The following is a 72089-nucleotide window of genomic DNA, read 5'->3' as shown; positions in this document are numbered from 1 at the left end:
AAGTTAGGACTTCAGCATCTTTTGGGGGGAGCACAATTCAATCTGAAACATTTCTTTTCTCTGCATTGACTCCTGGTCCCCATCGCCAGAGAAGTCTCCGCCTGCTGCCTGTCTCTGGGGCCCACCTTCAGGGGAAGGAATGGCCCTAAAGATGATTAACAGAGCTCTGGAGAGAATAAAGGAATGTGCAAGGTGGATCAGGTCATCTGTATATTTAAAGCCTGGGCCATAAAAGCCACACAAAAGTAAGGAACTTTTAGTGGAGACTGAAAACACTAGGTGCATTTCATTCTCTCAGTCAACAAATAACTTGGTGAGCGCTGTCCTGGGTACCGGGAATGTGAAGAAAGGCAAGACACACCCCTGCCTAGAAACCAAGAGAGGGAAGCAGTGGAGGCCGCCGCAGGGACGGCGGGGTGCGGGGAGAGGGTTGCAGCCCGGGCAGAGCTGGCGGCTCCTCACACGAGGGCCGTTGGATCTGAGCCTCAGAGGATGGTATTCTAGCCAAGACTTTTTTGGCTTCAAGAAATAAAAGTCTCTTCAAACTAGCAAAGGTGACAAAGAAGCTCATACTGAGATGATGGAGGGATCTTATGGAGCCCAAGCTCAGGAGATGAGCGATGCGGCCCAGGGTCTTTGAACCGGAGCAGGACACTGAGAAGGCCAGAGAGCCACAGAAGGACCGTGCCCCACCTCTCACTTCCCTCTGTGTGCCTCTTTGCTCTTCTGCTCTCTGCAAATCAGCTCCTTCTGTTTGCTCATTAGCTCGTAAATGACTCCAAAATGGCTGCCATAGGCCCCAAGCCTAGAATCCAGATGACTTCTAGTACCCTTTGTCACTCCAGGCCACAACTTACAGAATTAATTCAGATTCTAGAGAGAAACAGCAGTCTGACTGGTTCAGCTCAATTCTTCCACCCAGGCCACCCACGTGGCTAGCCAGCCAATGGCCACTGTTGTTTTGGCCCAGGTGACACTCCTTGGTCCAGTGAGCAGAGACTCTTCCGAGGGCTATGGGTCAGGCAGCTCACAGGGGAGTGATTTTTGTTTTGTTTTGTTTTTGTTTTTAAGCTGGTGAAGAGAAAGGAGGAGAGATGAAGAAAGGGCCTGTCTGGCCAGAGTAGCAGGTGCGAGGGCTGGAAGTATGAGAGACGACGCACCGGAGGCACCTTGGGAGGGTGAGGAAAGGACGCCACCCAGAGGTGCTGTTCCAGCAGTGACTGGCATGGCAGAGGCACCAGCCACTCAGAGCAGGCGGCACCTGGGAACAGCCGGGATGGCAGGAATGCCTGACAGGCGGGCCTGCCTGGATCTGGTATGAAGTCTCCCGTGTGTGTGCATTCGTACTAACGGGTGTGGTCCTCCCTCATCAGCCTTCTGTGACCTCACTTCCTCCTTTGCCAAATGAACACTTGTGAGACCCCGGGAGAAGTGCTGGCTTTGTGGTGTCTGGGGGTCACTTTCAGGCCCCTGTGGAGTGGACAGCATAGTTGTCCCTTCTAGGTTTTAGGGGATTTGATCTGCTTTTCTCTTTCTCAGCCTTTCTGGGAATAAGGAGAGGAGGAAGTTTGAGTCCCATTGCAGGCTGTAGAGAGTTCTGGATGAGTAAGCACTAAAAACGTGGGAAGTTTCTGAAAAGGGTTTCTCAGCCAGCAGTACTTTCTCCCCTTGCTGGGGCGAGTCCCTGCCATTCCGCGTGTACCGATGACTCACTGAGTAGCGCTCTCCCTCCTCAGGAGAGGCTGGTCTAACTGCTGCAGTCTGAACATGGGTTGCAGGGGGTGGTGTACAGGGAGGCAAGGAACTGATCCCTGCTGAGCGTTTCCCATGGCCGGACACTAGGCTAGACACGATGTGCACCGTCTTGTTTAATTATCCCGCATACCTTGTGAGGGTTTGATCCCAGGGACTCTGGATCCACTATGTGAATGTTTCCCCTGCGGACGGCCCCAAGGCCCCCTTATTTCATTGTTTTTTCTTTCTTTTTTTTTTTTTTTTTTGTATCTTGAGCCTCTGTAATCACATTAGACCCCCTTATTTCACATGGAGCTCTGGATACTGTCAGAAAAAACACTCAACATGTGGAAATAAGGCAGATAAAGTAGACGTCCTTTCAATACCATAGCAGGTAAAAGGCCACCTAAGAAATGTCTAGAATCTTGCTGTCAGATCAATAGCCACTAGCCCTGTGTGGTTATTGAGCGCCTGGCATGTGGCCAGTCTGAATTGAGATGTGTGGTAAGTGTATGATCTACACTGGATTTCAAAGACTTAGCATGACAAAAATTATAACATATCTTATTAATATTTTGATGCTGAGTATATGTTGAAATGACAATATTTTAGATGTATTGAGTTAAATGAAATATATTACTTAAATTAATTTCACCTGTTTCTTTTTATTTTGTTTACCATGGCTACCAGAAAATTTAAAATTACATATGTGGCTCCCCTTGTATTTCTATTGGATGTTAGTCCAGTGGAATGTATTTAACACATCTTATTATTTCCTATTAATTAAAAGTCCCAGACTTAATGAAGTTACTTGTTAATTTATAAATATTTGTCCAGTAGAGATGTAGATAATTTTTGTTGGGTCGACAAATAACCCCAAAGATTTATGGCCTGTTGGACATCAACTAGTTTTAGATTCAACCCAGCAATTGTATCCTAACATTTCATTGTTAAATTGCTTATAAATATCTTAGCTGGTTCTTTATGCTGGTCATAACATTTCATTGGTTCCCTCACTAATTGATGTGTTAAATACTATCATCTTGGACACATGTTCATTTTTTATTTGTCTGAGAATCATGATTTTTACCTTTTAGACCAGGGCTGTCTAATAGAACTATAATGCAGGCTACATGTGCAATTTAAAACTTTCTAGTGGTCACATTAACAAAGCAAAACTAATTTTTAAAATATATGTTACTTAGCCCTACATGCCCCAAATATTATCATTTCTACATATACTCAATATAAAACATTACCAATGAGATATTTTACATTCTTTTCTCATAGTAAGTCTTCAAAATCTGACATATCTCACTTTGGACCAGCCACATTCCAACCTCTTAATAGTCACATGTGATGAGTGGCTACCATACTGAGCAGGGCAGATTTTGCTCTGTGCTTTGAAATAAAGGACTACAACCAACAAATAAAGGCAGCTCAAGTCCTCTAGGGCCCAAGTGTGAGCTGAAAGGCAATTGTCTCTACAAAGGGACCTTTTGATATCCAAGGCAACCAGGCGGCTGGGGTAGCAGGATTGGTGATATACCTGCAAGTATATTCCAATACTTGGAAATCCTTGTCTTGCCTTCGGTCATTTCCCTCCTCTCCACTCACCAGCTGCATGACCTTGAGCAGATCACTTCCTCTCTTGGGTTCTCGGTTTCCTCATTTGTAAAATGAGGAGGTTGGACTTGAAGATCTCTGGGGTTCCTTCTGTCATTGATGTGCCATCATTCTCTGCACTACCACTGGGGCAGCACCCTCTGGGGAAGACAGCCACTCTCTCTTGGAAGCCCTCCGGCACTTCCCAGAGTTTTCCTCCTGTTCTCACTCATCTCCACAGCATGCTGTGCAGAGAGGCCGGGAGATGGATAAGTAGCTGCCTTCCCCATCAAGAAGTGGCTGCTCCCTTTGGGCAGGTGGGGAGACAAGAGCTTGGACATGTAGCATTCTAGGCAGTCAATTACCTTCCTCTTTGGCCTACAAATGTATTTTGGGGGATCTCTTTCTTCCTGGAGCTGCTCTAGTTAATCGTAATCATTAGAAGATAAAGGGAGATTAGTGATAGAATTCCCTTCTGAGGATCCCCACGAGACTGTGAAGGAAACTGGGAACTAGAGAGTGAAAAAGAAGAAAGGGAAACTACATGCTGCTTGCTCACTTAACGAGCTGTAACTAAGTCTTGATTTCTGTAGGTAAAAGTCACTGGAGCCTTAGATTAATACAAGGGATTAGGCTGTAAATGTTTCTTTTAAATAAATCAATGAGGGGAAACGAGACTGGATATGCCTTCTCCAACCCAAAAAGATGTATGTCCTGCAGAGACCCAAAAACTAAACAACAAGAACAGACCTAACCTGCTGGTGCCCCAGAAGCAGGACCTATGGGACAGAAGCTACAGGGAGGTCCATTTCTGTCTGTAAGTGGAGGGTGGGAAGGTCCTGCAAACCAATGAGCAGCCTCCAAAGGCAGCAGATGCAGGTCCCTGGAGGTCCAGGCAGAGGCCCAAAGACCACCTGGAAGAAATGGTACACGTGGTAGCGTAGAACCCCTCGTCTGCACTTCCCTGGTGAAATTATCTTATTCTATTATTTAATAACAGTTGTGCTTGAACCCTGTTCAGATGATGAAGTCCTGTGCCTTTATCTCAGCTTCTCCACAGTGCCTGGCCCAGGGTAGCTACTCATTAGATGTTGAATGAATGAATGAACCAACCAATCAAACAAACAAATAATGAATAAATCGATTAATGAATGAGTGAATTAATGAGTGAATAATTATGCAATTCTTACATCAACTGGATAGTTGGACTAGATCATTTTCTTCAACCCTAAGGCTCAATAGTTCAGTGAACTAGGAATGGATAGGAGAATACGACCTCCTGCTCTGATGCTGAGGCCTGACAGGTGACAGTTCTTTCTCCTGATGTTTCGCCCGAGCAGAAGCCCGGAGCTGGTGCAGCCGTGCTCCCTCTCCTCCTGGCGGTGACTTCCTACAGGCTTCTCCCAACAGAAAGAGATTGGGGAAGAAGCAGGGGCAGAGATGCCTTCTGTCACCTCAGAGCTTCTCCATTCAGGCCCGTTCCCATTTGTCCTGTCAAGCCATAAGACTGAACTTACTATGTATGAGGGTGGTAATGGTTCATGAGAGGGGAGGACACAAAATATCTCCTCCACTGCTGCCTGAAATCCCACCATCTGGGGTGCATTAATAATTTCTTTGCGTCTTGAAGGATAGGCATTCTAGGATTTCTCTGTTGTAGTACCTATAAAGCTGAGAGATCAGGCATCTTTAGCCTTCTTAGTGTGTATCAGCTCATACCTTCGGTTGGAAGAAACCACAGCAAGGGGTGCTGGAGACCAACTCTGCTGCCTTCCTCCCTAATACTCCAGAACACCGGGCCCTTCCCTTCCTGGAGCTTGGGGATATTAGTCACTCCCCTGTTGGAACATCCAATGCCCCACATGTCCTCTGGGCTCTGTCCCTGCCTGCTCCTCCATGCCTGTCACCCTCTACTTTCACACACAAACCTTGGGTTCACCCAGACATGTCTCCCTCATTCCACTCCCCCGGGCTCTGTTCCCCTCCCCTTCACCTGGCCTGCCCTCCTCCTTCCAATCCGGGCTCCAGCTCTGCTTGGCCAGCCTTGGATGTTCAATCTGGGACAAGCCAGTTAACTCATCTGAATAGTTTCTTCCATATCAAAACAGCAAGATTAATACCAACCCCATCAGCCAGGCGCAGTGGCTCATGCCTGTAATCCTAGCACTCTGGGAGGCTGGGGTGGGACAATGGCTTGAGGTCAGGAGTTTGAGACCAGCCTGAGCAAGAGCGAAACCCATCTCTACAAAATAAATAAATAAAAAATAATAATATAGACCCCATCAACCTCACAGGGTGGTTGTGAGAAGTTAGGAGTAATCCTGATCATGAAAATGTTTGAAAAATTCAAAGTGCTACACAAATGTAGGCTTACCATAGCACCAATCCTAAAGGACCAGTGAACACAGGCACTCATGTAAATGTGGAGTTTTAATGTCTGTCCTTGTTAAGTTTTACAAGGAATTCAATTCATGAGATTGCTAAGTCTGTGTGAAGTGTGGGCTGCAGGTGCTTTAAATGTGAGAGGGGAAGGAATGTTCTTTGGCACTTTCCCCTGTACCATTTTTACCTGAAAGTCTAATAACAGTCGCCTGGACATCGGTGGCTAAATCACAGGGGACTTTTTTCTTTCTTCCAGGCTAAGAGTCTTTGCAGTGAAGGAGCTTGGATTCTGCAGTACTAGAGAGAGGACACGAATAAGTAAGGACTTTTCTTCCTCTCTTGCTTTTTGTTCACATCTTCAGTTGGACACCTGATGAATGACAGAAGCTCAAAAGAGCCACAGCAAAAGCCGCCACCTGCCTGAGCCCCGGCTCTGTCTTTGGAATCCCAGCTCCTTACAGGCCTCCTTGTTATTCAGGAGAATGTCTGATTCCAAAGCCCATTATCACAATCCTTTTAACAGATGAGGAAACTGAGCTCAGGGACAAGGAAGTTGTCACTTGTGCAAACTCACAAGCCATCAGTGGGAAGTGAGACTAAGGCCTGACCTTCTCTCCAGTGGCCCCTGGAGAATGCTTAACATCACATAATAAATTCCTTTCAACTACTGTTTTGTCCACTTGTGCTTATAATTTACAAACATCGGTCTAACGTCCAAAATTTTCAAAAGGATATTCCTCCCACCTTTATCCCCAAGCACCTGGTTCTTCCAACAGGCAACCAAATGTGTCAGTTTCTTGCATATTCTTTCAGAGACATTTTATTTATATATAAGCAAATCTATTTCTTTTGCCTTTTTTGATTTTTCTTTTTTTTTCACACAATTGGTATATTCACTGACCCTCAGTCTGTCTTCTTTTACTTAACAATATATTTTGTAGGATTTTTCTTTTTATGGCTGTGTGGTATTTAATGTACTTTTTACTGATGGAGATAAAGGTAATTTCTAGTCATGAGCTATTTAAACAGAGCTGCATTGAATAACTTTGAGTATATGAGTATTTCTGCAAGATACCTTCCTAGAAGTAGGGTTGCTGGGTTGCAGGGGTGTGTGCTTTTGAAATTGGATGAATGTTGCCAAACTGTCCTCCAAGGTGGTTTTACTAAGTGACAACCCACAGTAGTGCCCAAGAGCGCTTTTCTCCTCACTAACACAGTATGTTTTGTAACTTTCTGATCCTTGCTGATGTCTCTCTGTCCTTGGACATGCACTTAAGGTCTGACTAGACTCATTTCCCATTTTATACCCAATATGACCTCCCAGTTAGTTTAAAACCAGATGTCACTCTTCTGGCAACTGATGGAAATATAAACTTCCAGGAAAAACAAAAACAAACCCTTCCTATAAAGTACATTGTAATTCTATCCAAACAGCTATTATATTTTTAGGGGATGATTTATTCATTATTTAACCAAGTCCCTTCTTGCCCAAGATGACATGGCTCTGGGTAGGGAACGGCTCCGCATGGCGCCCCAGCACCCCTGCACGCATCCATATGAGCAAAGGCTTGACTCACAGCTTATCTGTGTTTTGGCAGAAGGCCTTGTGGCCCTCCCAGAACACAGGGTCAGGGAGGCCTCTAAGGACATGGTACAAGGCCATGTCCCACTCACTTTCCTATGTCCCCGGGAAGGCTGTCAGGAGACTGTCTCATCACCTCGTAGGTTCTGACCCAACTGTGGGATTTCCTGCCCCACACACCACAGAACAAGTTTTAACAGAATCCTGGGACCAGAAACAAGCATCAGGCCTATTTCAAGTAAGTGAAGACAGATATAGCGCTCTGAGTGTGGGCTGAAAAGAGCAAAACGTGTCCTCTTGGAGGTCAGAAAAGCCCAGATCCCTGTGATGCCTGGGAACAAGAGCAGACCCCACCAATCACAGGACAGACATCTGTCTGGTTTGGGGCTAGAACTCTAGAAGCCGGGTACATTTATCCCTTAAGCCCCTGCCAAATTAACCAATAACTCTAAGTGGTACTGTGATTGATACCCTGCAAGACATTATTTCTTTACGTTAAAAAACAGCTGTTCTGCATTTAACAGCTGTTAAATGCAGAACAAAACAAACTTTATATGGAAATAAGTTCTTGGAAGTAAATTACCCAAGCGAGAGTCATTCTCTCTAACCTAACAAACATTTTTTGAGTACCTGTTCTAAGTGATTATGTTAGGTTTTTGCAAACAAGAAAGGTAGTCTTGTTGTTAGGAAGCAGAGAAGGCAGAAGGGGGTTCAAGATTTATTCACAAGTGCTTGCTAAGTGTCTGCTCTGTGCCCGGTTCTATGCTGAGAGCTGAGAATGATGAGCAGGACATGGTTCCCACCTGCCAGAGCTGAAACGGCTTCTCCACTGGCTGCAGCACTTGGCTAGAGTGTCTCCAGAATGGCCCTGAACGGGTAGGGGATACTTCCTAATATCCTCTGGTCCATGCAGGTTCCAGCTGAGGACAGTTTTTTGTCATCAAGAGTTCTTGCTAGAGGTCATTCAGATAATTGTTGCTAGTAGAAATGGTCTCCTGTTAGCAGTTATAAATAATGAAAATTTTGAGTATTGAATGTGTCCTTTACTTTCTTAATCTGAGAAGTTATTTTTCTTTAATAGCATAGTAATTGGCCTGCTGTTATGACACCTAAGGACCCAACATCACTTCAGTGACATTCCTGAAATAAAGTGTATAACCTGAAACTAATGAGAAAATGTCAGGGAACAAAAAAAAAAAAAAAAAAAAAAAAAAAGAGGGACATTCTTAGATTTACTGGCCTGTACTTTTCCAAAATATCAAGGTCACGAAAGACAAAACTGAGAAATTGTATCACATTAAAGGAGACTAAAGACTAAAAAGACATAACAACTAAACAAAAGCAGAGATTCTGGATTGGATCTTGGGCCCAAGAAAATTTTTTTTTTACTTTTGCTACTATGGTCGATATATTGGTTTTCGCCCATAGTCCCTGGCTTGTAACTCCCATAGCCTTGTTACAGCCTTTTGTTATAATGTTGGGCGTGTTAGGCCTCAGGAAACAGAGTCTCTCTGTCCTCCTGCCTGAAGGCAGCATATCAATCTCCCGCCTTTCTGATTGTGGGTCATGAGACCCTCATTCCAGAGAGGGTCCGTCCCATACCCTGGAGGTGACATGATTGTTCATAAATAAAAACCCAAGAGGGCTGGGTTCAGAGGGCTTCCAGATAGGTGAACACATGGGGAATCCTGCAGGTGGCGCCCAGGGAGGGCATGGAAGCTCCGGGCCCCTTCCCCCGTAGCTCACCCTGCACATCTCGTCTGTATCCTTTGTGATATCCTTTACAATAAACCGGTAAATGTAAGTAACTGTTTCCCTGAGTTCTGTGAGCCACTCCAGCAAATTAATTGAACCGAAAGAGGAGACTGTGGGAACTCCAACTTGAAGCTGATCAGTCAGAAGCTCCAGAGGCCCGGACTTGTGTCTGGGGTGGGGTCAATTTTGGGGACTGAGCCCTCACCCTGTGGGATCTGACGCTATCTCCAGGTAGACAGCGTCTGAATTGAATCAGAGGACTCTCCACTGGTGTCTGCTGTTTGGTGTGTGGGGAAAACACACCACATTTAATCACAGAAGTCTTTTTCTACGTTGATGATTCTTGTACTGTGAGAGCACGGGGAAAAACTCAGTTTGAGGGTTTTCCTGAAGCAGATACAAAGGACATTGATGGTACAACTGGTAGGTTTGGATAAGGTCTGTAGATTAGATAATAGTATCATATCAGTATAAATCTTCTGATTTTGATAATTATATAGTTTTATATGAGACTGTATTTAAAAAATAAACACTGAAGTCTGAAGAGGCATCTATCTGCAACTTACTCTCAAATGATTCAGAAAAATATGTACACAGAGAAAAAATAAAACGTATGGAAAAATGTTGACATTTGGAAAATCTGGGTAAAAGGGGACGTAAAAATTCTTTGTACTTTTTTTCAACTTTTCTGTAAATCTAAAATTTTTTAAAAATAAAAAACTGGCAGAATATTTAATGTTCACTCCTATAGTTAAGAATGTGCAACCCAAAAAAGACCTTTTCCCTCAAATCACCTAAAATTACACATCAAACACATTTGAATGTGCTAAATGATACAATCAAGATATTGAGTTTTTAAATAAAAGAGTAAATATGACTTTAGGAAAAAGTAAAGCTACTGTTTTGTGTCATTAGGCAGAAAAGATTTTATTTCCTGGGAAAAGTGAAATGCTTCATGGTTAGTATTCTGTTTTAAAGTCCCTTGAAAGAAAGCAGAGAAATCAAGTAGGGAGTGGGCATATGTTTTCTTAGTTTGAGCTGGGGTTTAATTCTAAATTAGATTACCTACCAGACTGTTCAATCACCTAGAGATATTTCATTGTTTCCAACATCCTATTTTTTCAATTTGGTTTCTATTCTTTCTTTCATTTTCTTAATCATATACAACACATTCGTTTTATAGTTTCTTTGAGATGGCTTTCTAGCTCAAGTTTTGGTGTGCTAATGCTTCGGTTTGTTGTTTGCAGACTCATCCTTGTCATTTCTTTTACCGAGAGCTGAGATTGTTTCATAAGTGGGAAAGTATCTAGTCCCATATAGTAATCACAGTAACCTTCTGAACCCCGACTGCATCTCCTGTGGGAGCTCCTCTCCTCTGCTTGTGGTCCAGGGGCTGGAAGGACTTGCCGGCGGTCAGCCTCATCTGCACATCCTCGCCTGCTCCTTCCTCACCCCTGGCTGCGCTGGCTTCACTGGGGTTGCAATGAGGTGGGGGCAGGAAACATCTCACTTGTCTGGAATCTGTCCCCTCTGACCCTGATATATGTTTAAGCCACTTTTGTTTTGAGACAGAGTCTCTCTCTGTTGCCCAGGCTAGAGTGCTGTGATGTCAGCTTAGCTCACAGCAACCTCAAACTCCTGGGCTCAAGCGATCCTCCTGCCTCAGCCTCCCGGGTAGCTGGGACTACAGGTGCGGGCCACCATGCCTGGCTAATTTTTCTATTTTTAGTAGAGACGGGGTCTCACTCTTGCTCAGGCTGAGCTCTAACTCCTTAGCTCAAGCGATCCTCCCGTCCCGGCCTCCCAGACTGCTAGGAGTACAGGCGTGAACCACCGTGCCAGGCCAAGCCACCTTTCAAATTAGTCCCTTCCACAAATTCTTTGGAGACCTGTCGCTGATTATCTCTCGAGGGCCAGCTCCACCAACTCCTGCTTGACGACTCCTCACACTCTGGTTTCTGTCGGTCCAACCCTCACAGACTGCTGTGGGGACCCCATCCAGGCAGCCCTTTTAAACCACGGTCCTGGCTAGGAGCAGTGGCTCATGCCTGTAATCCTAGCACTCTGGGAGGCTGAGGTGGAAGGATAGCTTGAGCTCGAGAGTTCAAGACCAGCCTGAGCAAGAGCCAGACCTCGTCACTACTAAAAATAGAAAAAATTAGCAGGCATGGCGGCCCACGCCTGTAGTGTCAGCTACTTGGGAGGCTGATGCAGAAAGATCACTTGAGCCCAGGAGTTTGAGGTTTCTGTGGCCTAGGCTGAGGCCACGGCACTCTAGCCTGGGCAACAGAGTGAGACTCTGTCATTCATTCATAAATAAATAAACAAACAAACCACATTCCTTTTAAGATAACTATAGGCAGCCAGGCATGGTGGCTCATGTCTGTGATCCCAGCACTTTGGGAGGCTGAGGCAGGAGGATCGCTTGAGGCCAGGAGTTTGAGGTTGCAGTGAGCTATGATCATGCCATTACACTCCAGCCTGGGTGACAGAGCAAGACCTAGTCTCTAAAAAAGCCAAAAAAGATAGCTATAGGCTGTCTTAATCCCAGCCTACTGGAAACATATCCACATTCTTGGCTTCCACAAACCTTGAGGGAGCAGGCCATTTCTGGTGGTAGTCACTTCTCCCTGTTCAGCAGTCAGCTAGCCAACACCTCTTGACTCGAGACTTTCCCGTGAGCCTGGCATCACCCTCTATGCCATCCATGCAGCTTACATTCCAGAACAGTTTGTAAAGTGGTCCCAGTGGAGAACCTTCTTCTTTCCTTCACTGGGTGGGCAGGTGATGATGGGGGAAATGACTGGCACTCTAAAGCTTTTTCCAAAGAAATTCTCTCATTTCCAATTTTTGGAGCTCTTCAACTTTGATCCATTATATAAAGACCCTCTAAGGAAGGACTGAGCTCTCCAAAAATGGCTTTCTGGATACCTCTCTTGCAAATCCTGGGAAACAAAAAAAATTAAAAGCCAACAACCATGTTTCCATTCGATGTATACTGTTTACAGATCATAAGTAAAATCTGTATTTTTAACTCTCTCAAGTCAGCAGACTTTTCCTACAAAAACCAATTCAGTTAAATAAAGAACACTTGAAAAATCCCAGGGAAACGTGAGAAAAAATATTGGAAATCTTAAGATTTGTCCATAAAAGGGTGTGATAGGAGATGCCTCAGTAGGTTGAATGTAACTCATTTCCTCTAAAGGTTAAGAAGTGGGGAACTTAAGACAGGCTGAATTCTCTGAAGGGGTTTGGCTGATACGCCATAAAGTTCTTTAGGCCCCACAAGAATAAAGACTCACTATGTGCTACCAAAAGTCCTTGAAAACTTCTGGCTCTTGCTGCCTGCTCCTTCGGAGTTAAGTGGAAACAATTTCAGGGTGTAATGAATAGGGTAACAATTTTTCAATCCCTACTGACAGTTTTGTATGTTCCATTTCCTGTCATTTAAACAAATTGGATGACTATCTCCCCATATTTTCTCTGTCAATCTTATTTTTAGCACTCAAGCTGTTGACTAATTTTTGGACCACTGTGCTTTGTTTCCATCTAGTTCTTTTCCTTTCTTTCTGTGACCTCTGATGCCCTCTGTGACCTCTGGATTAATTGTAATCCTTGTGTCATCCCTGTTCTTTACATGGCTCTTTCTCTCTGAGTATCTGTGAATCCCCCGACCCACCCGCAAACTTATAACATTGCTTAACATTACTGGTGACTTACACTGAGCTATGTCCTCCTGCTCCACCCAGCCTGTCCCCTGGCTTCTTCTCTATGGGCAACATCTCTTTTTGTACTCATGATTCATTTCCTTGGTAGAAAAAGGAATCTATGCTTATGCAGGATTTTCTTTTTATTTTTTTATTTTAGAGGCAGTCTTGTTCTGTCACCCAGGCTGGGGATGCTGGGGCGCCTTAATAGCTTTCTGCAGCCTGGAACTCTTGGGCTCAAGTGATCCTCCTGCCTCAGCCTCCCGAAGTGCTAGGATCATAGGCATGAGCCACCACACTGGCCGATTTATTCATTTTTTAATTTTATAAAGATCATACTGTACATAGGGCACTGGGACTGTTTTTTCACTCAATATTATTAAAACTCAAACATGTTACTGAGCTACAGTTGATACATTTTCTCTACTGGTGATTAATTATGTCATTGGGTAAACTCAATTTATGTATCCATTCTTTTAATGAACATTTCGAGGTCTCCAACCTTTTTGGCATCAGGTACCGGTTTCCACTGACGGGGGTGGGGTGGGGGGCGGTGGGGCAGGAATGGTTTTGGGGTGCTTCAAGTGCATTACATTTATTGTGGAAACCTTTCTGCTAATGATAATCTGTAGTTGCAGCTACACCCAGAACTAGCATCACCACCTCAGCTCATCAGGCATTAGAGTCTCGTAAGGAGCAAGCAATCTAGATCCCTTGCATGTGCAGTTTACAGTGGGATTCATGCTTCTGTGAGAATCTAATGCCACCACTGATGGGACAGGAAGTGTATCTCAGGCCATGATGCGAGTGATGGGGAGGGGAGCAGCTGTAAATACAGGTGAAGCTTTGCTCGCTAGCCCGCTGCTCACCTCCTGCTGTGCGGCCTGGTTCCTAACAGGCTACGGACAGACACTGGTCTGTGGCCTGGGGGTTGGGGACCACAGAACATTTGGATTGTACCCAGTTTTTTGCTAATTCAAACAGTGTAGCTGCAGATACTTTTATGATTTCCTGGCGTACGTGTTCAAGAATTCTAAGAAATATACTCAGGAAGGAATTGCTGGGTTGTAAAGATGTGAATGCTCAACTTCACAAGACGCCAAGTTGTTTTCAGAAGGGATGTACTAAACTCCCACAAGTAATGTGTGTAAAAGATTTCAATCCACACCATCTCGAACATTTGGTGTCTAGACTTTTAAATTATACCCATCAAATGGCTAAATGGTGGTATATCACATTGTGGTCTTGGTTTGCATTTCCCTGATTAAGTGTCTCTTCATTTATTTATTGGCTGTATTATTTCCTCTTCTATGAAAATACCTGTTCAGAACCTGTTTTTCTATTTGGATTGTCTCCCCTTTTATTTGTAGTTCTTTACATATTCATGATACCAATCTTTTGTCAGTTCTATGTATGTCTTGTCTTTTCAATTTCAGGTAGTTGGATCAAGATTCAGAATTTATACACATTTTTCTTTTGTTAGTACTCTCTGCCCATTTTAAGAGAGCTCTCCTTATACCTCAAAGTCAGCTAGTTAGTCACCTACATCTTATGAACATGCTAGTTTGCTATTAAGTCCTTCATTCATCTGGAGTTGACTTTTAAGTATGGCATGAAGAAAAATACAAAAGGCATTCATTAAAAAAATTCACAAAATCGTGTGTGTAACTTTTTCCTCAACACAGTAGAAGTTCTAAATAGCATCTGCTCTCAGACCAAGTTTATTAATGTGAAAATTTTGTTTTGATAACTAACTTCTACCCTTAATCTCCTATTTCGGGAAATATAATCTGTCAAGCAGATTCACACTGGTTTTGCAAACTATCCTTTGAACTTTAGAAATAGCCTTTTGGGGGCTCAAAATGTAGTCTTGCACATCCTATTTTCTCAAATATCATCTTTGTTCACCTCCCCCTACAGACTTCTCATGTGGACAATGTGCTGATGGAAGTTTTAGCTAAAAAATGCACATTCCTGGTTTCCAAGCTAAAAAATTAGAATCCTTGAAAATGGGCGCTTGAGAGTAGACATTTAAAACAAGTTCCCCTTAGGTAATTGTAAAGCATTAGAAATGAAAACTACCATTTAGAAAGAACATAGCCCCCAAATTTACAAGTACATGGATGTTTTTTAAATTCTTCATCTTGAGAACTGTGTACATGCTATTTACATCCATCTGGATCCCATTCTGCAATCTTGCCTCAAACATAAATTAAGAAGTCTCTTAAACACTCGCAAGAGCAGCTGGCCCAAACCAACATCCAACTTCAGAAAAATGTAAGCACCTACGCAAATACTGATAGGGTTTAAGTTCTGGAATTGGGGTTAATTTAATACTATCAAGTCTTTCACAATTAAACTAGTTAAGTTTGGGCTTTCAGAAATCTCACGGAATGAACTCAAATATGGTCAAATATTCAGGTGTATGGCATCACCTAGGTTAGTAACTCTTAACTTTGTTTCTGCAACCTAGACACATACGCTTGCTTGTCGGGCATGGTTTGCCATCCTTTTAGAATCTGTTTAGGTCTCTCGACTGCTAAAGAGAGCTAGAATAAGATTGTGACTGTTAAGTAACATAAAAGTATTTTATTAATGCAGTTTCACATTCAGAAAGGACCCAAGTCTAGCCATTTTCCAAGTGCTTAGTTTCAACCATTACTTTAAGACTATATGTATTTCAAATCTACCAATGTAATTTCCTTTGTGATAAATGACATAGTTGAGCAATTTATTTCTTGGCCTCCTCCTACAGGAATGTGTAGGACTATCTGTTAGCACACAGCATCAGGTAGTTGTCTAACACGTTGCAGGCCCCCATGCAGTGATGATGATGCACCTGCATCCAAAATTAAGTGTTCTCCCCTAATGAAGATTATGTAATAATCATTTAAATGATGCTACCAAGGCTGGAAAGTCTCAACAATTCTTGCATCTGCATCTAGAGCCTATGGATAGTTGATAGTTTCCCAAGTCATTCAGTTTCACTTTCCAATTGAGGTCTGACCACAAGTAATCTGACTGCAGCTTACAAATTGGCCTTGACTAATTTTAAAATATGCTCTGGGCTGTGGCAGGATTGGTGACTATTTTATACAGAACACAGGAGGAAAAAAAATTGAGCCCTTGTAATTAAGCCATTTAACATCTTTTCTCTCATCCCTCCACCCCCCAATTCTGAGATTTTTATAGCATGAAAATAACAGAACTATTAACCGGAATAGCGAGGACCATAAGCCAGAGCTGTAGCCAAGTACATTCTTTTTACCAATCAAATTGCTGCTCCACTCTCTAACTCTAAAGTGGTCAATTCACTTTTTAAAAATAATTCCAATACTTTACACACAAAAAACATATCACTGGATTTCCCAATATCCCACACTGTCATGTTAAATTGGCAAAAACAGACAAGAAGCCTGGATTTTGGGGACAATTAAGGAAAGAAGTTATAAACAAATCAAATTCCAACGCAAAAAATCTCAGGTTGGAAATCTCCATCTGTTGGGAACTACTACGTAGAAAACATTAATAGCTAGTATTAGTGAAGCTTTATAATTTATTTCAGAATCAAACAGTTTAGGTGACTGATGCACATTTGCTAATAAGCAAATATGACAAATTGCAAGTTTTATTTATAATTTACTTGAATGATACTCCTATCTCCTCAGTCTAACTAGCTTAATTCTCCTTAGCAATAAAACCATTTCACCTCCTTGGCCTGGGGGTCAGGAGAAGTCAATAGGCAAGGTAAAACAAAGAGCTGTGAGGGAAGATGCTTATTATGTTGCTCCAGATGCAAAGAGATCTGTTCTCCTGGAAATAAAGATCCCATAGGCCTCCATTGCACTTTTATTTGAATGTAATATTTGGGACAATTATCCAAAAGGGCCGATAATTCCCAATTTAATCTGAGGTCATAATAAAACAAGCAACAAAACAGTGTTTGGGATCTCAGTTTCTCACCCTTATCATCAAGACTCACTGCCTCCCATCATCAATATTTATTGAGCATTTACAGTGTACTAGGCACAATAGAACATACAGAAAACATTGTCCCTGCTCTTGAGGAGCTTACATTCTAAAAGAAAAAAATACACCTTTTTTTCAAATGGCATTTTTGTTTGGTGTTTTCTGCAAAGTACTGAGGAAATAGTCTGTAGAGTGAGCTTTGGGTATAACTTAGCCCCATCATTATTTAGAGAATAGAGGAAGAGAAAGAGGAAGGATTTTAAAGCAGACAATGACAGACCATTCAGGATAGGTAGGGCTTAAAGGGAGATAAACACAATCTCATCAACTAAGGAGATTTGCTGTAGTAAAGAGGATGAGGGAAATAGTTTGTGGGATGCAAGCAAAGGAAGCAGGGTATCTTAGACTTTGAGTGGAGCCAGAAAGATCATGCGGCCTTTTCCCAAGTACATGGCCACCAAGTAGGAATGGTTGGTGACAAGACAGAGGGCTAAAAAAAAAGGAAGGTAATCTTGTGCACCTGACAAATAGAAAGAATAAAGGGTCAAAATTGAAGGCAGGCTATGAGAGTATCGAGAAATTCTTAAAAACCAAAAGTGATGTGGAAGCACAAAACTTACAGTTAATGCTACCCAATGTCATGATGGGCCAAGAACATTGTGGCTTCCTAAGTTAGAAAATGCCATATACCAAAATTTTAAATGGAACAGGTTACTTTTTTCCAATCAATCTCCCCCTCCCCCAGAAAAAATAAGAACTCATTTTTGGGGGGTTGGGAGGAGGAGAGGGGAACATGGGACATGGTTGGAAACAGTAGTTATATTAGTAGTATTTTTGTTCTGATAAACTTTGTGTTTAAACTTGGTAAAAGCCCATTAGCTGCCAAGAGGGAATAAGGAATAAATTTCCAAAAACGTACAATTTCCTTTAGAGAAGTTTCAGAACCAAAAGACTAATTTACATGAAAAGCTGTAGAGAAAGTAGTTGAAAAGTCCATTCATAAAACTTTTATTCCACTTACATGAACTTAATACACGTGTTCTTAACAATTATGCTTGGATTGTTCATGAAAATCTCGTAAGACATTTAAACAAAGCTAGCCATCATCTCAAATTATTTCCCTGTTAACTATTTTTTACAGCACATGCATGTTAGGCAAGTATCAAAAAAAAAAAAAAATCACAAAAGCAAAAAACCTAAAAAAAGTTAAATACATGGGTTTTTTTGTTTTACTGCTGTGCTTGATATACACGAAGTAATGGATACCAAGCAATTCATTTTACTGCATCTTTACTTTTACATTTGTTCTTAGGTTGCCTAAAACATTTAAATACAAATAAAATGAGTGTAGCAAAATAATGAAAGCAAACAGCAGGTAACTTTACAAAAAATGGAATGTGAACCGTTTCTGCCCTTATCCAGAGTAAACTGGGTCACAATTTTGTCTAAAGGAACACTTCTGCAGCTGCAGTCAAAGGTGTGCACATTGAGATTGAGTATTCCACAGATACACATGGTTTAACATGTAGTATCCATGAGATATCTGTTTCTACCACAGCCTTACAAGTGCTCCAAACCTTAAAAGTACCCACAATAACTACACCTGTGACTGGAACCAATTATCCCTTTTATCCCCCACCAGGACAAACCAATATGTAGGCAGTTTTCTTTGCTTAGACATGGAAGCAGTTTTAACACTGGCCCCTGTGAAGCCACAATGTACCAAAAGTACTATGCCAAACATTTATAACTTGTATAAAAATTCCACATCCCCATATTGGCCACCTCAAGATGAAAACAGATAACTCCCTAAATGTTAACTGGCTCTACTCCCCTAATATTAAACATAAAAACCACATGGGAAATATAGAAATTCAAATAGAAGTAACATAAACCTGTCATAAATCGTAAACAAAAAACTATTTGTGGGACAGCATGGATGACAAAATGGTCTACTGTGTAAATTTTAGAATGAGGCAGACAAAAGTTGGAAGGCCGGTTAATTTTCCCCTCCTTCTCCTGCTTCAGCTTCATCTCCTTGGGTATCCGATGTCCACAACTGGTAAAAGAAGAAAAGACTTTTCAGAATGTTTCAGTATGGGAAAAAATAAACAGAAAATTTTCATGTATATGCCAAGGTATCAGAATATTTTAGTTGGAAAGCATTCTTAGAAAGACAGCAGCACCAAAGATATCTTTAAGATACAGAAACACCTCAATATAATAAATTTACTTTCTACCTATTCATTTTGTAAGCATGGTCAATACACAACAGAGCTGTCTTCAATTAATAGTCAGATACAGGAAACTTCTGGTTATTCACAGAACATGAAGAGAAAGTAGAAGCAATCATAAAGTATTAAAAAACATCAAGTATCAATAGCTATCAGAATATCAGATTGTCCCGAAGAGCCCTAATACAAGAGATGGACATACTAGCTGAGCGGAACTAAACCAGAATTATCTAATCTGGCCCATGCTCAAGGAGCTAGGGTTGACTACTCTCCCCTGGTAGAGCTTAGACTGACTTCCACTCCGAAGAGAACCCTATGCTCCATGAGATTCAAGAACCAGTATCAACTGGAGTTTAACGACCAGAGCTAAACTACAAATCTAGCTTTTCTGACATGTTTAGCTTAGATTTTGTATCATTCAAAATAAATGCTGGGCAAAATAAATTATGGTCAAAACCACATCTTCTAAGAGGTAAAAAATCAAAGTTGTCCTATAGTGGTAGGCTTTGGGATTCTATTATTAATTTTTTTCATTAATGTTACAATGGGATTCTATTATTAATTTTTTTCATAAATGGTATAATTTCCAACAGGTTAAAAAAAAATTTAAAAATTATTTTAACTGCTTCCAACGTTAAATGTCAGGGGGAAAAAAACAGACCTAATAATACTTTTCTATTCCCCAAATCATCTATTAGTTTAATTTATTTATTATCCAAATCTATCTCTAGACTGGAGACTATTTCCAAGGTCACACAGCTAGTCAGTGACCTCTTGGAATTGTCTCTAATGTCTTGTTCTAGTTCTAACTTCCAAGGATTCTTGAATTTTCTGCATAAACATACAAGAATTTGATAGAAGATATTTCTCTTTCTAAGGTCATGTGTTGACAGTCTTGGTCAACCACATTCAGACACAAATACTAGGTTAAGGTTTTAGGAAAACAGCTTTTCTTGACCGATAAATGATCCAATCAACCTGTAATGGTAACAGCAGATCCTAATGAGACCCAGAGACAACATATAGCTAGCACTGACGGAGTAAAAACTGGAACTCATTTCGTTTCTCCTTACTTGGTTGTTGCAGTATGCATAAGGCCTTCTCAAAAGGGGACGAGAACACAATAACTAGGTCTCAGGTTCCATCTTTTTAAAATATCATCTCATCATTTCCAACCATGAAAGAAAACACCCTTAAGACTAAAATTAGTTAATAAAATACTTCTTTCATTTGATATAGATTCTTTCATTCTTTACTATAGCTTATTCCCCTAAAATAAAAACCTCACAAATTTGTAGACAGCCCCAAATTGCACTTACTAAAATAATTTTAGGTATTTAATAGTAATAAACAAGTATACAATACTGTTCAAAAACCTACGCTGAGAATATTCAGCACTAAAATATAGAACTGGTTTATAGAAAACTGGTAGTGGACTAGAATAAAGTCAGAAGAAATGGAATGTATGAAATAAAGATACACAGTCCCCAAGACAAATGGCCCTAAGAAGCTAAAAACAAAACCCAGTGACAACAGACTACAATCTGCAATTCCTCTTTACCTGACACACAGCAAATGCTTGATAATTTTTTCACTAAGCCTCAAAACTTCAAATTTAATATTTATCTGAAGAGTAAGAAAACCTAAGGAACCAATAAGACAAACCAATTGCAATGTATAAACTTTATTTGGATCCCAATTAAAGTAAGTTTTCTTAAAAAAGAGATAATTTTAAAAAGACAAAACAAGCGGAATTTGAACATTATTTAGATACATGTAATTTGCCGGGCACGGTCGCTGACAACTGTAATCCTAGCATTCTGGGAGGCCGAGGCGGGAGGATCGTTCGAGACCAGCCTGAGCCAAGAGCGAGACCCCATCTCTACAAAAAATAAATAAATAAATAATCTGGGCAACTAAAAATATATATAGAAAAAATTAGCTGGGCACAGTGGCGCATGCCTGTCGTCCCAGCTACTCGAGAGGCTGAGGCAGTAGGATCATTTAAGCCCAGGAGTTTGAGGTTGCTGTGAGCTAGGCTGATGCCACGGCACTCTAGCCCGGGCAACAAAGTGAGACTGTCTCAAAAGAACAAAAAACAAACAAAAAAATCATGTAACTAATGAAAATGTATATTTTTAGTTCTTAGTCTAGTATTTCAGTTTCTGTAAGGTAGTTTTCTTTATATGGTTTTTAACCACAGCTATTATATTTAATAAAAAAGATCACAAATATTCCTTGTAAAACAACATAATCTCTTCAACCACATTAATCTTTAATGCTGCTGTTATGTACTTACTGTCAAGTTGTCTCTCAGCAATTGCATTATTAGCGTGCTGTCTTTGTATGACTCTTCACTTAATGTATCAAGTTCAGCAATGGCTTCATCAAAAGCCTATGATTTTAAAGAGTAGATATCAGTGCTCAGATAAGAAAGATTACTAAATATCCACATAACAGGTAAAATACATACTGTTTTTGCAAGAGAGCAGGCTTTCTCTGGGGAGTTCAGAATCTCATAATAGAACACAGAGAAGTTAAGGGCCAGACCCAATCTGATAGGATGTGTTGGTTGCATTTCCTTTTTGCTGATTTCAAAAGCTTCTTGGTATGCTTGTTGTGACTGATCCACAATCCCTGTGTAAGACACATGAAAATGTATTGATAAAAGTGTGCATTTCACCTTCACCCCTCAAACCAAACCTTTAAAAAAGGTTAAAAAAAAAAAAAAAAGAGGCTTAACCTGGAACATCACACTAGCCATTAGTTAACATCAAGATAAAAACCACCTTATAATTTCATCATTGTCACATTTTTATTGATTAGTTCACATTGCTCACTCCTCAGGTACACTGTGAGAAAACATCACTGCACTGTACACAAAATAGGCTTTTTAGAAACATACATTTTAGAATACCAGTATTAGGGAGTAGATACAGTTTCTGAGTTTCAAAAAAAAAAAAAAAAAAAAAGTGCACCACCACTCCTTATTCAGTGCTCTAAGCAATTAAACAACCAAAACATTATTTACACTTCAGAAACAGACTCTTTCACACTATGTTATTCTATACAAGTTCAACCAACAGGCTTATAAAAGATTATACCTTTCTTGTCATCACCAGCAGCAACCTCAGCCAAGTAACGGTAGTAGTCTCCTTTCATTTTCAAATAGAAGACTTTGCTCTCTGCTTGTGAAGCATTGGGGATCAAGAACTTTTCCAAAAGAGACTTAGGAAAAAAGAAAACGTACGTAATAAGAATAAAACATTTACAAAGCTGAAAGAGCCTGTATTTATTAAAGAGCATACTAAAGCCTAAGTTATAAAACTTTAACACCTAGCCATTGTCAAGAATACAACTGTGAACGTAGGAAGCTCATGAACTTATTCAAAAGCAAAATTTTGGCTAGGCGAGATGGCTCACACCTGTAATCCTAGCACTCTGGGAGGCCGAGGCGGGAGGATTGCTTGAGCTCAGGAGTTTGAGACCAGCCTGAGCAAGACTGAGATCCCATCTCTACTAAAAAAATAAATAAAAATTAAAAAATAAGAGCAGAATTCTTTGGGCATACTCCAATACTTAAAATTCAGTGTTCCATTTATTATTTAAGGATGTTACAATTAAATATCAGTCCCTGACAACTATCTATTTACATGCTGACTTGAATGAATGACAGTATAAACATGATAGTTCATTATTTAGGAACATTTTCTAATGTGCTGGGAAACTGCATTTTAATGTAGTCCAAGACATGAGTATAGAAAGACCATAAGAGATGAACCTTTTGGACTCTGGAGGAATGACTACAGCAGAAACCGGTAATATAATAGACACTACCACAGAGTCCAAGCCAGAGGAGGCAGAACAAAATTAACTTCATAAGAACACAATTCAAACAAACTTCACAACAGATGAAAAACTGTTCAGAGCAGAAGAGTAGACTTTAATCTCGTTAAAGTGAGTTTTAGCTAGAACATGTTAACAGATCATCACAGACCACAGGTAAAATTAAAAACACCATCCTATAACATTTTGTTTAAGGCCAGGCACGGTGGCTCATGCCTGTAATCCTAGCAGGCAAAGGCAGGAGGACTGCCTGAGCTCTGGAGTTCAAGACTAGCCTGAGCAAGCGCAAGACCCTGTTTCTACTAAAAAAAATGGAAAGAAATTATCTGGCCAGCTAAAAATACATATACAAAAAACTAGCCAGGCATGGTGGCACATGCCTGTAGTCCCAGCTACTCGGGAGACTGAGGCAGGATGTTGCTTGAGCCCAGGAGTTTCAGGTTGCTGTGAGCTAGGCAGACACCATGGCACTCTAGCCTGGGCAACAGAGTGAGACTCTGTCTCAAAAAAAAAAAAGAGAAGAAATTATATGGACAACTAAAAATATATAGAAAAAATTAGCTGGGCATGGTGGTGCATGCCTGTAGTCCCAGCTACTCAGGAGGCTGAGGCAGTAGGATTGCTTGAGCCCAGGAGTTTGAGGTTGCTGTGAGCTAGGCTGACGCCACGGCACTTTAGTCCAGGCAACAGAGTGAGACTCTGTCTCACAAAAAGAAATACATAAATAAATAAATACTTATTTCTCCCAATCATGGTACTTACTTGTCTCTAAACAGGTATACTTTCTAGAAAAAAAATCCTAAATAGTAACAATGCATGCTTCATACTCATGGTTTAAAAGGTTTTGGTCTCAAGACTCCTTTTATATTCATAAAAAATTATTATGAAAGCTGTCAGCTTTTCATCATGGTAGTGAATATAAGTTTTTGAAATCACAAATAGTGTTTGTTTTCCTTGAAGTGACAGGCTCACTTCATTTTTCAAGATGTCTGCCAAATACCCAAGTCTGAATAACCGTAACTTGTCTATCTGCAGTGCTTTGAAGTAAAAACATCACTCCACGAAAAAAAGCAGCTAGTTCAGTTCACAATTCAAATAACTGCAAGTGCTTTTGCTAGAGACAACCACTGTACCTCCCATTTTGCCTCCCAGAAAGATGTCTACCTAAAGGCTGTTAGTGAAGTAATTAATTTTGGCTTCAAGGACATTTAAGGCCGGGCGCGGTGGCTCACGCCTGTAATCCTAGCACTCTGGGAGGCCGAGGCGGGTGGATTGCTCAAGGTCAGGAGTTCAAGACCAGCCTGAGCGAGACCCCGTCTCTACTAAAAATAGAAAGACATTATATGGACACCTAAAAATCTATATAGAAAAAATTAGCCGGGCATAGTGGCGCATGCCTGTAGTCCCAGCTACTCGGGAGGCTGAGGCAGTAGGATCGCTTGAGCCCAGGAGTTTGAGGTTGCTGTGAGCTAAGCTGACGCCACGGCACTCACTCTAGCCTGGGCAACAAAGTGAGACTCTGTCTCAACAAAAAAAAAAAAAAAAAAAAAAAAAAAAGGACATTTAAGTAAAATAAGTTTCTTTTCTTTAAAGCTGTTGAGTATATGATAGTGAAGAATACAATGATTGCTAGAACAATTCAGAATCACTGCCTTGATTAGTGCTAAGGAACCAGCAGCATTAGCCACCCTTGCTTTTGTACCATCAGCACTAAATGTTAACAGAGTATTAAGAGCCCATGACTTAGTATTGTCATAAATATAGTTGTGACCTCAGGGAACCCTCTCCAAAAGGACTCCCAGTGGTCTGCATATCACTTTAAAGAATGGTGGGGGGGGGCGCGGGGAGGGGGTAGTCAGAAAAAATAAAGAACGAACGAACTGTGGATTTAAAGTAACCTGTGCTATCTTGTACACATTAAATATATAATTTTTTTATTTTATTTTTTTTTTTTTGCCAATTATGCCTTCAAAAAGCTGGAAAAAAGGAATTTGGCTAAATACCTTTCAATATCTAGATCCAATGTTATATACTCCTTAAAGCTAATTCTTCAAAACTCTTCAGCTTCATCTACATTGGCTGTAGATAATAAAAAGCTCTACACTAATATCTAGTGTAGAGCTTTTTATTCAAGGAGAAAAAAAGGGGAAATATCCTAATTTCTGTCAATAAGGGACAAGCTAAATGAATTGTTACACCCATGTAATAGAATACTATACAAACATTAACCTTATTCTCTAAGGATAGAATTGTTTGCTTGGCACATAAATTCCCAGAAATACACACAAAGGACTAACAGAGATTATTACCTCCTCTGAGGAGATGAGGCCACAGATTTATTTTTTCATTCTATATCCTATGCTCCATAACATCTTAATTATTATCCAGACCGAGTACACTTTAATTATGGTTTTGCACCTTTCACTTTTCACATGCGTATGTATTCTTAACCTACTTATAGGCTCTGTAAAGATAAATTTTGCACGGGTTTTAGGCACTCACATATTAAATCCTCTGACTGAATTAGAACACAGGAATAATTTGAACTGCTTCATTTAAATAAAACAGGTACTTTAGAACAATCCTGGAGGATATTTCATTAGCTCAGCATCCTAAAGACTATTTTTGAGAAACAGCCTTCATCATCATCAAGAGTTTATGACCTTACCAAACTTCTGAACAGTTAAGAGATTGACACTATGTTAGATAATGAATATTTTGCTTTATGAAAAAAAAAAATCGACGTTCTGTTTCTCTTAAGACCTAAGAAACTGCTCATTTAAAACAAGTGTCGGCCGGGCGCGGTGGCTCACGCCTGTAATCCTAGCACTCTGGGAGGCCGAGGTGGGCGGATCGTTTGAGCTCAGGAGTTCGAGACCAGCCTGAGCAAGAGCGAGACCCCATCTCTACTAAAAATAGAAAGAAATTATATGGACAGCTAAAAATATATATAGAAAAAATTAGCCGGGCATGGTGGTGCATGCCTGTAGTCCCAGCTACTTGGGAGGCTGAGACAGGAGGATCGCTTGAGCTCAGTTTGAGCTTGAGGTTGCTGTGAGCTAGGCTGACGCCACGGCACTCACTCTAGCCTGGGCAATAGAGTGAGACTCCATCTCAAAAAATAAAAAAAAATAAAACAAGTGTCTGGGTGCTGTACATATATTCAGAAACAGTAGCAAAGGAGCAAGCTGAGTACATCCTAATATGGTAAGTTTCAGGTATCTATGTAATGACCTTGAAGGAGGAGGAAGCAAAGAAAAATCCAGCAGAGATAGGAGTGGGAGAATAGTGTGAGACAACAAGGCAGAGTAAATCTGTTTTGAAGTCAGGAGTCCTGGGTTTTGGTACTAATTCTGCTACCACCAAGAGGTGTGACAGGCATTTCAAATACAAAGCTATGACCAACATTCTCATCCCAATCTTGTTTCACTACAGCATTAATTTCAAAGCCTTCCTTCCAATGTTATCCCCAGAAAATTTCTCTTATTTACTTCAGCACTAAAGAATGGCCACCTGCCACTACACACTCAAATCAAACCACTGGGCTATGTGCTGTTATTTGGGCTTGCCAACTAAACTATAAGAAGCCAACTTGTAGGCAAATATATTTGAAAGGAAAATTACAAGTTACAGAGTTGGGACCATATTTTCTCTAAATGAGCAACCCACTCATTATAAATGGACACAGCCTATTTGGAAAGCACTCTGGCAAAACACATTTAGTTATAACCTTTGACAAAGTAATCATAATCATAAGGCATCTATCTTTAAAAAAATCCAACTGATACTTCTGCACCATAATATTTTTAGAAATCCTTACTACTTTCTAAATTAAAAAACATAATGAATTACCTAAATACAATTAGTTAAATAACAGGGCATCATGTGCCTCCTAATATCATGCACTAAGGAGAATACAACATAACTTTCAGGATTTCCTGCCAGAAATGCACAATCTAAATTTAATCATGAGGAATCACAATCCAAATTGAGATATTCCAGAAAATAACTGGCAAAGACTGAAAAACTGATCTACATTAAAGGATAGTAAGGAGATGTGAAAACAAAACGCAAAGTGTGATCTTGGGTGGAATTTTGGACTAGATAGGAAATTACAGTGGTGTAATTTGTGAAATTTAAATAAGATCTATAAGGTCCTATAGTAGTTTACCAATTGTTTTCTCAATTTCCTGATTCTGGTAATTATACTGTGGTTATGTTAACATCTGGGGAATCTGGTCAAAGGTATGAAAAATTCTTCATACTATTCTTCCAACTTTTCTCTAAATCTGAAATTACTTCAAAATGAAAAATTAATACATTTTAAAGAGAAATCCTTTTAATCATGTTTAATTTCTGGAACGTGGGATTACCAATGAGTTTTGCTGTCCATTCTCATACCTTTTTGTGCTCGTGTTTTTCAAATTTCCTTATCGGGTTGGTATTACCTTCGTATTTATGAGAACAATCACACAAAAACAGTGATACGTTTGCAAACAAAAATACTACAGGTGGAGAGAATGTTCTCACCTTGTCTTATAGAATATTTCACCAACAGGTCATAATACTACATTTCATTTCTACAAAGACAATTATAAGTAAAATGTCATTAGCAAATTGTAAATACCCCCAAAATATCAAAGTAGAGAATCACCCTCTAATGAGACATTTGTGAATTGAAATTTGAAAATATAGCTGTGGTAACTTTGATGTTACCTCACCAGTATGTGAGTGGGAGAAAGACCAAGCTTCCATGACCCATCCCTCTGTTTTAGATTGTACTGTCTCGGTTCTCCTTCCATGAACACAACAAAGAACAAGACATTAGGATACAAACATACCTGCCTTCATAAAAAGCACACACAAAAGATACCAGTTAAACATTAGAGGTGGCAAGAAATTGAGACACAAGGGCCCTCAAACACGGTTCTTGTTATTTTCATTAAATTAAGTACAGAACCCTAAAATATAGTCTAAACAGAAACCATCATTTTAAATGAAATTAAAGTTGTGATTTTTTTTGTTGTTGTTGTTATTCTGACAGCCCCCCATCCCTCGTACAAACAATACATCTTATAGCAGAGTAAAAAGTCATGTTTCAATCTATCCAGGTGGTACTAAGGAAGGGACTAAAAATATTAATGCTTACTGTAGGACCTAATGTAAGTCACTGAACCTCTGAGCTTCAGTCTCTTGATCTATTAAAATAAAAGGGCTAAGTCTGATGTTCCTTCAATCCCAACATTCATTGATGCTATAAATTTAAAATTTCCATAAATTCTATGAAACTCCCATTTTATTATTCAACTAAAAAACTCACAAAATACCCAACAAATACCATTTTTAATAACACCTTCATTAATAGAAATAATTTAATTTCAACTCTCCAGTACAATGTACAAGTTCAAATTTCTAGTTTTGTACAATTTTTTTTGTGCACAGAGAGTTATTTTTCCTAGAACTTTTACTTTATTCTGTAGAACCACTGAGACTTTTATAATTTCTAGACCTCTTAAAATTCTGTAAAGAAAGCATATAAGCCATTAATATTAATATCTTAGAATAGGGGCCTATCAATTTGGAAATTAGTCTCTCACTCCCCCTTGTGGCTGGAGTTGCTTCTATTCTCTAAATTGCAACTTCCTCACTCCAACCAACCAATCAGAAGTGTCTCACCAAAAATGCTAATGACATCAAGTGGTCTCAAGAACTAATTTAGTAAGTATCTGCAGACATTTTAACTTCAAACTCTTACCTTTCTATACAATGTTGGCTTAGAAGAGTATAATTTTAAGTTGTAGACAGGTGTTCTATGAATAAGGTCATACATAGGAAAGGGACAGAGTTGCTCAATTTCAAAGAGAAGATTGAGGATGAGTAAGGATTTTTGACCAATCACTTAATGGAATGTATTTTCTGTTAATAGATGGCAAATCTTAACCATTAAACTTTATTAAAATCAATAAGAAATTTAATAAAGCAGTTTAAGAAATGTTAAAGCCAGCCTAAAATTTTATTATAATTCCTGTTAAGAGTAGTAGCTGGGCAGGATGGCTCCTATCTGTAATCCTACAACTTTGGGAGGCCGAGGAGGGAGGATAACTTGAGGCCAGGAGCTGGAGACCAGCCTGATCAATATAGCAAGACACCCCCCAACCCTGCCCCGTCTCTACCCAAAAAAAAAAAAAAAAAAAATTAGCTGGGTGTGGTGTGTACCTATAGTCCCAGCTACTTGGGAGGCAGAGCCAGGAGGATCCAGTGAGACCAGGAGTTGAAGGCTGCAGTGAGCTACGATAACAATGACACCACTGCACTCTAACCCAGGCAAAAGATTGACACCCAAAAACAGTAGTTGCTCCATAGAAAGCCTCAACTATCCTAAAACGTTTTGTTTTGAAAAATCAACTGGAAGCATCACATGTACTCACCAGAAAATTGGTTTCCCTGATCATCACCTAAATACAAATCTGGGAACGACACCAATTGGATATCAGACTGAGGTGGGGGGTGGGGGAGGGGATGGGGGTATGCCTACACAATGAGTGCATTGCGCACCGTTTGGGGAGTGGTAACACTTGAAGGTGCTGACTCAGGAAGGGGGGGTGGGGAAGGGAGGGATATATACCTACATGATGGGTGCAACGCGCACGACCTGGGGAACAGACACGCCTGGAGCTCTGACTTGGGGGGAAAGGCAGTACAGGAGCAACGTATGTAACCTGCAATTCTGTATCCCCCATAACAAGATGAAATAAAAAAAAAAAAAGAAAAATCAACTGGGTGAAAGGGCTACCAAAAACTGGGACTAAAAACTGCTAAATTAAATCAGGTTCAGAGAATTGTCTTCCTCTGGATCATTAATGCTAGCAAAATAATCCCAGTAGGAATCAATGTTTTAAAAACATCTAAAAACAAATTCAAAATATAGATCCTAAAGATTAAAAGTGAAATAGTAAAAAGTACCAAAAAGAACTTAATGAGTAGTAAGTGAAAACTGTTAAAATTATTCTGACACTCTGCAGGCTTTCCTCTTCTTCCCTACCCTAGAACTGCTGTTACAGTTGGCATCAACCCTGGTCTGCACTGAAGTTTCTCATCAACCAAGACCCCGTATTTCCCCCATTTTTCTTTTTGAGACAGAGTCTCGCTCTGTTGCTCCAGCTAGAGTGCAGTGGCATGATCATAGCTCACTGCAACCTCAAATTCCTGGGCCCCAGAGATTCTTCTGCTTCAGCCTCCTGTGCAGCTGGGACTACAGGCATGTACCACCATGCCAGCTAATTTTTCTGTTTTTTGTAGAGATGGGGTCTTGCTCTTGCTCAGGCTGGTCTCAAACTATTGAGCTCAAGAGATCCTCCCATCTCAACCTCCCAGAGTGCTAGAATTACAGGCATTGAACCACAGTACCTGGCCTATAGTATTTTTTAATTTGTACACGTACATTGTATACTATACTTATAAATTAGTGGGACTGTATTTTACCAGCCCCTTTTAAAAAAATAAGGTTAAAGCCCAGCTGTTCTATGTTCAACCAATTTATAGGACTTCCCTCTACCCATACCGTTGCATAAATACATGTCTATTTCCCTTTCTAGGTTGTCAAGATTTAAGAGCAGAGGCTTTTTACATTTTTTTTAAGAGCACAGTGCTTACCAGATAGCAAGTACTCAAATATTAAATATAAAAGTTTCAGTTTACTAAAATTCTCTTAATTTTAATCACAAAATTTAAGTCAAGCTACACTGAAGTGATGTCAGAGGTATAAAAGAAGTAAGCAGTATTCTTTGTTATTTCTGTGTTCATTCAACAAATTCTCAAAATATCCTAAAGGTAAATACTATGATTTCCATTTTGAAGAGGTAGAAACAGAGTCAGAGAGATATAGTAAAATGTCCCCAGGCCGGGCTTTGTGACTCACACCTGTAATCCTAGCACTCTGGGAGGCCGAGGAGGGAGAATCGCTCTCGAGGTCAGGAGTTCGAGACCAGCCTGAGCAAGAGCAAGACCCCATCTCTACTAAAAAAACAGAAAGAAATTATATGGACAACTAAAAACATATACAGAAAAAATTAGCCGGGCATGGTGGCGCATGCCTGTAGTCCCAGCTACTTGCGAGGCTGAGGCAGAAGGATCACTTGAGCCCAGGAGTTTGAGGTTGCCGTGAGCTAGGCTGATGCCACGGCACTCTAGCCCGGGCAAGAGAGTGAGACTCTGTCTCAAAAAAAAAAAAAAAAAAAAAGTGCCCAAACCCACAAAACGAATCCAAAATTCAAACCCAGAATATCTTTCAAATGTTATCCCCCTTTGATACAATTAAAGAACAGAACCGGATAATTAAATCCTCTATTAGGTGGGAATAATCAAAGGGGAGAAAGGAAAAGTCATTACTGTTAAAGAGCATTACTTTGAGATGTCATTATTCCAAACATCTTCCTAACCGTATTAAAGTACTCATGAAATGGCTGAATTTGAGAACTTGCTTGTTCTAAGCAAAAGAACTACATACTGCCCACCTATATAATACTGTCCTCAACTGTCAATTTCACAGAATCACATTTTAAGTTATGTGTCTTGGGTAGGATTTTCATCAAGTGTCTTTTTCATCAACCAAATGTCGCCCAAGTAATGGTGTTTATTAAGTTTGATGAAGCAAAAAATTTATGAGCTGACAGTTCATGAATCTTGGATCAACAAGTAGCTCTTTCTTAGAAAAGCATTTGTTATTAATCACTTAGATGAGAAACATTCAACTCACCACTGGGTTCCTTGGTAATACTCTTAATTTTTAGAAACTGTAAATTCTAGAACTTGTTTGCAAGTTGGGAATTAACTGCCAATAAAAAACGTTCCTAACTTCTTTAATGATGTACCAACTCATTAGATAATTCAAATAAGTGAAATTCTAATACAACAAAAATTGGGCACTTCCTGCAAATTAAACGCAATAGGATCTTTCCTAGACTTTACAACTCATGAACAACATGCATATAGGTCAACCCATTGAACAAATCTTATTTTGGTCTTACTTAACTTTATAAATTAACATTTGGCTGACTAGCCTTACATTCTACCTGTGGTTCCCACTGTAAGCACATTTTTATTTGGAGAAGGGAACACAACACATCCTCTCAAAAGAAATCCACAAAAGCTTATATACTGAAACTTTTTAGTAACTTATTTCAAGGTAAACAAAAGTACACATACTACACAAAATGATCTTACTCATATCAAATCAGCTATATTCATCCACGTGGCTTTGGTAACTAAAGATCCACATTGCAGGAAAAGAATGAGAATAGAAAAAAATAATTAGTGAAATATGCCAGTATATGAAACTCTATTCTATACATTACTACTTATATCACATTATACCTTACCAGAAAACACAAAACTAAACTGCTATTGTACAGCAACTTTCACAAAGACATGTTTTTCCATAATTACAGACTAGAGAACAAATGACTGGTTTCATACAAATGCACCTAGTAAAATGGAACTGCTGACATGGTGGCCAAGCACACTGTTCTTCCCAAACCAAATTCAAATTTGTACCACCTAAAAACATCAAAGCTGATATTCCTTCAGTGTACTTTACAAATTAAATACCACAAACACCAATGGTCTTGTTTTCAAGGAGAATGAAAGAATGCAGCAAAGTCTCTAAAGTTGATGAAAATGACTTAGATATCAAGATTAAACAAACTCTAGAGTAATGGAAGCAGAAACCCTCAGGCCACAAAAATGGAAATTAGCAATGGCTTGTATCAGGAACAGTGAGAAGACCAAACTGGAGCCAAAGGCTTCATTCAAGTAGGGGACTTTCGCAAGGATCAAGCAGACAGGATGAAATCTGTGTTTTATAAAGAATAGAATAAGAACATATGCAACACAGAACTGCGAAAACAGTTAAGTAGCAAGTCCAAGTGAATGACCACAAAGCAGTAGTGAAAGGATGTTTATAATTTAGCTCTGTACATGAAAATTAGATCAAGTTTATCCTTACAGTATAAGGACAAACTTATTCGTCAATGTGGACTACTCTGAGTGTAATCCTAGGTATGATACAAGCATTAATATTAGCATGAATTTAAAAGTTTGGAAACCAACGATCTAGGACAGCAATAACAGCTTGTAATCAGACAATGAAGTCAAAGTTGTGTCCCACATGTCATTTTTAGTCTAGAAAAAGTTAAAAATTAGGTAGTTATAAAGGACAAACAGTTTCAAAAGGATGACAAACTCTGGCTTTGAGCATATTGAAACTGACAGCAGTTTTTAGTCCTCTAAAAACTTGAGCAGTATTTATTCTCAATGTAAAATTGTAAAAGTAAAGTAAAAGCTATTGAAACTAGATTGAAATAACAGAGAACCCAGGGATTCTACAAAAAAAAAAAAAAAAAAAAAAAGCTGAGGCTTATTAGAATTTCCATGGACTCTACTAGTTTTTTTTAACTTAGCTGACATCTCAGCATTCATCATTTTGACTTTTTAAAATTTTCTCTCAAACACTTCAATATAAATGTGCTAAGAATCACCTATTTTACAATCAAAAATTTATGGTGGAATTAATCTAAATGGTCCAATATTTAATTCAATATTATAAAGGCAGAACTATTTCCCCTTCCCACCAAACAGCAAATGCCTACCTTCCCGTTCCCCTTTATTTCCGTCATTTCCATTTCATATACCTCAGACTTTTTGTATTTGTGCAAAATACCTCACCCACATGCAATACAACTTTAAAAAACAGACTACTGAACTTTATTATCAAAAAAAGACACTATAAAATCCATTCCTTCCTGGAAGGGACTATAGCTATCTATAATGTCACTTAAGTTCTTTATACTGTGAAACACACCAAAAGCCACAAAAGACATGTAAATATACAGCATCTTGACAAAGTGGTAAAGATAGGTATAACACTGCAGAATCCTTTGGAGAAGTCCTTATTCCAATAAATGAGCTGCCTAGTGCAGCTTAAAAACTAATTTTATATAGCAGTTTTAATACATTGACTGCCACACTAGAAAAAAAAAATTTTTCCTTGGGGCCTCAGTGTTTTATTAGGAAAATACAATAAAAACTTCGAAAATAAAACAATCCCTTCTAATTTAATGAAAAATTTGTCATTTTTTATTGTCTTCTGTGCATGAATTATATCCAACTTGAAAAATAGTTCTTGGGGCTTCCAAGGTGAAGAGACGTTTCAGAGTTACATATACTTCATGAAGCCCTGGGCTCAAAGCTAGCGTGAGTGAAATACAACTCACATGGCAGTTAATGTGTTAAAGCCAAAAGCACACATTAATATATTCAGACTAGGGAGGACCTAAAAGCTGCCTGGTTTCCTATCTTGCTCCTGTTTAGTGGCGGGTTCTGTGAGCTGCAGATAAAAATCAGTGCCCTGAAATCACACCTTAAAACTGCCCTGGGCAAATAAAAATGTAGAGCAGCATTAAAAATGGAACTCAATCAAGTTAACAGAATCACTATTAAAATTACTCAACTACTGCGTTCAACTGTTAACAAACGTTAGACACAAAAGAGTTTACTGCTTCCTTTCCTAGACCTCCTATAAAGCCACTGTTTGCCTCTACTAGTGGCTTTCAAATTTTGAATGAAATCTTTGAAAATTTGATGGCTGGCATGGACCCTCCAGCCCAGAATTTTAAAGGCTTCTTGGCTTTTAAATCCCCTTCATGAATTGTTTGAATTGAGACCCCTGTACTACTTATAGGCAGGCCTGTCATTGCTTTTGAACAGAACCCCAGAGCTGAGATAGACACAGAAGGTAGTCAAGGTGCTTTACCGGATTCTCATTCTCCACAATCCCATGGGATAGTTATTATTCCTACTTAATTAAGCTCAGTTTTCTGAGGGATTGAGCGACTTCCTCAGGCCACGCATCTTTTGCAAACTATGATGTGACTCAAAATCTTGAGCTCTATTATACTTTAGCAATACTTCTTTGAGTTTGAATTGGTTTAACATGTTATCTCCTCATTTTGTTTTTCATTTCATTATCATTTACAAGATAAAAAACTGCTCAATTTTTGGCTGTATCTTTAAAGTTTGTAGAGAAGAGGTACCAGTATTGAGTCCCTCCCCAACTACTAAGAGAGCTTTTGGTCTAAGCACCTGGCAGGAAAGGCAGATTGCATTAGTACGCATATTGTAATTTCAAATTAACAACACAAGAAAAGAACCCCAAGTTCTTTTACATAATAAAAAATCTATTTTGTGAATATGCCAGTGACTACTTCCCATGGTAATGGTTTATAACTCTTGTAAAAAGTAACACAGTCTCCACTCTTTGCTTACTACGTGTTATAAATTAAACACCTGATAAATGCACATAACCAGAATGGGCTACTAAAAAGCTCTTCATACTAGTTACTTGACAAGTGAGACAAAAACAAATAAATAAATAAAAATAAAGAGCTGTTAGAAAACCTCAGAACTCTGGAGACTAGGTGCTTTCTGTAGGAAGAAAGAAAGGTATTTTCTTAGCTATTATAAAACATGCTTAATATAACAAAGCCTGGTTCATCACTGATGCCATCATCCAACAACACTAATTATATTCTGCAAAAAGATTACCTGCTTATTTTTCTCAAATTAAAAAAAAAATCCAAGTTCAAAAAACCCACAATAATAAAAAGTTGTAAAGTGATTGTATTTTTATCATGTAAAATCTTAAGATATGACTTAAGTTTTAAATTACTTAGTGGTCCCCAACCTTTTTTGGCACCAGGGACCGGTTTTGTGGAAGACAAGGGGTGGGGTGGAGGGGTTGAGGGCAGGGGATACAGATCAAGCTTTCCTGGCTGCTCACCTCCTGTTGTGAGGCTGGTTTCTAACAGGCCCGGACCAGTACCCAGGACTTGTCAGAGGAGGGCAGGGGGCAGGCAGGCTCAGACCACAGCTCTTACTAATCATTAAGTACAATGGCTCAAAAATTTTCTCTCTGGTAGAATTATCAGTTTCACTATACTTTATTCTTCCAGTTTACTAGAAAGGGGAATAGCAATTTTATGCAAGATGCTTCCACGGTCAAAGTGATCTCTGAAAAAGACTGTAGGAAAAAGAAGCCCATTCATAAAGAATCAAGGTATCTGTAAATACCAAATTTTCCTAAGTTGAAAAAGCCATGAAAAATTAGCAGTGCGGATGACCTAATTCTTAAGAAGCCCTGCTGCTTTTGTTTATTTAACAAATATTTGAGCATCTACTATATGTTATGAGCCATGCAAAGATCACTAACAGAACTTTACTCTTGAAAGATCAAGGCTGGAAGCAAAAGCTTTTTTGGAATTCTCTAAGCCACTTGTATGTTAAATGAAAGTTTCTTTACCAAAGTGGAAATTTCATTTAGACTTTGTATGAAGCCAGTGTTATTCTGGAGGGGAACAATATGAGCAGTGACCAGTATTAACCTCCTTAATAATCACGTCAACAAAAGAAGCTATTTAGACATTGATCTAGTCATTCTCATCCACTGGTTCTATGCAATATTTTTTTTCTTGCTAAGGAAACCAAAGGGAAGCAAAGTTAAAACTGCTACAAGTCTTAGGAATAGGAGAATCTTCACAATGACAGGGACTTTTACACTTTGTGTGTGGAAAACATGCAAATACCTACCTGGAATTGCAAATAAACTTAACAGAAGATAATGTTACTACATCCCCTTTTATTCCTAAAGTTCACTTTTGTCTTTAGGGAAATCATAACCTGTAACATACCCTTTTAAAGCCACAATAAGAATTATTTGATCTATCAGATGTAATAATTGGGGGAAAAACACCAGACTGAACAAAACTCAGTAACATGTACATAGATACTCAAGTTAGTAAGGAGAGTAGGAATAAAAAAACCAACATATTATGGAAAAAAATGACACTTTCAATTTTTAAATATTCTCATTATCTTAGCAAATCACAAAATAGGCATTTTGCATTTAGCCTCAATAAAAGCATAATTCCTTTTCTCAACTTAGAAATAAATGATAGCTCTCACGGTACTGCCCCTGAAGACAGATATGCCACATAAAGTTTTGTGACTGAGCCCAAATTATAGGATTAAAAAAAATCACTTTAAAAAGACAGCCTGAAGAAAATACCATTTGAGAAAAATACAATTTAGGAACTGAAGGTTTTCCATTAGTTAAGACTAGTGTAAAGTAATCCTAACACCATCACAACTTTAACAGAAACCCCAAACCCACAACCACATCAGAAATAAGCCTACTACTCATTACAGTAATTCTTTCATGAACAAGGTTCAAATAATAAGTCCTGTACACCTGGATTTCCATACTGAGTCTCAGATTCAGTAACCTATCCAGAGAAATTGGGATACTGCCCGTTTACATGCCAGAACCCTGTAATACTGAGATCCAATGTATAACCTGAAGTCCTGTGATGTAAGTGTAATCACTTAATAAAACCACTTTAAATATTATTCCAAAAACTCCTGTCTCATTAAAAAGGGAAAGTATTCATATATATAGGATGTTATATGCTAATTGTTGGATCTTCTACTATTTTTTATCCTCAAATTTAAGTTTTTATGGATCAGAAAGCCATAATTTGTAAGATGGATTAAAATTAACCAAAATGTAATGTTTCATTCTTTAAAACTTTCATTAGAGAAGCACAGTGCTTCAACACAGTAGGTACTGAATACTTAAAATACTTCTTGACTGAACCTGGAAAATCAAGTCTGAGTTATTTATAACCTTTCATCATGGTTGTCGGTATTCAAAATTGACTTCCAACACTTAAATTCAAGAGGAAGAAGCATCTGTCAGGCCAGAGTTTTCTGCATGGGTGACTCATTAACATTATTGTGGCTAATCCAGAGAAGGGTACTATGTCTACATTGAGTCTCCTATTACATCCCTCCAGAATAAAAAAAAATATGTAAAATTCCTATATCCACACATGTGCATTTAAGATAATCAGCTATAGAACTACTACAAATATTCTAACTATAACTAAAACAGTAATACTATTAGTTGATCTTTTCAATTATTAAAAAGTATACCAACAAATTCTATTATTTTTTAGCAAAAGTGAACTGTTTGATAATCATTGTTGCATTTGTTTTACACAAACTTTATCTATTACTGTCTTAACATCTTTTAGTAATGGCACCCTGAAGACTTCTAAATTTAGAACACTCAATTTTTAGAAGGAAAAGAAAAACCAAAGAAAGAAAAAGTTGAGAGTAATGTAACCGATACTCATTGAAACCCTATAATGAAGCTAGACTAAATGTTTGATTCTCACCAGTACATCATTGCAGATATCTCTTAGCTCGGTCTCAATTTTCTCTCTGTATTCTCGAGCCATCTGCTGTTTTTTCTCAGCACCTTCCGTCTTTTGCTCAATACTTGAGACGACCCTCCAAGATGACCTACGGGCTCCTACAACATTCTTATAAGCAACTGAGAGAAGATTCCTCTCCTCATTGGATAATTCAGCTCCTTGCTCAGTTACAGACTTCATGCAGGCTGCCATGTCATCATATCGTTCAGCCTGCTCGGCCAGTTTGGCCTTCTGAACCAGCTCATTTTTATCCATGACTGGATGTTCTGCAGAGGGGGGAAAAAAAAGGAGTATTTAAATACTTTTTCCCATCAAAATAAACAAGCTCAAAATTATACCTGTGGTACATAAACTTTATTAACACCTTGAACCTAACTGCCGGAGGATGATTCTTCACATGAGGAATTAAAATGCAGCCTTCACAAAAGGACAATATTTTGAAAAGGGGGAAAAAAATTAGCACACTCAGCATGCAAAACAAAATTTACAGCCATTAAAATCAGTTTAGCAAAACTAAAATTTCATTACCTCATCTCTGTTCAGAAGATCCTAATTTTACATAAGGCCAAACCACATTTGGTCAAAAGGTCGCCTTAAAACTCCTTATCTTACTTTGCCAAATCTCAATTTGTTTCCAGTATCACTAAGTGATCCAAAGAGCAGCCTTTACCCCCCCTTTAGGAAAAAAATTGCCTACAGAGAACATCAGAATTTCTATCATACTTCCAGAATCATGATTCATGTCATCTTAGTGTAATTCACATCTTTTTACTTTTGTAATACTCTGGTCGGGAGTGATTAAATTTTAGTTGGTATTAATCCCCACCCCAAATCTACTGATCTCTGCAATATTTGCCAGCTGATCATAGCATGGCAATTTTACAGGAGAAATGACAAAACTGTTTGTCCTTAGATATTCTGAATATAAAACCACCACCAAGGATCAGTATCTAACTGACCCTAAGGCCTCATTTATGCATATTTTGTTGTATGCACACATGCTTTAAAAAAAAAAATCCACAGGTCCTGGAACTTCAACTCTTTATCTTTATTATCTGTGAGGACCAAAATATGTCACACTGGAAGCACTTAATTAATCTACAAGTGTTTCCAGTGTCAACGATCCAGTTAAATGTAGAATTACTGCATTTTGCTTCTGGTAGTCACAATTTAATTGAAAGTTATCACTCAAGTTGTCTTTCACCATGACTTCACACTTGTTCTCTTTTCCCTCATTTTTTTTCTTTTATGTACCTTCCCAGGCAGTCCTGAGTCATCTTTCCCTCATTTTAAAGTTCCCTAGACTTTTCAATTTACCTCGGCTACATTTTTCTTGAAAGATCCCTCTTCAAAAGTGCTAAAATAGCACAAAGATACTAACCCATGGTGATACCACAAAATAGACGATTTAAAAGGAAAATCGCCTGAAGTGCACTTCTTAAATTAAAAGGTGAACAGAAGAGCCATTGTCGCCCACCATGGGAACTGACTCCCCGATATCAATCATATTTACCTTTCCAGGGAAATCCCACAGTACTTTTTTTTTTTTTAACCAAATGAGAACAGGTCCCCACCATTTAAACAAGTAATCAACTAGCCTGGGAGGCGTACTGTTTCAATACGCAAACTATTCAAAATTTGTGATCGCATATCTCCTTCTGGTCTCGAAATTAGTTTTTCCCCTAGGAACTCAAAAACGTTCTCCGGCTAAAGCTGCTTTTAACGAAAAATGATTTAAAATCAATACAAAGGTTTCTCACCCCAACCGCTTCGGTACAAGGGGAAGTGGAGAAGGTTTCTTACAGAATAGCTAGTGTTCCAATGGGGCCTCGCCTCTACATTGCGGGGAGGACTCGCCGCACCCATTTAACCCCTAACTGACTTAAGACGTCGGGTAGGGGGAATCCAAAACCCGCAGACCGTGACTTTAAAGTGCAAATCCTCGGGTCTGCGCTATCCGCAACCACCCCCACCGTGGCTCCGCCCAAGCTAGTGCCTCCGCACAAGTCCCCTACTCTCCTCCTTTGTCATGGCGGATCTGTGTCAAGGAGCCCAACCTACTGCCGAGTGTTAATTCCCCCCCCAACCAGAGCAAGAGGGAGGAGCAGTCCGCGCCCCCGCCCAAGCTGGGGGTGGGGAGGGATGGAGGGAAGCAGCCAGCCCGACCCGGGGGCACAGACGCCAGCCCCGCCGCGGACACACCCCGCTCTCCCACCCGGCGTCTTCCCCGCCACCGAACCCCGCCGGTGCCCATTTACAGAGTCTATAAGGGCCCGACAGCTGCAGCAGGTGGGGGAGGGGAACGAGAAGGAGCCACACCCAGCCGACCGGGGCCACCACCGGCTGTTATGCTCAGGCTCTCCCGCCCCGCAAAGCAGGATATGCATCCCAAAACGCGCGGGGACTCTGTAGGTCTAGCCCCTCCGGTGGGACAGCGAGCGACACGGCCCGCGGCTTCCCCATCCCCTTCTCTACCCCCACCCTGGGCCCAGAGCCCCCATCCGCACCTCCCCGCCCATTCATAAGCAGGGAAAAAAGTCAGCCCCCTCCCCCACCCCAATAGGGAAAACTCAAGTCCTTCCGCCCACCGCTGAGCCCAGGAAATTCAGCTCTAGGTCCCTAGCGGGCCCCACCCCAAAACCTCACACCCGTGGAGGGCTCCCCTCCGCGCCAGGGCGCGGCCTCGCCGTGGTCTACCTGACGGGCACCGCCGGGCCGGGCCTGAGCTCGGGCCCACTCTCGGCCGGGTCCTTCCCGCCCGGCCCGGCTCCCCCGGCCCCTCCCCGCCGCCGCCTCCCGGGGTGGGGGAGGGCTGGTCCCGCCGCCGCAGCGCCGGGCGCGGAGGCTGCGCCGAGCAGGGGAGGGAGGAAGAGGGGGAAGGGAGGGGATGAGAGGAGGGAGCGGGGAGGGGGCGGCCTCACCTGCGCCACTGCAATGCCCGCCGCCGCCGCCGAGTCATTATCTCGGGCGGAAGCGGAGAAGGGCGGCGAGGGGGAAAGGGGTGGGAGCCCGCAGGGGCAAGGGTGGGGACGGATCGCGGCCGCTGGCGCCCTGGCTATGCCTCGCCCACCCTCGGGAGCTGGCGACCGTGGGATCCAAGGGGATCTCGCATGTGGGCGCCCTTTCCACCCCGGGGAACGAGAAGGGGAAACGGGCACCGATCGGGGCCAGGCGTCGATCCGGAAGCAAGTAGCCGGAGGAGGCCGCTAGCCGCCCGCCGGAGTCCAGCGGAAAAGAAGCCGCCGCGGGTGTCCGCCTGAGGAGACTCCGCCTCAGCCCAGCGCCGCTACCGCGGGGCGAAACGAACCGAGAGGACGTGGAGCGGGAATGGCACCCACGCGTGTGGAAGGCTGGCCGGGGACAGGAAAGAGTGGGGCGAGGCGACGGTCAGGCTCCTTACCTGTGTCCGGAGTGGGTGGCGGCGGGCGGACGGACGGGGGCTCAGCAGTCTCTGGGCGGCGGCAGCGGCGAAGCTGAGACTCTGTCCCTGGATCTCGCTGCTCACAGGCTACAGCCGCTCCGCAGACACGGGGTTTCCTCCAATCACCAGCCCCGGCAGCAGGGGCACCACACGCACGATGACGTCAAACGCTGCTATGGCAACCGTTGATTGGTGCCCACAGCTCTCGGGGCCCAGCGCAACCGCCGCTCCCCAGTGCGCGCGCCCTGCCCGCCCGCGCTAGAGGGCGAGCGAGGGAGCGCGCCTCCTCGCCCGCTACCGACACTCCTCCCCGCCACACTTGGCTTCCAACTTCTCTACTCTTGTCCCAAGTGCAGCTGGGCAGGAAGCTACTTTTTTATTTTCCTCCCCACCGCTGACCCCCTTCTTCGCCTTCCCCTTGGATCCTCAACGCCCTCTTTCTTTCTCCCCCGCAACCTCTGACAGCCCACTCTTCCTCTACGCCTACGGGAAGGAAATTTCTCCCCACCCCCACCTTAGCTTTCGTTCAGTCCTCCTGCGCCTGCGCCAGTCACTCCCTTTAGCAGGGGCTCCGGTTCAGCCACATCCGGGACCTTTCACATTCCCCCCACCCCTTCCCCGCTGCCTGGCCCGCCCCGCCCTCTGTGCTTCGCGCTGGTAATTGCCCCAGGACTGTCCCGGGGCAGGATTACGGGAGTGGCTCGGCAGCCCGGGCATTATGATCAGGATGGGGGGCGGGGCAGGGCGCGGTCAGACTGGGAGGGAGTGGCGGTGTAGCGCGCTGCCCCGGCCCCGCCCGCCGCACCCCTTCGCCCGGCTGGGCCGACCTGGGCGCGCTGCCCCTCCCGTCCTCACTCCCGCCGCTCCGGCTTTACCTGCTGCTGGGGAAAGCGGCCTTAGACCTTTTAAGGCTCGGAAAAGAGAGTGAGGCGACCGGCCCCTGAGTGGCGGGGAGGTTTTCCAATCGGGAGCTCGGGATATGCGCGCAGTGACAGCCGCGAGGGGACAATGGGTGGGCGCGCGGTGGGGGCGAGGTGGGCCGGGCGGAGCCGGCGTGAGGTGAGGCCTGGTAGGAGATCTGGCTTTCCGAAAGCCCACAGTTCCCCAGGGGAAAGACGGCCTTGTTAGATGGAGGGTTGGAGGTGATCATGGAAGCCTTAACAGGAAGAGAGGCAAAGAAACAGGCCCGAACGCAATGATTCGTTGTCTCGTAGGCTAGATGTTCCTAGCCAAATAAAGATTTCACTTGAAGATTTCACAATGCAGTGATTTAAAACATAAAGATCTTTACCTTGTCTCCTGGAAGAAAGGTTTGAAGTTCCCAGGGCCCCGGTTGACCCAGATGGTGGTAGGAGCGGGCCACAGGCAGGGTGACTAGAGGGGCCAGGGGCCAGGAAGAGGGGAATGGAGAAGGGCGGAAATTGCAGGTGCCTCAAATGGTAGGGCCTCCACCCAGTCGACTTAAGGAAGTCCAAAGAGCTGTATTCACAGTGTAAAGTCTCTCTGCCCCTTTCCCCTTTAAATGTGTTTGAACTAAGAAAAGACAAGTGCTTGGATGACCTGCAGAACCACTGGTTAACAGTCATGGAGTGTTTATAGTTAGCAGTGAGAGAAGTTGGAACTCTTCCTGTTACCGCTGTGTAAACTCCACCTAGGCCTCAATGAATTTTCCAACATATCTTTATTGAGCACCTCCAAGGGCCTGCACTAAACCCAGCTGACAGAGAACAGTCTCAGGAGTTCAGCCTCAAGTTCTGTAGAGCAGCAGTGAACCTTTTTGGCACCAGGGACCGGTTTCATGGAAGACTATTTTTCCAGACAGGAGCGATGGTTTCGGGATGATTCAAGTGCATCACATTTATTGTGCAGTCTCTCTGCTAATGATAATCTGTATTTGCAGTTGCTCCCCAGTGGTAGCATCACTGCCTCAGTTCCACTCCAAATCATCAGGCATTAGGTTCTCAAAAGGAGCCTGAAACCTAGATCCCTCGCTTGCTTGCGCAGTTTACAGTCGGGTTCCCGCTCCTGTGAGAGCTGATCTGATAGGAGGTGGAGCTTATGCCGTCATGTGAGCGATGGGGAGCGTCTTTAAATGTGGTTGAAGTTTGAACCTTCCACTGCTCACCTTCTGCTCTGCGGCCCAGTTCCTAACAGGCCACGACCCATATGGTCTGTGGCCTGGAGGTTGGGGACCACAGCTCTAGAGGATTTAAATTCTCAGAAATAGACGTAAAATGATTCCTCACTCTACCAGTACTTTGTCTTTTCTATGTGATAGGTACAATGTCTGGACGACAAGACTGTTCTAATGACTTTTTGCCTTAAATGACAGCTGGCATTTAGATAGTAGAGATCACAAGTAGAGTTTCCACTGACCAGTTTGATTTCAGTGGTTTTTGTTTTTTTGTAAGTTTCTTCATCAGCATAAATTCATAGTAGGTTGAATGGATGAACAAATTGATAAGGTTTCATTTCCAAGATATTAAAGTCAACTTGCTTTGACTCCCAAGTAAATTCTTTTAGGGAGTGACTCACTTAACATGACTAATATTTCAAAAGCTGTTTTTTTAATGTTGTTTCCAGTTTTGTAGTAGGCACCAGAAATTTGACAGCAGATACTAAGTTAAATTTTTTTAAATGGAAACTGATGTTTCTTTAAATATATTTCTCAAATATGGGTCTATGTAGAATATATGCCTTTTGTTTTAGAGGAAGTTTAGAGATTTCTCTGCATAAATAAATTGTGGAATTACTATACGAAACAGCTAAGTTAGGTTTTTGCCTCATGCTTTAAGTAGCAAGACATTTTTTAGTAAAACAATAGGCACTGTTAGGTTTTACATACTCAAATCAACATATCCACACAATAAAGGCATAATGAAGATGTAAGAAAGCAAAAATAGGCAATGTCATGAAAGTCCCAAGTGAAAATTCCTTATTTTGCGGAATAAGGAATAACCTATGGCAAAACAAAGCAGAATAAATAGAACCTCTGAATTCTGGGAAAATTACTGGAGACTTTCACTAATAGCTTGACCTGTTTTACTCTGTTCACTGTTCAACTCTTACCTCCGTCAAGTCCATTAGTCTCTCTGTGCCTTGATAACCATGTCATCAAAATACTGGTAAAACAACTCATTAGGTGGTGCTGAGGATTAAATGAATATACATATATGTGTATTTCTTAGCACCATTCCTTACACAGAGTGACTTAGCTATTACTATTCATTCAAAAATGGATATATTTAATGGATGTCTTCAAAGGGTGTGAAGATAAAATGATATTTTTTAAATATCTTTTAAAAGTTTAAGTATAAAGTTCACTCTGGAAATGCATAGTTGTGTCAGTCTGTTAGTACTAATGAGGCGTAGTGATGAGACGGTGAAGATCGTTCATGTACAGGGGACTGCTATGATCTCTTCAGAGCTATGCTATACATTAAAATGGGAAAGAGGACTGGGCACGGTGACTCATGCTTGTAATCCCAACAATTTGGGAAGCCAAGGCAGAAGGATCACGTGAGGCCAGTAGGTGAAGACCAGCCAGGGCAATATAGCGAGACTGTATCTACAAAAATATTTAAAAAAAAAAAAATTAGCCAGGCATAGTGGTGCACGATTATACTTCCAACTACTCAGGAGGCTGAGTCAGGAGGATTGCTTGATCCCAGGAGTTTGAAGTTACAGTGAGCTATGATTGCACCACTGTACTCCAGCCTGGGCAACACAGTGAAATCCTGTCTCTAAAATAAATATATAAATGAAAATAAAAAGGGAAAGAGTTCCAGTAAATTAGCATAAGTCCATCACTTCAATTGGAAAAACATCTCAAAGGATGGACTTTTTTTTTTTTTTTTTTAGATGGGATCTCACTATGTTGCCCAGGCTGCTTGAAACTTCTTGGCTCAAGCAGTCCCTCTACATCAATGCCCTGAGTAGCTGGGACTACAAGCACACACTGACTAGATGGACTCTATTGATGATGTGGTAGTTACAGGATCTTTTAAGTGCAATAACAATTTATTCAGGCTATAATCTCACTTCAACATTACGTTTTAATTGGAGAAATGGAGCACAGTACAGAGGGCTTTGCAGTCAGAACTGGATCCAAATCTTGTTTTATCATTCAGAGCTTTGTAACCTTAGGTTACTAAATTGGACATACTAATTCCCAGTCCCATCAGATTATTGTAATGATTAAGTGAGAGAGTAAGGAGAGGGCTACATACAGTGTTGTAGATTGCGATTATCTATTGTTGAAACAACGTTCAGTTAGTAGCAGAGGCGGGCTAGCTCTTCAGCAGACCCATTCTTCTCCTATTGCTGCCGCAGCCGGACTCCATTGCGCAGTCTCCCGCGCAGTCTCCCTTGCAGGTATGCATGGCCATGTGACTGAGCACTAGCTAATGTGATATGATCAAAGTGATGTGCTTCACTTGCCTGCCTGGTCCATAAAAACCTCCCTGTTCGAACCTCTATTCTTTCCCTGTTCTGCCAGCTGAATGGAAAGGATTCGAGGCCTTAGGGGAGGGTGGGGCCATTAAATGAAAAAAGCCTAGTTCCCTGAAAGCCTGTGAAAGCCCATCCCTATCATTTTGGAATCTATCAAGGGATAACTTCTATTTTTAGGCCACTGAGATTTAGAGTTTATCTGTTGTAACAGCTAGCACTGTAATGTCTGTGGATGTCATTGGCAAGTTCAAAGCATGAAAAAGATTTTAAAAAAATGAAGACAGTAAAAGAAAAGCGAAACTGGTCTTTCACTAAAAGGCAATTAAATGTAAGTATTCTCAACTATTCTGTTGACTACTAGCATGACCTTAGAAAAGTAACATTTCCTCACTGAATTTTAAATTGTTCTAATAGTCTCACTACTTTACTTTTTTACTTTGTTTGGTATCATCCTCATTCCTTTGTCTACTATATTAGCCTCGTTTTTCTAAAAGGAATATTTTTCAGCCCATGCCTCCCTGTATCCCAGACTCTAGCCTTATGTTCTATGATACTTTGGTGACAGACTGGGTTTTATGCATGCTGATTAAGAAAACAAAAACAGGGCCTGGCGCGGTGGCTCACGCCTGTAATCCTAGCACTCTGGGAGGCCGAGGTGGGTGGATCGCTCGAGGTCAGGAGTTCAAGACCAGCCTGAGGAAGAGCGAGACCCGGTCTCTACTAAAAATAGAAAGAAATTATCTGGCCAACTAAAATATATATAGAAAAAATTAGCCGGGCATGGTGGCGCATGCCTGTAGTCCCAGCTACTCGGGAGGCTGAGGCAGGAGGATCGCTTAAGCCCAGGAGTTTGAGGTTGCTGTGAGCTAGGCTGACTCCATGGAACTCACTCTAGCCCGGGCAACAAAGCGAGACTCTGTCTCAAAACAACAACAACAACAACGACAACAAGAAAGCCAAGCTGATTGTGAGATCTCATTTCACACGTCATGATGCACTTAGTGAGGGCTCACTGGTCAGAGATTATGCTAGTCATTGGTGATAAAAATGGGTAAGTCATGGATCCTTCCTGAAGGAGCTGACAGTTTAGGGACAGAGACAAGCACTAAATGCAACAATACTGCAGCACAGTGAGGTAAGAGCTAATACAAGTGAGCAAATTGTGTTTTGAGAAATCTGAGCTGTGAGCACTAACTGTCCATGGAGAGTTGAATTCCCTTAAAAAACTCATATTCATCCTACAAATTACTGATTCAATTTTGCTTTCCTGCCTTCAATGGCATTTTAAATTCTGTGGTTAAATTTTTAGTTTCCTTACATCCTTACCACATAGGTCACAGTTTGATAGATATCATGTATCCTTACAACCTATTAAGGGCACAGACAGACATTTTCTAAAATTTTCTTCTTTTGCAATAGTAAATCATTGTCAGATATGTGTTCTTCCTTAGAATTTTTAGATAGTGTTCTATCTCCTTGTACTCCAGAATTTTTGTTAGCTCTGATGATGTGGTGATTGTTTTTCTGTTATATGTCAAATTGGGAAGTTTCTTCCAGTCTCAGAGTTGGCCAACGAACAGATGGACTTTCCTCTGCCTCTGTTTACTGTTGTCTTGAAAACTGATAGATCTAAAGTGACAGAAGGATGCAAGTGCATACTCTTGCCCAAATTCTGGAATCCAGCAGGTGTTTACATTTTTCACCAGTTGAGTAGTCACCATGGCAAGACCTTACCCTGACTCAATTGTCCAGTTGTCTGCAATGAGGGGAATTTGTGTTGTCAAGAATCAGAGGCGCTGGGTGTGGTGGCTCCCACCTGTAATCCCAGCACTTTGGGAGGCCAGGGTGGGAGAATCTCTTGAGCCCAGGAGTTTGAGACCAGCGTGGGCAACATGGTGAGACACCCCCCCCATCTCTAAAAAAAAAAAATTATTTGGGCATGGTGGCTCATACGTGTCGTCCTGGCTACTCGGGAGGCTGAGGCAGGAGGATCATTTGAGCCCAGGAGCTTGAGGTTGCAGTGAGCTATGACTGCACCACTGTACTCCAGCCTGGACAATAAAGCTACACCTGGTCTCTTCCCCTTCTTTAAAAAAGAAAACGGAAAAAATACTGCCAAACGAAAGATTTTGATTCTTTAATCAGCTGTGATAAATGAAAAAACAACAAACTTAAACACTGTCGACTGTCAGCGTGTTTCCCCACGCTGCCTTCTCTGCAGCTCTTTGTTCTAGAGCTATCCATCATGGTTTTTAACCAGCCATCCACCAGCCCTTTGTATTTCTGTTGTGCTTTGTCCCAGATTTGTAAATTTTGATGGAATAATATTAATAGTTTGAAGGTTTAAACTCTGTCCTATCGACTTTGCTCTTCTTTTCAAAGAAGGAAGTATCCATGATAGAGTTTCTTGATTTGGCCTCCTCTACACAGTAGTCACTAGAAATTCCTCTCAGATTCTTGCAAATGATTGACTCTTATTTTTCAAAAACTCATGATATTTTAATGGAAAGATGGGAAAAGTTATAACAAGTATCTTAGCTTGACACCATTTTAACGTCTTAACCCTTAAGTCTTCAGTCAATTATATTTTATACTGTATTATATTTTTACATTTTGTAAGCAAAGGTAAAGACTTAATTTGGTGTTAAGCATTAGGAGTAGCTTTTGGAAGTTACCATGGAGATTAGTGGTGCAGAAATGAAAGTGCTAGTTTAAATACTTACCAGAAATTCAGTTTGAATTCAGCAATCATTTTTATAGAAAGGTACTCATCCATTCCAAGAAAAATGAGGAAAGTTACAGGTACTACCAAGTCTGTTCCACCAGCGGAGCTCGCCACCACGTGACAATGCCTTGAGGCAGGTAAAAGCGGCAGGGAGCTCAGAGTTTCAAAAGTGCACTCATTTACAATTCAAAAGTGATCAGTTCACAATTCAAAAAGCAATCATGGAATGAAAAGGTCAGAAGCATTTGTCCCTTTCTAGCCTGTATTTCAGTCCTGAGTACTCAGGAAAAAGCAAAGTGAACATTTGGAATTCATTAAGGGTTTAAAATACAATAAGAATGCATATATATCAGAAGAAAAATTGTTTCCCCCCCTGTAGCAAAACAGGCATCTGGAGAAGGAATCAAACACAATGTGAATTTCTGGCAGTTTTCTTGGGACCTGATATAAATTTTTTTGCTGGACATAAGAGCAGAATTTTTGTATTCTAGGTCTCCTGGTCCTTCCTCTGGGGCAATTGCTTTCAACTTGAAACAATTTTTAGGAGGAGTCCTCACGCTTTTGTAGCCATGAAATCCTCAGGAATCCCTGAAATATTTCAGTGACTTGATAAGAAATGTACACCAAAGCCACATTGCAGGAAATGAGATGGTCATTCTTAGCAACTCAGATGTGTGTTTTTGACATGATTAACTTTCACACAGTTAATAACTGACTTATGTGTTAAACATTGATTTTTTTCAGTCAGGCTAATACAGTCAGTAGGCTTTAGGCTTGTACAATTAAAAACTAAATAAGTAAAAAGTGTAGGAACATTCTAATTGATAAGTAACCAGTGGAAGAAAAGGATACATGTGCTGAACTTTCTCTAAAGCATCATTTGTCAAAAGATCTAAGCAATTTACAAGATGAGGTCACCTTTCTTTTGTGACTTTCCTATCTCACCAGTAGCATCTATCAATAGCTTATGCATGCAAGCAGCGTAAATAAGTTAAAATATATCAGGTCGGCAGCATCTGTAGATACGAGAGGGTAGGGATTGGAAATAGGGATGAAGGTCAGCTTTAAAAAGAACAAGTAACCCCAGAGCTGCTGACAAAGAAGGCTTGATTGTTTTATTAGAGTAATTTGAGTCAGAGGTCAGGGAGAAGAAGTGGCTGTTGGAATTGACCTGAGAATAAAGGGAATACTAAATCGAGGGAAAACACCTAAAACCTGCTGGAAAGGGACAGAATGGAAACCGCATTCTACGATGAGGTCTTGGTTATGATAGCCTACTGTTCTTTACTGAGATAGCTCAAGACCTTTCTAGAAAGACAGGTAAATAATATTAAGGCCAGGGAATTCTGGAATGTCAGTAAAGTGTTCAGTGACACCATGGATTATTGTTATTGTCTTTAGAAAAGCAGAACATCATCAATGAATTTGGGGTCTGGAAAGACCACATTCATTTTTTCATTCATTCTCAAATAGATGTTTATTGAATGGGTATTTAAAAATCAGATATTACAGCTGCTGAGATTAGAAAGATGAAAACAAAAAAGACACCTCTGGACTACAATACAATCACATTTTGTGGGGAGGGAACAAATATACAGTTGTTTCCCAGTATGAATAAATAAATGGATTTTTTAAAACAGGAAATAGCATTTTAGAGATTGTTAATACTGCTACGTATGGATAATAACATGAATAAATGAAAGTATCCGTGGAGGTCTGGTTCCAGGACTCCCTTTGGATATCAAAATTTGGGGATGCTTAAGTCTTTTATATAAAATGATGTAGTATTTGCATATAATCTGTGCATATTTTCCCATATACTTTAAATCATTTCCAGATTATTTATAATAATGAATACAATATAAATGTTATATAAACAGTTGTTATACCGTATTACTTAGGAAATAATAACAAAAAAAATCTGTACATATTCAATGCAGATGCAATTTTTTTTTTTCTGAATGTTTTGGATCCCTAGGTGGTTGAATCCATGGATGCAGGACCAGTGGATACAGAGGGCCTACTGAAGTAGCCATCTCATTGTAGGAAATTGGCAAAGATTGGTTGAATGGAATAATGAATAAATAAATGGGTTTTTTAAAAGAGGAAACAGCATTTTAGAGATTGTTAATACTGCCATGTATGGATAATAACATGAGTAAATGAAAATCATTGATAAACACATTCTAAGTATTAATATTTAAATCCAGAGATAGTAGGAAATATTTCTTATTAAGAAAAACTGAGCAAATTTTCTTTATGTACATTTCTCTGTAAAGGACCCTGGTATGGATTTAGTTAGGAGTGAAATAAGATAGGGAGTAAAAGGAAGAAGGGAAATAAGACCTGGATAATCTAATTATGTATAAATACTGAAAATAAATGGGACATTGTCTTTTCTTAAATATTTACTTGACTCAGGGAACAGAATCAAGACATAAATTTTAAAAGGGCTACTAAAATTCAAATATCACCTTCAAGTGTATTTCTGAAAAATATCCAAATAAACAAAGGATTATATATAACAACGAAACCTAATATTAATCTCAGACTTTAATCTCTTGCTGGATAGGTAATTTTTACAGAAGTTTAAAAACATGTAATTTAAAAAATTATAGATCAATAATAAGGGTTTTTTAATTCCTTTTTTTTTTCCACCATGAAGCATCCATAGCATAGAGTTTTTTTTAAATTTCTGTTAATAATGAGGGTGTTTTTCCTCTACAGCATGTCTTGTCTTAATAATTTAGAACCTAGCACAGTTTCTTGCAAAAATATTTGTTTATTGAATGAATGGTGAATAAATTAATGTGTGTCAGGTTTTTATAGTTTTATAGAAATGTCATGTTTCTTGTTCAGATTTTTTAAGAAGACAGAGGCTTGAGAATCTTTGAAGGAGAAAATATAAATATGGCCTGTGGAAGAATCTAGAAGGTTTTTCCAATATACTTGCTTCATTATTTCTTCTTCTTCTTCTTCTTCTTCTTCTTTTGAAAGAGAGTCTCCCTCTGTTACTCTGGATAGAGTGCAGTGGCATCATCATAGCTCACTACAAACTCAAACGCCTGGGCTCAAGTGATCCTCCTGCCTCAGCCTCCTGAGAAGTTGGGACTATAGGCTAATTTTTTTCTATTTTTAGTAGATAGGGGGTCTCACTCTTGCTCAGGCTGGTCTCCAACTCCTGACCTCAAGGGATCCTCTTGCCTTGGCCTCCCAGAGTGCTAGGATTACAGGCATGAGCCACTGTGTCAGGCCCCTTCTTATTATTAATAGAATTTCTGCTATTCAGCTGGGCACATGGCTACCTGAAATAAAGAACACATTTCCCAGCCTCCTGCACAGCTAGGTGTGCCATGTAAATAAGTGACAGCCAAAGAGATGTAGGGAGATGTTTCCTGAGAGATTTCTGGGAGGTGTCCTTAAAGGGAAGTGATGCACCTCCTTTGTCCTTTCTCCTTCCTGCTGGCCAGCATGTGGACATAGTAAGGAGCCTGGACAGCTACCTGGGCCGAGGCAGCATTTGAGGGAAAGTGGAGCAGTAAAGTGGAAAGAAGGTGGGACTCCACAACTTTTGGAACTGCTAGACTAGTCCTGAACTGTTGATCTGCAATATTGTTGTTGTTGATGAGTAGAACCTTATGTAATTAAGCTCGTGTTTATTTGAGATTTCTGTCATTTGCAGTCAAACCTAATCCTAAACAGTAGTGGCCTAAGTAGCCCTAAAATTATTATCTAATTTACATAACTGCCATGGATTGTATGACTCTAGAGCATCTCCTAAGTGATCTGGTATAATATGTCTTTTTTTTAGTAGGTTGTACTACATTTTTCCCTGGGTAGGATAATTGCTAAAGTGGTGTATCACCATGTTTTATCATATTTATTGAGTGCACCTACCACATAGAGTAATTCCCATGTCTTTTTTTTCTAATTTGTTAAAATAAGACTTATGTTTCTAATTTGTTAAAGTAAGACTTACGTTTCTGAACGAGTATGTTGGCTCACACCTGTAATCCCAGCACTTTGGGAGGCCAAGGCAGGAGGATCCTTTGAGGCCAGGAGTTCAAGATCAGCCTGAGCAAGAGCGAGACCTCATCTCTACCAAAAAAAAAAAAAAAAATGTTTCTGAGAGTTATTTTTACTTTGGAAAAATATATAAATTATTTAATGAATAGTACATATGGATAGAGATTAAGGAACTTAATTTTTGCTTTATGTATTACATGTGTTTTGAAATTTCTTTCTAATCATATTTGTTGAAATAGAATTTACATTTTGAAATAGAATTTTATGATTTTAAGAGTGTGATATAGTGAGGTTTGACAAAACTCGCTTATGTTACCTAGTCACATAACTACCACCAGAATCATGATATAAAACGTTCCCTTCACTGCAAAATTTCCCCTATGCCCTTGTGCATTCAAATGCCTCTCCCTACCCCAACCCTTGGCAACCACTGATCCTCATTCTGTTAATAGTTTTGCTTTTTCTATATAAATGGAAATTCATAGAAATGAAATCATACAGTATGTCGTGTTCTCTGTCTGACTTTTTTTACTTAGTATAATAATGCAGATGTACACTCTACCCAGTTTCTCCCAAGGGTAATGTCTTGCAGAACTATAATACAGTGTCACTGTCAGTATATTGATATTGATGCAGTCAAGATACAGAACATTTCCATCATCACAGGGATCTCTCATGTGGCCCTTTTATAGCCACAGCCCTTTCTTGCCTCCCTACCGTCCCAATAACTCCTGGCATCCACTTATCTGGTCTCTATTTCTATGATTTTGTCATTTTAAGGATGTCATATGAATGGGATCACAGTATGTAGCCTTTTGGAATTGGCTTTTTTGTGTGTGTGTGAATTTTTTTTGTCTTTTTTTTTGTTTCTTGTCTTTCAAAATGGGGTCTCACTGTGCTCAGACTGGTGTCGAACCCCTGAACTGTGGAATTGGCTTTTTTCATTCAGCATAATTCTCTGGAGATTCATCCAGGTTGCTGCATGTGTCAGTAGCTGGTTCCTTTGTATTCTGAATAATATTGCATAGTATGGCTATTTCTCAGTTTTTTTAACCATTCCCTGATTGAAGGATATCTGGGTTGTTTCGAGTTTAGGGCTATTACATATAAAGTTGCGTGAACATAAGTCCCATTTCTTTGGGATAAATGCCCAAGAGTGTAACTGATACATCACATGATAATTGAATGTTTAGTTTCATGGGAATTTGCCACACTGTTTTCCAGAGGGCTATACCCTCTTACAGTCCATCCAGCAATGAGTGAGTGATTCAGTTTTTCTGCATCCTGACCAGCATTTGGTATTGTCATTATTTTTTATTTTAGCCAACCCAATAGTTGCGTAGTGAGAGCTCATCGTAGTTTTAATTTTCATTTCCTCCTGGTTAATGAGGTTAAACATCATTCATATGCTTATTCATCATCTGTATATCGTGTCTGGTGAAATGTCTGTTTACGTCTCTTTGCCCATTTTCTTTTCTTTTTTTTTTTTTTTTGAGACAGAATCTTGCTCTGTAGCCTGGGTTAGAGTGCCGTGGTATCAGCCTCGCTCACAGCAACCTCAAACTCCTGGGCTCAAGCAATCCTTCTGCCTCAGCCTCCCGAGTAGCTGGGACTACAGGCATGCGCCACCATGCCCGGCTAATTTTTCTATATATTTTTAGTTGTCCAGCTAATTTCTTTCTATTTTTAGTAGAGACAGGGTCTTGCTCTTGCTCAGGCTGGTCTTGAACTCCTGACCTCAATCGATCCTCCCCTCTCTATGTCCCAGAGTGCTAGGATTACAGGCGTGAGCCACCGTGTCCGGCCTTTTTTGCCCATTTTCTAATTGGATTTTTTTTTTTTTTTTTTTTTTTACTGTTGAGTTTTGAGACTTCTTTATGTGTTACAGATACTAGACCTTTGTCAGATATGTCGTTTGCAAACATTTTCTTTTAGTCTGTAGCTTGTTTTTCTATCATCTTCACAAGGCCTTTCACAGAGCAAAGTTTTAAATTTTGATGATATCCAATTTATCCATGCTTTCTTTTATGGATTGTGCTTTTGGTATCAAGTCTAAGAACTCTTTGCTTAGCCCTAGGTCCTAAAGATTTTTTTCAGATGTGTTTTTTTAGGTTTTTTAGTTTTACATTTAAGTCCATGATCCATTTTGAGTAATTTTTTATGTAATTTGTGAGGTTTAGATCAAAGATCATTTTTTTTCTTATAGATGTCCAATTGCTGTAGTACCATTTATTGAAAAAGCTATCCTTCCTTCATTAAATTGCTTCTGTACCTTTGTCAAAAATCAGTGGGGCATATTTGTGTGAGTTATTTAGTTCATTTCTTTTTATTACTGAGTAGTATTTCTTTGAATGGATATATCACAATGTACTTATACATTCAGCCATTGCTGAACATCTGATTATTTCGAGCTTTTGGCTCTAACAAATAAAGCTGCTGTAAACATTCACATACCAGGTTTTGTGTGAACATATTCTTTTATTTCCCCTGGGTAAACACCTAGGAAGGGATTGAAGGATTATATGATAACTATATATTTAACTTTATAAGAAATCGCCAAACTGTTTTCCAAAGTGGTGGTACAATTTTGCATTCTCACTGGCAATATTTGAGAGCTCCAAGTGTTCTACATCCTTGTCAACACTTAGAATTACTAGTCTCTTTGATCATTGCCACTCTAGTGTGTGTATAGTGGTATCTCATTGTGATTTTAAAATGCATTTCTCTAATGACTAATAATGTTGGGCATTTTTCCATGTTCTTACTTGCCATTTGTATATCTTCTCATTTTTTCCTCATTTTTAATTGAGTTCTTTGTTTTATTAGTTGTGTTCTTTGAAAACATCAATTATTTTGAGAGAGCTTACCTCAAAGGAACCCAGAATGGTTCTTCCCAGCCTCAAAGAATCTTAGGTCTGTAAAAAAATAAAAGTCACTCTCCATTTAAAAAAAAAAGAGAGAGAGAGCTTAACTGTCCTGATTTATTATGTGTATATATTTGGATGCCCATGTACAGCACTAAGTTGTTTAAAGAAGGATATATAACAGAGTAACGACAAAACATAGTGCTTACTGCTCATCCTTTGGTGGATCAAAGTGAACACAGTATTTTAGTGGTTCATATTGCTGATCCCATGTGAATGACTTAACTTCTTCAAGACAGCATGTTGCCATTTTAGTGAATAACTCTTCTTAATAGTTTTTCTGACCCCTCCCAAAGGTTAATCATTCATTTCTCTCACTTTGAAAAGCCTCTGTGTGTCTTGTGGCATGCCTCCTCTGGGAATGACAGGAAGTGCCACCAGTTTAGAAAGGTGGTGGCACTAGAGAGGGATGGAGAAGAGTGGAGTCTTCCACTTGCTTTTCATACAGTCCGGTAGATGCCCCAAGACCAGGGTCCCCAAGGCACTCCAAGACCCATGAAACCAACCCACGAGTACACTTTAATTACATTGTGAAATATGTTAAAATCCTACTGAAAAAGAAGGCAATTCCTCTTCTCCCACCACTGTAATCAACCATGAGAGCACATTTCACCAAGATAAAGGAGAGTTCTGCAGGTATCAAGCTGTTGGGCAGTGAAATGTGCTGCCTCAAAGGGAGTAAGCTCTCCCTCATTGAAAATTTTCAAACGAAAATTGCATGACATCCGACAGGAATGACACGGAAGTCAGTAGTTGGTGGCATTGTTTCAAATGCCATATATTTTATTTACAGTTTAATTTGATTACATCACAACTCTTAGAGGCAGTATGGCATAGTGAACAGAGATTGGGTCTTGGAGTAACCTGCAACCTCTCTGCCGTGATTTTCAGTTTCTTCATCTACAAAATAGAGATTATGATACCAGATATAATGTGAAAATTAGGAATCGAAAAAGAGACAGGCACTATGTTTGGTTCATAGGAGAGGTTCGATAAATAATAACTATTATTCTCATATTACAGTCTTCCTAGTCTACAACTTAAGAAAACCACTTAAAAATTAGAAGTGACTCTTATGGTACAGGTATTAAAAAAAATGAGAAGTGACAATTGGGATCAGTTTTTTTACTTTTAAAGTTATATTTTGTTATGGATCATTGTCAGTAACTGGACACTTACTATATGCCAAGCTATGTGCCAAGTGCTTTAAATATGAAATCTCACAAAACCAAAACGAGGTAGGTTTCCTTATCCTTATTTTGCAGAAAACAGAGACACACACAGGTGAAGTAACTTGCTCAAAGTTTTTCAAGAAGAGGCAGAGCTTGAATTCAAACCAAAGCCAGACTTTAACACTGACGCTTTAGACACTATCATCTCCTGCCCCTCACTTTTTTAATTTGCATTTTAAGTTTTACTTAATCTAAAACTCATCTTGCCTTAAACTGACCCTTAACTATGTTCGCAAATATCATTGCAGATATTATTCATCTACATTATTGGAATTGTAACACATATAAGCAAATATGTGATCTTTTTAGCAGATCCAGGCTTTCTCCCCTACAGGGTCTAAGATATAGAAGCTGACTTTGTCAAATTCCATTCCATTCTATGTAATTAAAAAATATCAAAAACTTCCCAAGGATTAGTGTAAAGAGTGAATATTGGTATTTGTTAATATAACACTGAGTTTTAATTAAAATAGTGAAAAAATGAACAAGTTTGAATATTAGCCTTGTAACTTTTTTTTTTTTTTTTTTTTGAGACAAAGTCTCGCTTTGTTGCCCGGGCTAGAGTGCTGTGGCGTCAGCCTAGCTCACAGCAACCTCAAACTCCTGGACTCAAGTGATCCTCCCTCCTCAGCCACGCGAGTAGCTGGGACTACAGGCGCGAGCTACAATGCCCGGCTAATTTTTTGTTTCTATTTTTAGTTGACTGGCTAATTTTTTTTTCTATTTTTTAATAGAGACGGGGTCTTGCTCTTGCTCAGGCTGGTCTTGAACTCCTGAGCTCAAGCAATCCTCCTGCTTCGGCCTCCCAGAGTGCTAGGATTACAGGCGTGAGCCACTGCACCCGGCCAACTTTTTCTTATTTCCTTTCTTTTTTCACCTTTGAGCTGTTTAAATTTTTAATTTTCAAATTATAATTTTGACTACTATTTCAAAAATTAAAATTCCTTGCAACACACCTCTTAATGGTTCCCCGTTCCATTTTAATCTGGTTTCTACCTGAGCAAAAGCTCAAGGAAATGGATGATTATTCTTCTTTGACCTGAAGGTCAAAGAATTTTAGTCTTTTAAACCTATAGTAGAAGGAGGGGATTATAGGACCAAGAGTCCTCCTGCTTCTAAATCGTGTGCGTGTGTGTTTAGCTCAATTCTAGTTTTTAAATATGCTTTAGACTTCACATAGTGACAAAGTATACAGAGATTTGGTATTGATAAAGTATTGAGGTAGCATTATGAACAGTTTTATTTATACAGTGTGCCTTTAAATAAGATCTGCTTAAGATAGGGTCTTGCTAACTAGATTGTGAACTATTGGAATCAAAAACAGTTTTCTTCTTTGTATCACCCACAGCAAGTAAAGAATGTAGAATTCTCCATAGAATCATAGAACCTGGACTTTAAAAGTCATGTGATCCAATTGCTCATTCAATGAATCCAGCTTTCAGTTAGCCCAATGACAGGAGTTCCCTAACTCAGGCAGCAACTATTTCTGCTGTTGAATACTTCTAATTGTTTAAAACACAAATAAATGAAAGAAAGGACAGAGGAAAAAGTTAAGAAAAAATTAAGCTATTGAACCAAAACCCAATGGTTTGTACCCATTTTTCATTTTTTTCACATGATGGTTATTCAAGTTCTGAACACATCATTTGTTTCTCCTTTCACACCTCTCCTCTCTAGGTGAAAAGTCCGTGGTACTTTCCACTGTACCCAGGGGAAATAACAGCATTGCTGGGGTGGGTGTGTGGTCTTGGGAGACTTTTCCAAACTACACAACACTCTTGAACAGTGGAATGTGCCATACCCTCAGGGTCAGGGAAGGGAAGCCTCTGTTTCTGGTTAGTTTCCCCAGGAAGCAGGTGCTGAGGAGTTGGGAATACTAAAGGTTCACTGGGGAGTAAGATCTCTAAAGGAAAAGAGGAGGGAGAAGAATGGGGCAAGTGGAGCCATCAGAAGCAGTCAGTCTGCCAGCCCCCACACCCCCAGGAGCCCCAGCACAGAGAGTGCCCATGAGAGTCTTGCACTGAGTGGAAATGGCTAGGCCTTTGCACCACCGTCCTGTTCAGTGACTGGCGAGAATCCCCCAGAGAAGATATCTCGCCTTAAAAGTGGAGGTGGAGCCTGAAGGAGCTGACAGCTGGAGGCTGTTGGGCAACCACGCCCCCTGTAGCTGGGCAGTGAGTCATTTCTTAAAGAGGGTTCTGTGCCATGCATGTCTGTGTCTGCCCCAAGGGGGCAGGAAGGGAGGAATCTGGGAGATATTTTAGAGAAGTCTTGACAAGTCTTGGTGATTGGTCAGATACAGAAGGAGAGGTCAGAGATAACCCTGATGACTAGGACAGCACTGCCTTCAACATGTGCAGTGTGGTTAAGATATAACCTCTTCCCACTGTGCCCGAAGCTGCCTTTGACTGAAAGTAGCCTGATTGTTTATTGCCTCAGTTGCCATGGCTCCTGCCCTCTGTGTTGAATGACCAACCATGCTCCTTAGCTGCGACTGATAGGGCTGGCCAAGGGATTGGTTCACAGGCAAAGGCAAAAGACATACCCAGGCTGGAGGTGGCTTGATGTGAAACTGTCCCATTTTGAATGAGGACAAACCAACTGAGTACTCTTTTTGGGAGACTAAGGTTGAAGCATTTGCTCAGACTGTATCCTAAAGAACACTGAGCTATTGTTCTCATTCTCTCCCCAAGCTGTCTAAACAGCAGTTAGACCTGGAAGTCCTATTGTTGCCTAAAGAGGCAACATGTCCTTTGCTCCCCAATATATCCTTGCAGCAAACTCCATTATCATAGGTGATCTGGGCATGTTGCTTCCTTAAAGTGAGTATCCTTTGAATTTGAAAATGATACTGATGTGGTTATTTTTTCTTTGTAAAAGTGGGTAAAAGGTAAAGATTGACCCTGAACCTCTAAGAACTGTCCCTTGATTTTCTGTGTGGGCAACTTCTATAAACCTTGAATGTGTACAGCTTGCTTCTGTACCTCCACTGTTATTTTCCCACAGCAGGAGCTGCCACGTCTCTCATCTTTGAATGTCAGGCTGATCTGTCTGCTGCAATTTCATGGCATTACAAAACACCGCCAGGCTCCCCAAAGTAGCCTGAAGTGATTATTTTCTACATAATATTTTTCTGTATCATTTTGTTCCATTGAACTCAGTTCCAAAAAGATGGAGTGACTTGTGAAGTGAATTTCTACTTTTGCTCTGCCGTAAAGCAGTCCTACTATCTGTTCTTTCACTCATTCACTCATTTTGTTCATCTAGGTTTGCTCCCCCCAACCAACCCCATGCCCGTTGCAAGTGTCCTGCCCAACGGAGTTCAATGCAGCAAGAGGACAGGCCTATTTAGGATCTTGTGATTCTGTCCCACCCTTTACTGTTGACCATGGCTTCATACCTTTCATCACGCCCTCAAGAAGCCAGATGTGATACTAGTATATAGCTTGGATGGGATAAGGATAAGACAGAATAGAATAAGGGTTAATTACTTGCTTGGCAGAGGATTCTCTTCAATTTTTTTAAGATAAAACTATTCACCACAGGACCATCTTAGAATGCCTCTATGATGCACTTAAACTCCTTGATTTACAATGCTTAAACTTATACTTCACTTTTCTCAAAAAGTAGGTATCAATTTAAGAAGACATAGTATGTCCTAAAATAATTGTTCTTTATAATTATAGATTACATGTAATGATAGCTTTACTTTTTTTTTTTTTTTACTTATATATGTTTGAAAATACTTAAAAAAACTGAAGAAACACTGAAGCCTCACTTTGGCAGGCTGTAGAACAGTGGCACAATCACAGCTCACTGTAACCTTGAACTCCTGGACTTAAGTGATCCTCCTGCTTCAGTCACCTGAGTAGTCATAGCTATGACTACTCAGGTGAACGGATGAATAGGTGGAGCACAGAGGATTTTTAGAGCAGTGAAACTGCTCTGTGTAATACTGTAATGGTGAATACATGTCATTGTACATTTGTTCAAACCCATAGAATGTGCAACACTAAGAGTGAAACCTAAGGTAAACTATGAGCTCTGGGTGGTGACGATGTGTCAATGCAGGTTCATCAGTGACAACAAATGCACCACTCTGGTGGGGGCTGTTGATAACGGGGAGGCTGCACATAGGTGGGGACAGGGGGCATATGGGAATTCTCTGTGCCTTCTGCTCAATTTTGCTCTGAGTTTAAAACTGCTAAAATTAAAGCCTATTTTTTTTTAAAGTCTCCCTCCAGCCCCAGTGCCCAAGGCACTTTGAGTCCACGTTGGCATTTGACCCCTCCCTGCCACCATCCACCACCCACCACTGCCATTCTTTTGCACATTTGACAGTTATTTATTAAGCACCTGCCTAGTGCTAGGCACCATCCCAGGTGTAAGGATACAGCAGAGAAAAAAACAAAATCCCTGCCCTCTGGAACTGACATTTTAGCAGGGTGGAGGCAGACAACAAGGAAAAATTGAATGTATACAGTTGATCTGATGGTGATAAGTGCTGTTGAGGATAAGGAGTGCCACGTCAGGGACAGTGTTATTTTTGAAGGTTGGTCTTGGGAAGCCTCTGATAAAAAGATATTTAAGAAGATAACCTGAACAAAGTAAGAAAGCAAGCCCTGTGGCTCTCCTGAGAAAGCTTTTGGGCCGGAGGAAACAGGAAATGCAAAGGCATATTCTAGGAAGACTTGTTTCTTGGACTGCTTTACTGTCACAGTAACTTCTGTTGCCTTTTCAAAGAAAGACTGGAGGGAGAAATCACCTTCTCAATATTTTATTTAACCAGAGGTTAAACTTGAGCTGGTTATAGTGTCATTTTTTTTCATACCTAGCAATAACATATATTAATTGGGCCATTTACTTATAAGAAAGGATAATTTTGTGTATAAATATACTTTGCTTAACTATGTTTTATTGAAAAATAATTTACACATTGATCAGATTTTTGTAAATCAAATATTTTCAAAACATTATACAATTTTGTAACAGCTCTAGACCCAACCAGTATTGTGAATACTTCTAACCTCTCTTCAGTGATAATTTTAGAGCAGTGGTTCTTAAGTGGGGGCAATTTTGCACCCCAGGGGACATTTGGCAATGTATGGAGACACTTTTGGTTGTGACTACATTGTCAGAGGGAGGAGTTGCTACTGGCATCTAGGGAGTGGAGACCAGGCATGCTGCTAAACATTCTACAACAATGAACAAGACTGTGTCACAAACAAAAAAAATTTTGACCCCAAATAACAATAGTGCTGAGGTTGAGAATCCTGTTCCAGGGTCATAAGCTTAAGCTAAAATTCACAGGTCAGAGGAGAGGCCTGTGGCACATGTATCTGACCAAGTTAAGGCAGAGAATGTGAGGCCATGTTTTATGTTGCTCTTGATCTAATTCACTCATTTATTAATTCATTTGTTCAACAAATATTTGCTGAGTGCTGGTATTTTAAAAATATTACTGTGTACAAATTAGTTCAGAACCTAGCAGTCTGAAACTGCACAAAACATGAGTTTTTTCAGTTTTTGTGGGTCAGGAATTTGGAAGCAGTTTGGCCTGGGTGGTTTTGGTTGGAAGCCTCTCACAAGGTCGCCGTCCAAATGTCAGCCACGGCGCAGTCATCTGAAGGCCTGACCGGGGCTGGAGTCTGCTTCCCTGGTGCTCACTCATGTGGCTGGACAGTTGGTGCAGGCTGTTGGCAGAAGACCTCAGCCCTTTACCACGTGGATCTTTCCAAGGCTGCTCGAGTGTCCTCGCCACGTGGCTTTATTCACAGCAGGTAATCCAAGAGAGAGCAAGGCAGAAGGCACATGCTTTTGTACCTAACCTTGCCTGTCACCCACATCACTTCTCTAGTATTTTATTGGTTTTACAGGACAGCTCTGTTCAGTGTGGGAGGGGACTGCACAAGGGTATGAACACCAGAAGGTGACAATCACTGGGGCCATATTGCAAGCTGGCTACCACGGTACCCTGCTATGTCCTGCATTGTCCTAAGTATGGTGATGCAATGTAATAGTGAGCTCTATGACAGGTAAGTACCCAGCTCTCATGGAGCCTTTATTCCTAGTGGAGGGAGATAAGCAACAGATAAACTGATAAATGAACAGGGTACATTCTAGAAAGATAATAAAGCAGAGTGATGCAATAGTGAATGACGGGCTAGGGAGGCAGGAGTGCAAATTTAGATGGGGTGGTCAGGGAAGGCCTCGCTGAGATCTGAATGACAAGAAATTGGCCCTGGGAATACCCAGTGACAGAGTGTTCCAGGGAGAGGGACAATAGGTACAAACTATTACTAATAGTGACTGATGGAACCTCAATTTGTACAGGAGGGCTGAGAACGTAGGGTGACCAAGAGAATGTGTTTAGTTTTACAACTATAAGTTACACCTTGCCCATTTAAGGCAGGAAGTAGTATAGAGTAGTGATATGAGTATAAAATGGTACAAATACTTAGAAAACTTGTTCAGCAGTATCTACTACAAACTGAATATGTCTCCTTTGTGATCAAGGAATTCTTCTCCTAATACCAAGAGAAATGAATGCGTAAGTCCACTTAAAGACATTTAGACAAATGTTCAAAGTAGCTTCATTCACGGTAATCCCAAACTAGAAACAACCCGTGTCAACAACTGAAAATAAATTGTGATATATTTATACGATAGAATATTATACAGTAATAAAAAGAACAAACTACTGCTATATATGGCAACTTGCATGAATCTCACAGACATGATATTGAGTGGAAAATGCCAGGCACAAATGAGCACCTACTGTGTGAGTCTGTTTCTATGAAGTTTAAGGGTAGGCAAAACTAATGGATGATGACAGAAGTCAGAACAATAGTTTCCTGGTATGAGGTGGGGTGTTTTGACTTGGGAGGGGTAAGAGGAGACTTTCTGGGGAATTAAAAGTATTCTAGTCTTGAACTGGGTTGATTAGGGCTGTATCCACATGTAAAAATTCCCAAACCCAAGTGCAAGGCACGTACGTAATTTTTATTAAAAACAGAAACAGGCAGGTCAAGGTTTATATAAGATAATATTAAAGACTCAAATGAAACAGGCACAAAGAACCTAGCCAGAGTCCCAGGCTTTCCCTAAGGATCCAAAATTTCATCTAGTGCTCAAGTTGGCCAAGCGAGGACACTCATGACCCAGAGGCCAAGTCTGGCCTTGGAGCCCATTTCTTTCGGTGGTCAATCCCCGCACTCACAAAGCCGCCAACCCTTAGACACTCAGTCCCCACGGAGCCCACTGATACTCAGTGCACTCCACGGCGCCTTCCTTCCTTCTCTTGCATTGTGTGCCTTTTCATTCCCTTCCTCTGCCCTAGAGAAAAAGCGTTTTCTTCACATATTTAAAAATATGTATGCATGCATTCAGGAAAGAAAAAAAGGTTTTAAGTAGATGGTGATGGCAGCTTGTAAAATTGTAGATTAAGTTTTTCTGCAAAAAGCTTTTTCAGCAGAAGTGGGGGAGGGGCGTGTGCATGAGCGAAAGGAGTGAGTGTGGCGAGGCGGGAGAACAGGCTAATGACTCGGTCACCCAGGTAACCACATTCTAGCGGAAGAAAATCATCACTGCTGTGCGGAAAGGGAGAGGCGCATGACTTCTCCCTGGGCTCAGTTCCCTACTGGGTTTGGGAAAGATTGAGAATGGGAGGAAATAGTAATATTTATTGGCACCTAATTTGTGTCCAACGCAGTGCCACTTTGTATAGGAATAAAATGCTGGGGAAAACAGGTTTGGGCTGTACCTGAAACTACATATATACTCTTAGCAGTGTGGTGTCCCCATTCTCAGCAGTGTGGATGCTCAAGGTTATGAGCTCTGTTTTTAGCTGTTGTGACCTAACTTCAAGAATCTACCTTTTCTATTGCACGCTTAACAGGCAGATGCTGTGTAAACACCCTGCATTCATTTTCTCATTTAATCCTTCGGACACCTTTACAAGGTCTGTATTATTATAGACCTCTGAGGAAGGGGGAGAGAACTCAGAGAGGGAAGGTCACATGCTCAAGAGGTAAGGTCACACAGCAGAGCCGGCCTGCTCCCCACACCTGAGTTCCTCGGCCCCTCCTGCCTGCCTCTGGGCCCTGGGATGGAGGTTTCCTTTTGGGTGCTAAGGGAATGCTGAGAATGCACTCCCATTTCCTCTCCTTCCAAGTGAAATGCAAGCGCTTCTAATACAACTTGCTAAAGGAACAAGCACTTTAATATACTTCAAGGGTAGAAATTGTTAGATTTCCCCTGAGTCACAAATCTTACCCTAGTACCAGACAACCAAGCCTTTTCTGAACTCTTTGCTATTTTATCTACTTCAATCCCAAAGCATCACACTTCTGTTAGAATCTGATTTTTATACACACACACACACACACACTAACCTCTTTGTTTTATGTGGACTTCTGGAATTCCATAGCACTTGGTCCACATTTCTGATTTTACACTCATGATGTGGCATTTCATTCATTCAGCACATATGTTTGAGCCATCACAATGTGACGGACAATGTTCAGGTACTAGAGATTCAGTCATGATCAAAACACGAAAATCCCTCCCTCACAGAGCTGGCACTCTAGCTGGGGGAAGACCAATGATAAACAAAGTATAGGTTATGTCAGATGGTGGGGGTGATATGGAGAAAAATAATTCAGAAAAGGGGGAACATAGAAGGGGAAGGGATGTCATTAATGGGCCTTTTTATTATTTATTGACTCATGTGCCTTCTCAGGGACACACACCAAGCCAATCTTGGTTTCTTGACCTGATTACCCAGGCCGGAGTGCAATGGCATGATCATAGCTCGGCTGCAGCCTTGAACCTCTGGATTCTAGTGGTCCTCCTGCCTCAGCCTTCTGAGTAACTGGGACTACAGGCGCACACCACCAGCCTGGCTAATTTTTAAATTTTTTGTAGAGATGGGATCTGGCTATGTTGCTCAGACTGATCTCAAACTCCTAGCCTCAAGAGATCCTCCCACCTTGGCCTCCCAAAGTGCTGAGATTACAGGTGTGAGCCCCTGCACCTGGCCAAGAAGTATTTGTTGACTGAACACAGGAGACCAGGTACATTGACCTCATTTGGTATAGAAATGGTTTGCCTTTCATAGCTTTTGACAAAAGAAGTGCTGGTCGTACTGCTAATGGCCCTTCCAAGAGGAAGTGACTGTTTATTTTTGGGGTGGGTTCTCCACTTTCTATGGTTTTATCAGGGCCCAGCGTACACTGGCAGTTTTGAACACAGCTTCAGCATAAGCCCACAGAGAACAAAAAATAGACAGACGTGGTCAGCAATGATGAAACTTACTCCTTTTATGGAAGAGATGAGAAATGAGAAATTAGAAGACAAGAAATAATGCCGGTGTCAGAAAAGGAGACAAGAAGAAAAAATGAAAGGAAACAAGGAAGAAACAGCAAGAGAAAAATGTAAAGGGAAGGATTAGTAGAAAAAGCCAAAGCCATGATAGGAGAAATCCACAAACCCTCAACTCTGAGGAGGCCAGAGAACTGGAGTAGCACCACAACGCAGGGAGAAGGCGAAACTCTCCGTAGAATCCCAGTTTATTTCTGTTTCTGACTGATTATAACTATCCCTGAAAGTCTGGGGAGATCGTGTACATCTTCTCCCACTAGAACAACTACCTTATTCAATCTTCACAGTCCTTAACAAAAGAAGGATGCAATTCCGAAAGAAGCACCTCAGACATTAACCTTCTAAGTGACAGACAGACCCAGAAAGCACACTGGGTTCGATGCAGTGGGGTCCACACAGTGTTGAAACAAGTCTGCCCTTGTGAAAGTTAGCGTGGAAACATAAACAGGCAATGTGAAATTTTACTACGTCTGTAAGAAAAACTGCTCATTCCACATAAAAACATTCCTGAAAAATAAAGAGTCAAAAGCTAAGGGTGAGGTTTCTTCCTAAAGACCACTTTAGGAAGTGGTAACTTGAGTTTATTTATTTATGTATTTATTTTTTTGAGACAGAGTCTCCCTCTGTCGCCCTGGGTGAAGTGCAGTGGCAACATCATAGCTCACAGCAACCTCAAACTCCTGGTCTCAATTGATTCTCCTGCCTCAGCCTCCCGAGTAGCTGGGACTACAGGCACTCGCCACCACACCTGGCTAATTTTTCTATTTTTAGTAGAGATGGGGTCTCACTTTTGCTCCAACTGGTCTCGAACTTCTGAGCTCAAGCGATCCTCCTACCTTGGCCTTCCAGAGTGCTAGGATTACAGGCATGAGCTACCACCCAAGCCCTTGAATTTATTTAGTGTCTCTTTCTCTCTTACCGGGGCTAAGGGTTCTTGTCTGTCACTGTATGGTGGCACCAACCACACCTGCTTTTGACTCTTCATTATCCTGGGACAGGGAGAAGTGAATAAATGGCAAGTGACTGTAACTCAGGTGGCTGCAAGTGAGTGGCAGTTGACAGCCAGGTAGAGGAACCTGGGGACAAGTACAGGTAAGCACTGCTAAGGGCTCCACTTTGCCCACTTCAAAGTGCCATGGCTTGTGCACATGGCAGGACTTCTGTCCTCTCCTTAAGACATTATATCAAGCCTGGGATCCCCAAGGGAGCTCCTCGCAGCCTCCAGAACCGTCACCAGCTGCGAGGGGCGCAGATTAGCGCTTACTGTCTACTACAGATTTACTCCAGTAAAACCAAGTGTTTTCTTTCTTTTCATTCTCACAAAAGCTCTAGGAGTAAATGGAGGCACAAAGTTGTCAAGTAACTTACTGTGGGTCTCCCTGCTAATCATCGCTGGAGTCAGAATTCGAACCTGGTTCTGTGTTCCCTTCGTCACCCTGGCTGCCCGGTGTGTCCACGCAAGGGCAAGTGCAGAGTACCGAGAGGGGAAGACATGAGGACACGGCACGGAGAACATTTATGATCGTTCCCTCCACTTTTTTTTCCTGAAGGCCTCCCCCTCAAATTAAACCAAAACAAAACAAAAGAGGAAATGTTTTGTGTTGGGATATTTTAAAAATAATAAATATAATTTCAAATAAGATATTCATTACGCTCTTCAGCTTTACCTTCAACAAAATAGGAAATTGAAATGTTACTGTAATTACAAGATTCTTATGGTGAATAATATCCCACATTCATCCGTTTATCTCTTTTAAGTATACTTGATCCAAAATTCCTGCTGCTTTTTTTTTTTTTTTTTTTAGCATCATTGCAAGGAGCATCTAATGATTAGCCTCAAGAAATCAAATATTTGAAGCTATGAAACAGAAAACACTCCCAGCTTCATTGCTGATCCAGGGGGTGGAGAGGGAGTAATGATTAGAGCAATCTATATTTTCTGGAACACTTACAGTCAACAACTAAAAATGCATCCTGGCAGGAAGTGTTTTAATTATTAAGATCAGCACAGTGTTTGTCCTGCACACAGGCTCTGAAAAAAAGTCTCTCTTAGAACCAAAGTATGGTTAGGAAAGGGAGTCTGCCCAAGTAGCAATCAATGGAGTGTTATCTTCAAAATACTTATAGCTAGTAAAGAGAGGGTCATGGTTTATGTGATACCAACACATAAGTTGGTGAGTTTTGGGTTAGCTTGTTTCATGGAGAGTAGAAGACAACAGAAAGATTGCAGATATCATTTATCAATGTGGGAGGCCCCACAGAAGAAAGGGAGAGGTGACTATGATTTGCTGACTATGCAGGAAACAGGGACACAGTAGGGAAGACCATAAAGGATAAACAGTGACAGATCACCACAATGACATGCTCTTTTCTCATGGCCCAAAACTCATGACTTCATGAATTTGGGTGCTCTCCAGAGCTACAGGAGATTCAAGAAAGAGATAAGGAATATAAAAAGCTATTCACAGGAGAGCTGCAGTCTTCAAAAGAAAAGAATGTGTAGGATAAAATGGTGTTGATTAAAACTCTAAATTGATACAGAAAGTATGGCCCTGGCCTATTATCTAAAAAATGAAGAGGCTGTTTAAGAAAACAGTAATGAGCGACCATCTTGAGTTCCCTAGTTTTGTTTTGTTTTGTTCTATAGGCTTGGCTAGGGTGCAGTGGTGTCATCATAGCTCACTGCAGCCTTGAACTTCTGGGCTCAAGTGATCCTCCTGCCTCAGCCTCCCAAAGTGCTGAGATTATAGGCATGAGCCACCGAGCCCGACCTAGCTCCCTAGTTTTAAGGATAACTGTAGCTGATGAAAATGTTGTCTGCAAGTGGCCCTGAAGACTTTAAAGCTAGTTTTATGTCACAACTCAAAGGGAAGGGGGAGGGGAGCATTGGGCTGTGGCCTCAAGTTTACGTTTAGGAGCTTTTTTCACCTTTATCTTCAGATGAAGTTAAATGTACGAACACAGGGATGCCTGACGTGATTAACATAAAATGATCTTCATACCTCTTTGGCTCAAGTCCCATAACAAGCCACACCAGTAGTCGTGTAGTATGAGCTAACCTTGTAATCAATCCTGCAGCTACCTAGCCTTATTATACTGTGTTGTATTTTTGTGTGTGTATATGAGTTTTTGCTTGTTAAAACTACATATTTAAAAAACAACAAAACACGTCACCATATTTTGGAAAGAAAATTAGGCCTGGAGCCTCAGAGAGTAGAAGTGACTCCAGCCTTTTTTTAAACCTCTCAGAGATCTTGTCTGAAAAACCAAGTGCCCCTCTGCCAGCTATTCCTCAGGCAATGACCTTGAGAGGTACAATTTTATTTTTAAAGACTTCGAGCTCATTTCACTTGGAAGGGATAGAAAGAAGCAAATCAAATACTTAGATAGAGGCAGGAAGTAGTCAGAGTGCTGCAGAACTCTTGGATTCAAAGGCATGAGCAAAAATTATAATGCTCCTGGATTTGTTGGAATTACAAAGCACACTTGGCCATTGATGTAGGGAAAGTAGTTACATTTGGCAGAATACGAGAAGACTGGCTGGGCGTTTTGTCCACACATGTGGCCTGGGATTTTGCGAAGCACGTCCTTCCCTCCTGGGATGGCACGTCTTTGGCACGGCTGGTTCTCTGATCCCTTCACTTCCACCCACCCCCTAGAACGCAAGCAGGAATCTCCCTCCATCGGTCCACACTTACGAGGAAGGAGGAAACAATTGGCCTTTAGAAAGGCAAAGATGTGTCCCAAGAGTATTCTCAGTATTTCAAGGTCTCATGAAATGATTAAAATGAAGCACTAGGTGTAAGGACACTTCCTGGAATAGTTTAGAAAACGGAGGGATATGAGAAAGTCACTTGTAACAAAACTGTATTTGGTGAGACCTCCCCCTTTCTTCTGTCCCTCTCTCCCTTTCTTCTTTCTTTTCCTTTCTTTCTTTCTTTTGCCTTCCCCTCCCCCCTCTCCTCCCCTCCCCCTCTCCTCTCCTTCCCTCCCTCCTTCCTTCCTTCTTTCCCTCCTTCTCAGTCTGTTTTTGAAAATGGGTGGCTACTTTTTGTATCTTTGGGACACTTAAGGAATATACAAACTTTTTTATAGTGTTTATGGTTTATTCTTGGCTCCATTCCTTATAAATTGGCAAATTCTAAAATATGCTATCAGTGGCTTAGAGCTCCATTTGTGTTAAAAAGCACAAATAGTTGAGAACAAAAATCAATCAGCAAATTTGTAATTAACAGTGCTTAATTTTAAGGGGAAAATATACCAAGCACAATAATTTTGTGGTGAAATTAAATTACATATAATAGCATTCATATTCTTAATAGGTTGGTTACTTTTGACTTGTAGAGTATTAAAATTAAACATTGACCTTATTTAATGGTTTTTGAAAATTATCTATACCCCCTACTCTAAACGCTTACACGATTTTATTTCTGTAAAAGCAGATGAGCTCCCTTTCTCATGAATACTACTTTTTTCCATCTGTGCCTTTGGTTCTTTATGCTTGCAAGGAGTTTCAGCTTCTAGTAATCTTGTAAAACTTGGAGCCCTCAGGCAGTGGGAATAAGCCAGTGCCTAAGTCTCCCTTTAGATCTGCCTGGGGGCCTCTGCTGCACCCTGGGGAGCCATCTCTGATTTGTCCCTCAACCTTAGCCACATTCCACATGAATGCCAGGTAAGTATTTATTGACAGAGGTGTCCAAATGCAAGTCATTTCGGTGGTTCTCTGGAAGTGTGCTTGTTATTTATTAAGCACTCACAGTGGGTCAGAGAGTCAATGAATTTCAGAGCTGGAAGGGATTTTAGAGGTGACCAGGTCCAACCCCTTCATTTTATAAACAAGGAAGTTGAGAGCCAAAGAGAAGGACTCTGTCCAAGGTCAAGCACATAGTACTCAGGAGAACTAGAATGAAACTCCCAGCCAAGGGCTCTTTGAGCCTACCACAGCTGCATTATGCATTATTAGACCTAATCCCTGCTCTCCCGAAATTTAAAATCTAATTAAACCAATTTGTTGTAGTTTAAGGTATTTGCATAAACAGAATGATGGAGCTGGGATCTACTTTCATTTTGTTTTTTAGAGACAGGGTGTCTATGTCGCCCATGCTGGTCTCAAACTCCTGGCCTCAAGTGATCCTCCTGCCTCAGCCTCTGGAGGAGCTAGGACATAGGTGCGCACCACCACATCCACCTTTACTTTTGGATTTAGGGGAAAACTTTGAAAAGAAGACAGAAATAAGCAAAAAGTGAATCCTCCTAACATACATATTTTAAAAATTGATTTGACTTTATTTACATTCTATTTTATTCCAAAGAAGATATTAAGAAGCTTTAAAAGGGACATACAAAATAACAAGATAGAACAAATAAGAAAAACACTATACAAACAAGTAAGAAAAATGACAAAAAGGCAAACAAAGGCAATAAGTTGGTTGGGAACAGAGGGGGCTGGGTCTAGAGGATGCATAGCCCTGCACACTGGCTAGAGGGAGACCACAAAGTTGCTGCTAAGCTTCATAGCAAGAAGAAAAGCGTGAACAAGGAAAGTGTGAACTGTTACAAGATTCACAATTCCCAGATTGAAAACAAATAACAAAAACAATCCCCACCAGCCTGGGAAATACACAACTTTTTTTTTTTTTTTTTACTAATGAGGCCAGCGAGAAAGTTCTCTCACGTGTCCTCGTACACCCTATAGTGTATTAGGATAAACTAGAATTGGAGTCACAGCCTTTTTGAGGACTTGAGGATCTTCTGTTCACTGTCACTTTCCAAGAACTGAACAGAG

General features: G+C 40.7%; 1 protein-coding gene across 1 annotated transcript; it reads right to left on the bottom strand.

Moving 5' to 3' along the window:
* Positions 1 to 16592: 16592 nt before the first annotated feature.
* On the bottom strand, positions 16593 to 41708 carry YWHAZ (tyrosine 3-monooxygenase/tryptophan 5-monooxygenase activation protein zeta). Its single transcript, XM_069465459.1, has 6 exons — positions 41544 to 41708; positions 38105 to 38409; positions 22073 to 22196; positions 21442 to 21605; positions 21268 to 21363; positions 16593 to 18793 (listed from the first exon to the last, which is right to left on the bottom strand). Exons 2-6 carry the CDS (start codon positions 38396 to 38398, stop codon positions 18734 to 18736), a joined length of 738 nt encoding a protein of 245 aa, XP_069321560.1. The 5' UTR covers positions 38399 to 38409; positions 41544 to 41708; the 3' UTR covers positions 16593 to 18733.
* Positions 41709 to 72089: the final 30381 nt, after the last annotated feature.

This window comes from Eulemur rufifrons, chromosome 3 (genome assembly GCF_041146395.1).
Source record: "Eulemur rufifrons isolate Redbay chromosome 3, OSU_ERuf_1, whole genome shotgun sequence".
Taxonomy (NCBI): Eukaryota; Metazoa; Chordata; class Mammalia; order Primates; family Lemuridae; genus Eulemur; species Eulemur rufifrons.
Note: the sequence above shows the minus strand (reverse complement) of the source record. Positions and strands in the feature narration are given on the sequence as shown.

Bases quoted from the DNA above. Each gene is read 5' to 3' on its own strand.
- YWHAZ (XM_069465459.1), bottom strand. From the start codon at position 38,398: ATGGATAAAAATGAGCTGGTTCAGAAGGCCAAACTGGCCGAGCAGGCT. The intron at 22,197-38,104 runs GTGAGAATCAAA...TTTTTTCCTAAG, and splicing joins ATATCTGCAATGATGTACTG to TCTCTTTTGGAAAAGTTCTT. The intron at 21,606-22,072 runs GTATAATCTTTT...TGTCTTACACAG, and splicing joins TGCTGGTGATGACAAGAAAG to GGATTGTGGATCAGTCACAA.